General features: G+C 35.7%; 1 protein-coding gene across 1 annotated transcript; it reads left to right on the plus strand.

Moving 5' to 3' along the window:
* The first annotated feature begins 32,255 nt into the window (after window positions 1-32,255).
* Window positions 32,256-49,609, plus strand: LOC134660798 (neuroligin-4, Y-linked-like). The gene is made up of 10 exons (XM_063516594.1): window positions 32,256-32,814; window positions 32,981-33,198; window positions 36,332-36,484; window positions 42,016-42,216; window positions 43,108-43,606; window positions 44,355-44,445; window positions 45,444-45,617; window positions 46,086-46,237; window positions 46,544-46,662; window positions 47,527-49,609. The coding sequence occupies exons 1-10, from the start codon at window positions 32,438-32,440 to the stop codon at window positions 48,543-48,545; spliced, it is 3,003 nt and encodes a 1,000-aa protein (XP_063372664.1). The 5' UTR covers window positions 32,256-32,437; the 3' UTR covers window positions 48,546-49,609.
* The last annotated feature ends 22,480 nt before the right edge of the window (window positions 49,610-72,089 follow it).

The following is a 72,089-nucleotide window of genomic DNA, read 5'->3' on the forward strand; positions in this document are numbered from 1 at the left end:
GTGGGGTTGAAATTTTTACTTTTTACCACTGCAGACTATCTACTTACTTAAGTATGCTTAGATTTAATACCTACCCTTAACTGATTGAACTAAACAAAAAGAAAAAAAAACTTTAAGGATGGATAAAGTTACACCAGTTACAAGTAAAACTGTCAGCTTAAAAGTTTATCAGTAAAGATTCATTGCGTCGTTTGGGCCCTAGATCGATAACGGATCTTTGTCGTTGAAACCGCTATTACATACAAATGTGTAGATACTTTACAACGATGAAATCTTCTTTCAATGTCTCAATATATTTACATTTACGATGAAATTATATGGTCTTTTACAAGCTTCGATTCCAACCTCAAATTTTCTAGGAACAAAATAAACGTAGACTTCGGAGATGCTATGCTTCGGTACTATTCGTGGTGCAGAGCATTTCGTCCGCACAACTTATTATTGACAATTTAAGCCATCGCCTGTGGACGTAGGTATTTATGGAATTTCCTCATTTCTGTTGAATCTGTGAACGCTTTTAAAATATTTATCCATACATCTCCAGGGTAATTTGTAGGAAGTAAAGAAAGTAAAGCTTGTAAGTCTGACTACTTGACGTTGTTCGGTCGTAGTCGTGAAATTTATTTCTTCAGCTTTGTTCCAGATAGCTTTAATAAAGTGAAAAAAAAGCGGCCAAGTGCGAGTCGGACTCGCCCATGAAGGGTTCCGTATTTAGGCGATTTATGACGTATAAAAAAAACTACTTACTAGATCTCGTTCAAACCAATTTTCGGTGGAAGTTTACATGGTAATGTACATCATATATTTTTTTTAGTTTTATCATTCTCTTATTTTAGAAGTTACAGGGGGGGGGACACACATTTTACCACTTTGGAAGTGTCTCTCGCGCAAACTATTCAGTTTAGAAAAAAATTATATTAGAAACCTCAATATCATTTTTGAAGACCTATCCATAGATACCCCACACGTATGGGTTTGATGAAAAAAAAAATTTTGAGTTTCAGTTCGAAGTATGGGGAACCCCAAAAAGTTTTGAATTTGAAGGCTGTGTACCTAATACTTTGCGACTTCGTGATCGCGTTTGTGTGTATCATTGATTAGTTTTTTTTTTTAATTCGGTACAGCACGGCCTCAATATGTAGTACGTAATATCAGTACTACCCACATCCATGTATAGAGTAAAGAATAAAATTGCACACAGGATTTCGGTAACCTTTTAAAGGTGCAGTACTTGTTCTCTTTTTTTGTATCATGACTTTGAAGCTCGCTTGCAAAGAATACTCCAATATTTTATACTATTTTATAACGCTCGGAATTAAGCGTAATCTCGGACGTGAAGCCAGGAAATTAGAAAGGAACAAAAGATTAGGCGCGCCGCGCGAAACTTGTAACGAAATATTTCGCGATCGCGTGGACAAATAATATAAATAAATAAATATTTTTTACTATTGTGATAGATTGGCAACTGCGGAACACTACTTACTTGGCCGGTTTTTTATTTAATTTTCTACCTGCTATAATTTGGGCAATACGAGTAAAAGAATGAAACATTGAAACTTTTCAAGTTGTAATCTACGATTAAGTCCTTAAATATTACTTGAATCAAATGATATATCACAGAATAATGTCTGAAAATCTGTGTGATTTTCTTAAGGTTTTCATCCGAATTATCGGTATAACAGCTTTGGCATGTTTCCAAGTCATGTATTATGTTTTATCTGCGTTACTCAAACGTTGTGAACCGAATACCGCATATTGAATATTTTGTACATTTCACCCTGTGTTTCTGTTAATAAAATGTATGAACGAGTAAGTACCTACACAATTTATTGTACATATATTAGAGAATGTATTTCATAACTTGGCTATAACAATTAAAAACTATAATAAATTTGAATTAAATCTAGTGTGCAATTTTATTCTTTACTCTATACATGGATGGCGGTAGTACCGAATATTTTTTACTTTACTTTGCCAGTCATAAAAATAAAAAGAGAAGAAACTCACCAAAATTTTATTTGACGTTTTTGTTGACTTTAGACTTTCAATAACTTAGGATGCCTATAGCCATAATTAAGTGTAGGTATACGAGTTTTTAGCTTGTTTATTATCTCTAATTCCAAGTGTACTTACACCAAATAATTGATATGAAAGGAAATTACATAGCGTCGTTCACATACAATTTTATTTTAATTTTATTATATTGAACCCACTCACGCTTGGCGGGTTTATATCATTTATAGTTTTGAAATGTATTTCCTTTATTGTCACACCGATTTTAGAGTTTGTATGTTTATACACACCCGTTACAGAGACACCGTAAAAGCTTGTTTCTACACGGAGAATGTACGTGTCTTATTTAAAGAAAGATTGATCTTCTTCTATTTTATAACCTACTATATTTAAGAGTTCCAATGGATGTTTGCCTAAAATCATAGTCAGACCTGCGTTGACTAGCGATCCCTTTCCTTTTTACATTGCTTGCTATTTTTTAACGTTACACTGTCTAGTCAACCATTCGAGGGTAAAACTAGAGAAAATGGTGTGTGCAAATTTCTTATTTTGAACGGCAACAAGTTTTGATTGAACACAATTTGACTTGGCTAGTGTTCACACACAAACATTATTACTTGGAAAATCAACTTATCTTTTATTAGGTATACGAAAGTTACTGTTTTTTAACCGACTTCCAAATCTAAAAGGAGGAGGTTATCAATTCGGTTGTATGTTTTTTTTTTTATGTTTGTTACTCCATATCTCCGTCATTACTGGACCGATTTTGAAAATAGTTTTTTTGATTGTATGTATATGCATACAGATTGGTCCCGTTTTTGTCAAAACCCAGTTCTGATGATGGGATCCATGAGGAATCGAGGGAACTCCTCAAATCTTAAAGGCACACATATAGTGATTTTTGTATTTTTATCAACAAATCAAGCATATACATTAAAAAAAGTGACATTTGATGAAGTGGAACTGCTGATGATGATCAGAACGGAACTCTTCAACGATGCTTAACTAACTAACTTAATTAACCTTCCTGCTAAACTTCAATTATGAATAAAAATATTGTTATTGTTATTATTATTGTTATGCATAGCACACGTCTGACGATTTGTCCTCTTCGTTATGTTTGTTAAGCAAGTTAAGTTTTTAAGCTACATTTTTGTCAAGCTCGAGTGCTGATGATGGGATCCACGAGGAATCGAGGGAACTCCTCCAATCTTAAAGGCATGCGTATAGAGATTTTTGTATTTTCATCAGAAAATCGAGCATTTTCATTAAAAATTGTCGCATTTGATGAAGTGGAACTGCTGATGATGATCATAACGGAACTCTTCAACGACGCATAGCTCGCATTTGGCGATTTGTCCTTTTCGTTATGTTTGTTAAGCAAGTTAGGTTTTTAGGCACATTTATGTCAATCTCAAGTCCTGAACATGGTATCCATGAGGAATCGAGGGAACTTCTCAAATCTTAAAGGCATCCGTATAGAATTTTATATATTTTCATCAGAAAATCAAGCATTTACATTAAAAACTGTGGCATTTGATGAAGTGGAACTGCTGATGATGATCAGAACAAAACTCCTCAACGACGCATAGTACACGTTTTGTGATTTTCAATTTCGATTTTGACTTGGATTGGGCCCCGGACTCCGGACTCGGACCCGTACTCGGACTCGGACCCAGACCCGGACCTTGACCCGGAAAACCACTATGATACCTAAACTAAATCAACCACTATGATTACCATAAAATGTATACATATTACCAAATAAAGTATAAGCACCGTTAAGTGGGTTAGGCTAGTAGTTAGAGAAGTCGGTTTTTTTCTAATAAAGATTATTATATTGTAATGTCAACATCCCTTACTCTTCTTAAGACCTGCTTTGTAGATTTTTACCTAGTACTAGCCAAAATTATGATTTGAATTTATCCTAGTAAGTAATGTATCTGATTATCTACTTACATCACTTGGCGCCCATTTTTAAGTCGACAACTAACCTAACATTGAAATTGGCTCTCATTGTCTCATTTATTGTTTTGTTGGAATACATAGTAACTTAAATCAACATAAATTATTGTGCACAAGCAAATTAGAGTCTACACTAACTTTACGTACGATCCGATACTTGTACGAATGTTGCTTCGTAATATTTCCCTTATGAATATTGCAACACTTTTTCTCGTACGTGTATTTGCTCGTAAGCGCTAAAATAGAAAGTATTAAAAATCGTGACGCACGAAAGCACACTGTCGTCACGTGAGCTTAGAGGGCCTACCGCGAACCACGTTCGACGTGTTCTCTCTCTGTCGCACTTGTAAATTTGTACGTAAGTGTGACAGGGAGGCAACACGTCGAACGTGGTTCGCGGTAGGCCCTCAGGAAAATCCATTACCTCAAACGAATGCGGTAAGACACGCGGGTGCAAGATGGAAACAACTAGAGCGTGCTAGACGTTCTCAATGCACGTCCTTATCGGCCGCCCATGTAGCGCATTTCACACGAGTGTGTTTACTAACTTCTTGTGATGGGATCATCACTAACGTTGCATTTAATAATAAAGCACACATTACAATATGAATTTTAAATACTTATTAAACATTCAATAGCATATGGCCCTAATTGTTAACCAAAGTTCCGAAATGGTTTACCAAAAACCAGATGGTCCAAAGGGTTTAAGGCTTTTTTGAATCGTGTTCAAAAATTTAATACTTATAGCTCCCGCCCGTGTTACACACAATATTCTTCATCACACTAGCAAATAATCAGTTTTTGGAAAAAAATACATTTTTGGTACAAGCTAAGTACTCTAAGTATATCGCGTCACGAATTTTCGCAACCTAAATAGCAATATGCAACATGCAGAACATTCTCAAAACTTCCGCAATCACTGAAAAATTTATGAGAAAATTCTCATACAAGTTTCCACTTAGAAAGTTTCCGTTCAGATTAGGGATCGTTCGTGTTCTTAAAGTTTGACGACTGTTTCATTAAACATTAACTTCGCCCATTGGCCTCTATTTCATAATGTCACATAAATCGAAACTAACGTAGAAGGTTTGGCATTAAAGGTTGCCCACTACACCGTATCATACCATGACCGTGCTATGAACGTATCAAGCACCGAATGTAACGCGACACGGACTACAATGCCCACTACACCGTGTCCACATCGTTTCAAATCCGTGCATAACGGGTTTAGTGACCATAGCATCCGTGTATCATCCCCGTAGCATCCGCCTATCATCCCCATAGCATCCGCCTATAATCCCCGTAGCATCAGCGTTTATACCTGGCATTACCGTTACATGTATTTGTATAATAGTTTCATCTGTGTTTTCGTGTGAGCGAGACTTTTAGGAAGAGCAATCGAATACTTTTGACAAGAAAATTATATAAATTGTTTAAAAAATCGTATTTTCGGACTATTACTTTTTGTCATCCATTTTAATATTCAAATTAACAACAAACTGACGGTATCAGACTGGCAAGAGCGAGCAAGAAATATGGCAACGCGTTTATAACGGGCACCATACGCGGTTATAACCCGTATGCTCACCGTTTCGCCGCCTGCACGCACCGTTCTTGCAACTTTGCGTGCCATGCACGGAGCGTTTCGGCACCGGCAAAATATTCTCGCCGACAAATTTTGACGGTCCGTGCATGGCACGCTACGGGTATGGTCGGTCACGGAACGGGCTAGTGGGCATAGTCTCATACTTTTTAATATAAAGATATATTTTTTGCCTGACACGTTCATAGCACGGTCATGGTATGATACGGTGTAGTGGGCAGAGACCTTAAACGTGTAGAAAAAAAACCTGAACATTTCATGGGAACTTTGCAATTTTTGGAAGTACTCTTTGGCACATGACTAAACCTAAATAATAACCCCCTTAAGTACTCATAACACTTTACGGGCCTGATTTAGTTAAATTATGTTTTATCCCTTTCTTAAAGTGTCGTTGCTCTACCGTTTCCCGGGGCTAGCTCTCCGTCTAAATATCTATACCTACTCACTCACTATCAACTAGGTTACTCACACTTAAAACCAATATGTACATTGTACAATCAGCATCAAAAGTAGCGTATAGCGTATTAGACTATGCGTCATAAGTATCTGTCATTATCTAAGGCTACATTCACACGGCGACTATTCGATTCGATATTTCTCGCATACGGTTTTATCGTATACGGGACGTCTGTTCACACGGCGCAAGATCCATTCGGTTTTTTCTCGTTTAAGGTATTCCCGTATACGTGACAGCCGCTCACATGGCGTCTATTCGATGCAATTTACCTGCCGCCACACCACCAGTCGTTGAGTGCACGCCGACATGGATTCCCGTATTCCAATTCTTTTATATTGGTATTTAAGGAGGAGGCATCGGCGCCCGAGAAGATATTGGGTCATCTAGGTACAGCCAGGGTTCAGCATCAGCTCTATTGTGGGTACTGCTCTCCCAAGTGCTCATCAAGATGTGACATGTGACAGATGACCAAAATAGCGTTGGCCTATGTTGCACCAAACCTGAGTTCCACTAGGTACAGCCAGGGTTCAGCATCAGCTCTATCTTGGGTACTGCTCTCCCAAGTGTTCATCAAGACGAGTCGGATGACCAAAACAGAGCGCGCCTATGTTGCACCAAACCTGAGTTCCATTAGGTACAGCCAGGGTTCAGCATAAGGCTTGCAATATCCGCCCATTTTTCGTGTCCGGATATTTAGAATATTTATTATTTTACTATCCGGGTATCCGGATAAAACGGATAATTCGAATACTTACTTTTTATTTAATAAAACTCACATGAACTTAATAAAAAGTGTAATATATTTAATACAATTTTACGTACACAAAGCTGCGTAACAGCAAGTATTAAGCAATTTTTTGGCGTTCTACCTTTTCGTCGATGCTTTTAAGTTGATGTGCAAGTGCAAATATATAAATACCTACGAATGACTGTGTTGAGTTGCCACGTGACGTGATAATGGCAAAATGAAATAATACTCACCAAAAACTAAAAATTATTTTCGGCAAAGATTTCTTACATAACCTTTTTAATTGCTTGATTAGATTAGATATGGGTTTTCGAACAGGTGACACAAACTATATTTGTAATAATTTACTAGGGTATGGCGATATTCCAACCCTCCATTTAATATTGGCAGTCTGCGCGACCACTAGGTTTTGATAATATTTAGAGAATCGAATATCTTCAAACTGTTAGAACAGTCTCTTGTTGAGAATTTACATTGCATTTAAAGTCAATCAAGGTTTTCATTACAGATTTATTCAAATAGAAAATGCTAAAACCTTCTTCGTCATATCTGCTAAACCCTACTGCATTTCGTTCGGCAGTTCAATACCTATCAACCAAAGTCCTCCTCCGTTGGACTCATTTTGGTTCTGTTCGCACTTTGTTAATTATGTTAGGACGCTAACAATAATGATAGTGCATCACGTTTAAAGGTGAGTCGCGTCTTTCTGTCTCCTGTCTCTGTCTCGCCGCGAACTGTCGCTTATAAGGTAAGTACCCCTATTAACGAGCCCATTAAAATCGGCACTGATTACCGCGGTATGTACAAAAAGGCGTTTTATAAGAAAGCCTATTGACTTTTTAAAAATTGAAGTACACACAAATATAGCTTTCTATATTGACTGTCGAATAAGTATAGCACTATTAAAGAAACACGAAGTAAACAATTCGAAAACCGTAAACTAACTCATCGGGGGCGCAGGATTTGGCTCCATACTAACGCGCAACACCTCAAGTAAGCAACCGCGTATTTTATTTAGAGATTTTCATAGTAATGGTGAATATTACAGAACGACTACGACTTTATATCAATTCTTAATTATGATATTTATGGTTCCCAAATCCTCAATTTGTAAATATTTGCTTACCAATAGTAAAAAACAGGAAATTAAAAACCTCGGTGTTGGGTTCCATTTTTTGGTGTGGTTCCTAATTTCGAGGTATACCTCGGTAATAGCGGAAACAGTATTTTAAGTTCGAAGGGTTATATATTCATATGTAAATAATATTTCCTTAACTCTTGATGTTATTGAAATATTTAACCATCTATAAAGCTAAAGAGCTATTAACGTGGTATAAAATCTATTCAAGAACTCTTAATTTTGACTACAGTTTTAAGCACTTAACTGGAGGGTTCCTTAGAAACCATTATATAAGAATCTTGTTTAAATATTGATATAAAAACAAAAGCATGGCTGTCAAGTCTGTTTTATACAATGTTTCGTAATATTTAGTATCTTCCATTTTGATTGTGTTCATAATATACGCGATCTTTATTTATTTTTATTACTCGTAAATGAGTTTTACAATAATGTGATGCGATCCATTTAGCGATGGTTACAAAAGACATCACTCGGTAATAAGATGTATGGGAACCCAATACCGACCCACCTACAACTTTGGTAGGAAATAAATAGGTTCATAATATAATTATTATAAAACCTATTCTATTCTTTTAATTAGAACATATAATACACCAACATACAATCGCAATCCAACGCGGCAACGCAGCGAGCGTGATGGGCACCTTTGCGTTGGGGGCAGGTACCGGGCTGCCCCCAACGCAAAGGTGCCCATCACGCTTTTCAGTAGGTTTTCAGTAGGTTGTTTATTTTATACATATTAAGTTTATATTTAAGTTTAGTTTTTAATTAATTTAAAATTATGTTTGGATTATGTGTTATTAATAAAATCAGCATGATGAAGTACATCCAATATTAATTTATTTTAATATTTGATTTCACATATCTTGTATTATTGGATCAATTTGATGTTGATGGGCATTTATTTGTGTGATGAACACAGATATGGGTGTTTTCTATGTAGGTGTATAAGTATACCCAGCAGTGGGACGTATATAGGCTGAATTATTATTTTTATATTATAAATTTGTATTTATCTCTATAAGTATGTATATCGTCACCTAGTATTCATAGTAGAAGATTTGCATAGTTTGGGGCTATGTCGATCTGTGTAAGATGTCCCCTTATTTATATTTATTTATTTTATTCTGTTTTATGTAGATACTTGTATACAGCGTGTATTTTTGATACGAGCACATATATATTATTATCTAAGTGTAGTTAGTAGGTAGGTGTAAGTAGACTCAAAGGAATTCACTTTCATAATTAAGTTTTACTAAAAATCCTCTTATTTTCCTTAAACCCATAAAAAATATTAATTGAATCTTATGATTGGAAATCTGATTAAATATAATACCTACTATTTATTTAACTACTATTGTCAAATAAATATAAGTTAAACCGTTCTCTAAACAAAAATCCAAAAGTTCCTTACCAAAGTTCTCGCTAGGATGCGCATTAAAGTCACCCAAAATTATCACAGATTCTACGTCAGCAGTTTCCACTATGGCACAAATTTCTCCAAGACACTGTAAATTCCAGTAAGTTCTCACTTATGTCTACAGGCATATATACACTCATAATCAATAACTGCCGACCACCGGTGGTCACTTTAATACACACTAACCGCGGACTATCACACTCGATTATCGACACCGATTGACAAATATCCTTCCGCCACAAGAGGGCGACACCGCCGTGGGGTCGCCCGCGCAGGATCCCCGCCGCAGTGTCCACCGCCGACGTGCCTGCATGCCCAAATCCTTCATGTATGCTCCCTAAGTATGGTAGGTCGTGTGGTAGGAGCCACGTCTCCTGCAAGGCGATTATATCACACGTCTCACAACACGCCTTAATAAAGTCGACAGACCTTTTTATGGACTTACAATTGAAGGACAAAAGTCTACATATATTATCACACTGCAGTGTACTAGGCATGATTTGAGGTGGGACTTCTTCTCACTTTATATAGGTATATAAATAAGGAACTAAAAATGCGATGGGTTTATCTACCCTCGTAAAAAGGAACCCTTATCCGCGGTATTTGGGTAGCATTGATCAATTACCACGGTAATAGGCGATTTCGACGTTTTAGGTTTAATAATTATTTTTTTCTATATAATTGGCCAAAACAAGTCCAAAAACGAATGAAATATAAATTTCGATGTACAAACTATCATAAAAAAATATATCTTTGTTCATACAGAGCCAGCTTATGCTTCATTTTTGGCTGTCTTTGTAAAAGTTGCTTAACCCCCTCGTCAAGTGACGGTCGCGGTCTTCTGTCTCGGTCGCTTGTCTCTGTCGCGGCCCGAACCTCCACCTTAACAAGAACATGGTACCTACAAGTACCTACACTCAAAGTTACTTTTATGGAGCTAGGGCGATCTGCATAAGAATATCTCAAATATCAAAAAATAAGGGAATAGTCGGCAATAGTATTTAAATAATCAGTTTTTATAACGTAAAAATGTATCCAAATAAATAAAATCAACCGACAACGTGATTACCATTATAACTTTCAACGCTTTTAAAATAGTTTTCGTAAAAATTTTAGTATTTGTATTATTCGTTTTATCCGGATATCAACTTCATCTAAATCCGGATAGTAAATTGGACGGATAATCGGATAAAACGGTTATCCGGATATCCGGATTGCAAGCCTTAGTTCAGCATCAGCTCTATCTTGGTTACTAGTGATGGGTAGGACATCAATTTAAAATGAGTTTGTATGAGTACCTCATTTTCTAAAATGAGGTGTTACAATGTCTTACTTCAAATGAGGTGAGGTACTAGCATATTTTCAGCGTCGACTATTCCATTAATTCCAACGGCGACAAAAATATTTAATGTATATACATATTTATGTATTCATCACTTCCTTTATAAATAAATAAATAGTAACATTTAATTGGAGTGCAATTCTGGAGGTTAAGAATAGAACTTTTAGGAGAAAGATAATTTTAGAATCAAGTAAAATGAATAGAGGAGTGAAGTAAGACATTTTTGCGGTACGAAGTACTGCGACAAATTAACAAAATGAGTGGTACAAATGAGGTGCCTCACGAGTGAGCGACTCAACAGTATTGGTTACTGCTCTCCCAAGTGCTCATCAAGATATGACGGATGACCAAGATAGCGTGTGCTTATGTTGCACCAAACCTGAGTTCCACTAGGTACATCCTGAGTTCCACTAGGTACATCCAAGGTTCAGCATCAGCTCTATCTTGGGTACTGCTCTCCCAAGTGCTCATCAAGGCGTGTCGGATGACCAAAACAGCGTGTGCTTATGATGCACCAAACCTGAGTTCCACTAGGTTTCAAACACAACTGTCGGCTGCCTGCCCCGCGCGCGTCTCGTATACGAGAAACCAGTTTGTCCGTGTGAACGACTCAACGTAAACGTAAGCGCCACTGAGTATCGCATTCGATAAAATCGTTTCGAGAATCTCGCATTCCCGGTGGCAAGACCCTACGGTATACGGTAAAAAATATGTCTCGAATACGACATTTTCTCGTATAGACGCCGTGTGAATGATTTTCAGAGTTGCCATACAAATTTTGCTGTCACTACGATATTCGATAAAATCTCGTATACGGTATACGGGAAAAATTACGCCGTGTGAATGTAGCCTAATAGCTTAACAAAAAGAGGTATGTCTTTATATGTAGAATACTAAGACTGTGATAGATAAAGCCTGTGCGGAAAGAGAAGAGTCGTGAATTGTATTGAGTCCCATACATTCCACGACTCTTCTCTATCCACACAGACATTACGTTTGAACGCCAAATTTAGAGATATATGTATCTCTGTTTGGAAAATTATTATAGGGTGGCAGACACTTTTGGCGCGTTGTTTCATCCGCTACTAATTTTGATGCTTACTGCGTACCCACCTTAATACAATTGGATTCCCTAGATTGCTCAAAAATAAATATACATTTTCTTTAAGTACTAAATAGGTACCAGGATCGGTTATTTCGACTTAGGTACACGGTAGGTATTTTTTAATAAACAATAATGTACAACCGTGAGCGTGCCGCTAATAATACCTCAATTAAATTATTTCATGACTAAATCCGGTAACAAAGCACGCAAAGGCAGAGAACGGATTAGAAAAGGGGAACCATAAACACTGCTACTATTTAGCCTACAAAAAGATTCGTTCGGGTATAAACAATTTTGTTTACCCACTTATTCTTTTTTTTTCCGCTGTTATTCTGACAAATTAAGCTATAAATTAGGTGGCGGGTCTCCATTTCAAACTGGTGCGGTTCATGGATTAAGAAAATAAGCTCATAATGTATCCAGTCAAGATTATCTACTCATAAGGATACTCGAAATAAATAAATGTTCAATGTATACTTACTTATTCAAAACGGTAAAATTATATCATCCATTGTCTTTGAAAATTTTAAAGTCTAAGTAGTTCGTTACTAGATCACGTAGGGTAATATGAAAACGCTTGAGTTGTATATTCCCAAAAACATTTACGAGTTTGTAGGTACCTATATAATATTACCATTATCATATTCGGGACAAGTATAATAACACCTCTATCATGATATTAATGAAATTTGAAGTTTGGAGAAATTGGGGCAAGTCTGTGACTCAGTCTCATCAGTAAATTATAACTAGTTCATATATTTACACGTAATAAATTACAAACTAAGGGCTCATTTAGACTATGCGAGAACTCGCATACGAGTTTCATTACATTGGGGGTTTCGATCGGTCGGTTGAATTGGACGTAACCAACATTCCGCAATGTAACTAAAATCGTATGCGAGTTCGCGCGCCGTCTAAATCAGCCCTAAGAGTAGTTTTACAATGGCTATTAAATATATTGTAATCATTCACAGATTTAATGCTCAGTAAAAGGGGTTCAGCACTCAAACCACTGCTTTCAGCAACATTTCTTTTATTACATTGATATACAGGATTAGTTTAAGATTACAATAATATCAAATCGAACATAACCTCGGGCAACGCGCGCCGCCATATCTGACAGTTTTCTCTCTCTACCATAGATACAATAACCCAAAAGTATAAAGCCAGGTGCGTACTACATGATTATCAGTGTAAAGCCACATACAGAACATTAACTAGGTATTGTGATGCTTATAGCTCGGCCGTCCTTTTATTTAAAGTGAGTCCTCTCACTAAAAACAATTGTACATTAATAACAACAGTAATATATCATGACAATTTAACGATATCAAACAAACATTAATAAGAACAGTTTTTGTAAACTTTTGACTATAGACCTTTATTAGCCAATCACAGCCAATGACTATTTGCATATATGTAAGTATGTATTAACCTTATTGAGAAATCAATCTTCTGACTTCACATGCTTTAACCTGAGATCATGTAAACAATAAGTTAATACAACCAGCTAACCTTATTGAGAAATCAATCTTCACACTTCACATGCTTTAACCTGAGATCATGTAAACAATAACTTAATACAACCAGCTAACCTTATTGAGAAATCAATCTTCTCACTTCACGTGCTTTAACCTGTGATCATGTAAACAATAATTTAATAGAACCAGCTAACCTGGTAGCATTAACAACCTTCTTTCGATAATCTTTCAATATACTTATATAAACTAATTTACATTCATGGTCTGCTCTAGACAGTCTGCCAAAGTATAAACCAACATCAACAATCACAGTCTGCCCTCAAGGCCTGCTCTACACAGTATGGCAAAGTATAACACGTCATAAACAATGACAGTCTCCCCTTAAGGCCTGCTCTAAATAGTTTAGCAAAACATAATTCATCATAAACAATCACAGTATTCACAGTTTGCAAAACATAATTCATCATAAACAATCACAGTCTGCCATTAAGGCCTGCTCTTAATAGTTTGCAAAGCACAATTCATCATAAACAATCACAGTCTGCCATTAAAGCCTGCTCTAAACAGTTTACAAAGCATTTCATCATAAACAATCACAGTCTGCCATTAAGGCCTGCTCTAAATAGTTTGCAAAGCATAATTCATCATAAACAAACACAGTCTGCCGTTAAGGCCTGCTCTAAATAGTTAGCAAAGCATAATATGTACATCATAAACATCACAGTCTGCCCTTAAGGCCTGCTCTAGATAGTTTGGCAAAACATAATACGTCACAAACATTCGCAGTCTGCACTCAAGGCCTGCTCTAAATAGTTTGGCAAAACATAATACATCATAAACAATCACAGTCTGCCCATAAGGCCTGCTCTAAAAGTTTGGCAAAGCATAATACATCATAAACAATCACAGTCTGCCCATAAGGCCTGCTCTAATAGTTTGGCAAAGCATAATACATCATAAACAACCATAGTCTGCCCTTAAGGCCTGCTCTAGACATAATCCCAAAGTATAAATTGTTATGGCCTGCTCTAGACTTGACTAGTCTAGACAGTCTGCCACTACGGCCTGCTCTAGAAGACAGTCTGCTATCAAAGCCTGTTCTAGACAGTCTGCCAAATTCAACCTAGACAATCTAATAATTTGATTTGGTATGGCCTGCTCTAGACTGGACCAGTCTAGACAGTCTGCCATCACGGCCTGCTCTAGAAGACAGGCTGCTATCAAAGCCTGTTCTAGACAGTCTGCCAAGATCCAACCTAGTCAATCTAATAATTTGATTTGGTATGGCCTGCTCTAGACTGGACCAGTCTAGACAGTCTGCCATCACGGCCTGCTCTAGAAGACAGGCTGCTATCAAAGCCTGTTCTAGACAGTCTGCCAAGATTCAACCTAGTCAATCTAATAATTTGATTTGGTATGGCCTGCTCTAGACTGGACCAGTCTAGACAGTCTGCCATCACGGCCTGCTCTAGAAGACAGGCTGCTATCAAAGCCTGTTCTAGACAGTCAGCCAAAGTTTAAATCATCAACATCATAAACAATCGCGGTCTACCCCAGACAGTCTGCCTTCAAGGCCGGCGCTGGTCAGTTTGCCAAAGTATAAACTAATATTTAAATAATAATAATATTTTAATTTGGATCAGACAACAAAGCCCATATTACAATAACCTAACTTTGCCAAAACATAAACTAACATAATAAACAGTCATGGCCTGCTCTAGACAGTCTGCCATTACGGCCTGCACTAGGCAGTCTGCTAAAACTCAACAGTTATATTCTAGATTCATAATATTAATATGATAACTAGCAATCATGTCAGCGAAGAGTCCCGAACAACACCTAGAGATACTCTCGCTGGGTCGCTGGATCAAGGTTCAGATGCAGAATGTGGTAATCTTGGACACGGCGCGTATGTACGTCGGTTCCTCACTCTGTGGCCCTGACCATCGGCAGCTTGGGCCCTGCCCACTGCTGGCAGCACCATCTTAACAGTTTAACCTCCTTTGCTTCAGTCAGCTCTTGCTGCGAAGCCCTCGCTTATCATCAACTTCATCCGTTCAGCCAGGTTACCAGCGTTGAAACATAAAAAAAAATAAAAATGTTATAATTATTGGCAGTAGCAACGATCGTTTTAGTCTCAGTCCTCGTCAATAATTAATTCATTGATCATGCACATCGACTCAGTCAATCACTATCATCATCAATTAATCTTACTATATACATCATCCATATATCGTCATCAAAGTGGTCGGTCAAGCATTATCGCCGACATTGTCATCTAAATCGTCCAGCTCCGTTTTTATCATTGATATGGTCAGTTATTGACCCTGTCATGGGGCAAACATCGTCGCCGACATCGACACTGTAGTAGACATGTTCAGTCATATACATCATCATCGTTATCGGACCTCTATTACCTTAGATTTTCCTTAGATACCTACTCATCGTTACTAAGATCGTAATCAGACGTCAATGTCGTCATGGATATCAATCATTATCTTCATCAAAAATCATCAACATTAATTAATTAAAATAACAAATATTCCATCAATTCATCAACTCAGAAATAACATCTAAAATATGTTTTATTTTTTTATTTTTATTTATTTATGTAAACAGATTATTCAATGACCTGATGGTCCTGATGTTTCGTCCTAAACTTCGTCCAATATTTCACAATAGTAAAGTAATAGGGATTCAGCCACAGGAATCGGCAAAAACGCAGCAATAAACCTTGGGGTGACATGCACCCGGAAAGAAAACACTCCAAATAAGTACTACTGTATACTACACGGAGTATACCGGAGTATACCGTAGCAAATACTATCGTCATTACCCCACCTATTATATTATTGGAACCATTGGAAGTAATTAAAAGTTATTCCAATACCTTAATTCACCCTATAAGCAAATGAAATCGTAAAGTCACAAATAAATTGTATTTCATAGCAACAATTCATAGTTTCATTTTTGGTTTATTACTGGATTGCAATCATAATCATAATCATTTATTAGTCGCAATCCATTACACACACACACACATTACGCATGTATAACTGCATTACTTATTTCAATTTTGAATACCTAGTAAAATTTTAAAAAATATAACTGAATACTATGCAATATTATTAGACAAATATCGAGTCAACAGCACGGAAAAAGTTCTTGTTTAGCCAATCCCGTCCCGTTTAACAAATGCTTTTACCAGACAGGACTTGCACTAAATTTATAAATTTAGAGAGACAAATTTGTACATTGGTGTATATTTTGTGCAATAAGGTTTAAAAATAAATACCGCTTGTCATCAATTCAAAGGTATGAAGTAGGTATTCAAGAATTCCAAATAGAGTGAAATTATTCACTTTCTTTTTTAAATACCTACTAGGAGATCTTAAGATCTTAACCATTGTAAATGAACCTGTACTCGTTAACAGAAAATAAACTTTCTTTTTCGTTTTCATATGCAATGTCAGTAAAAGTATCCACAATGCGACCAGACATCATGTTGCTAATAATGATGCTTTGAAATTGTTGCTTATATTTTCAAACTTATTTCTTTTGTAAATTGATGTAGAATAATTGTGACACCATTAATGGTGCAAGTCTCTTTTACATTCTGAAATGTTAATATCATTAATTTAAACTTCCTTGATTTGTATGTGAGGTGTAAGGATTAAGCCTGGACTATCCCTATAGTCCAATATGCAAAATTTCCATACATCCAATCAATCGAAAATAATAATAATAAAAGAATGTATGACAAATCTGTAACCGATAACATTTAAAATTTCGAAAAATTCTGTTCATCTGTTTTTCATCTTTAAATTATATAAACCTTGCTCATATACAAAATTCAGGCTTAAGAATGAATTACATAAACGAATGAATTGGGTTATTGAGATGCATGACATTTGAAACAATAGCATGAAATAGATGTGAAACTACCAGCATCATTTCAAATTTAGAATTCATACTGTGTGTAATTCCATTCAATCATTATTGTTTCTATATGCTTCTCTCTAAGTATCCAGATTGATAATTTTCAGTATAACAATGATATGCAACTACATGCATGTACCTACCTATGTAGAATATACCATTCAATATCTTCAATTATCATTTTTTTAATCCCTTTTTCATACACAAATGTTCATAAATAATTATTTTTTTGTTGTCAAATCAAAAACTATTTTCTGTCTTTTGTCCAAAATAATTTATATGCACATTTACCTATTATATTATTTTATTCTGAATTAGAGACCGGAGTATAGAGATAGAGATATATCTAAATAAGTGTGGTGCCTGCTAAAGGTCTAACTCTTTCCATTGACAACTGTCATGGGCCAATCTCCTACAATTCTAGCCCGCTATCATTTTCTTCCTCTCATTTTCGCTATCCCATCATTTTATCATGGCGATAATCTCTGCGATACTGATCCATAACATTGTTTTGTTATCTCTTACCATATATAGGCATTATATACTCATGCATCATTAGAAACAATATACCTTTTAGTGTCATTAGACTATCCAAAAAAAGAATAGTAATAATACCTAGTAAATTTATTCAACTAACATCATTATACAACTCAGTGTTAATAACTAACTTCACTGAGCACCTGCATTGTACCTGAATACTGCATAATGCCATCCTTACCCTTTTGACTTCCTGCGTAACCATGTTGGCTCTTAATGATAGCTCTGTGTCTCACCAATCTCACCGTGACGAAGCTGATGGTTGTTTTGCTTGCGTTCTCGTCGAGATCTATTCTCATTGTATTCCAACATGTCATCTCACAGTCCAAAAACAAACAATGACAAAAACACGGGTTAATAACTAGATCAATATATAGCGAACATCCAGTGCATTGCAAATTTAAAACACTTTTTATGGTAAGCAAACAAAACCAATTGTCAATCATTTTGTTTAGCGTACAAAATATGAAATCTATCTTGTATCATATATATACTTTCTATTGCTTTCATTATGAAATGAACTCTTAAAAGACCAAGCAACTTACATTTCTACGCACCTCTCGTCATCAGTGAGAGCGACGATCGTGAGCTCTCAGGTGGCTGACGTAACCTATCTTTGCAGTGAATGTACGTCCACATTCACCGCAGGTCAGCAGCCCTCCGACAAAATTGTATTTGATGACCGCAGGTGGTCGGGCCTAACTCATCACGCTTCGCGTAGTTCCACTCGCCTCTGCTCTTCAAAGGCTTGCACTTTTGTATTCATTGTATGCCTTCACTTCGGCCGATCTTGTGCCGAAGTCTCCCAGTGCGATGGTTCAATATAGCACCTCCATACAGGTGAAAAAAATCATCCAATTTCTATGTGGGCATTTGAATTCACAATCCCGCTTTCTGAGATCGTTCACAGATTTAATGCTCAGTAAAAGGGGTTCAGCACTCAAACCACTGCTTTCAGCAACATTTCTTTTATTACATTGATATACAGGATTAGTTTAAGATTACAATAATATCAAATCGACCATAACCTCGGGCAACGCGCGCCGCCATATCTGACAGTTTTCTCTCTCTACCATAGATACAATAACCCAAAAGTATAAAGCCAGGTGCGTACTACATGATTATCAGTGTAAAGCCACATACAGAACATTAACTAGGTATTGTGATGCTTATAATATGTAGGCCAGGCTTTCAGTGAGTTGTCAATCCGCTGGTTTTAACTAGCAGTATGGCAATATATCTGTCACTACGAGTCGGCTATTTACATACATATGTCTAGTCTGGAAAACCAATTGTTCAATCGAATAAGGTGGCAAATATGAAATTTGTTGAGTTACTTACATATTGGATTTCTAAACTTTAGTTGTAAGTACCTAACTAGAATTTTAATGTAAAGTAGCATACTAATATATAGAATGTCTAATTGATAGAATCAAAACGAATATGTATGCATATGCTTGACACATTATATAAACAGTACCTATAATATAAACACACCCTAACACTACATTACAGCACTAAAAACTTAAATAACTAGCTTTATGTTATGAGGCTATTTTGCAATTATAATCAGCCTTAAATTTAAAATGTTTATTCATTAAAGATTAATGACATATACTCGTAATGAAAAAAATATGAAATGCTATACATAGTGTTATACACCTTTTATAAGAAGATTCGACACATTGTGTGATTTTTAATCTCAATAAATTAAAACTCAGTTATATCATTAGTTATATCATTCATTGCCTTGGTAAGATGTTAGATCTCGGGCAAAACTCAAAAACTGTGAAGAAAACAATACTTCAACACGTCAAAACGCAGACGAGTCTAATTATTTTTATCACATGCCAGCCCTAAGCCCCCGAGTAGTAGTATATCTTGACCCGTTTCTGCTTTTGAGGGAGAATCACTTAGCGGGTTTTTCCGCTTGGCAGGCGTAAAAGGGATTTCCTTATGTGACATTAGCCAGAAAGTTTGTTGTATTGATTTTTATGGGTATATTCATAAACCTAATTATATAATATGACAAATTTTGTTTTCTGTATATGAATTTACTAAATATTTGTTTAATTTATGGGGAAGAAAAACAAATTAATCCCCACAGCAGCTGGTCTCTGCACTCTAAAAGAGATGGCGAACCATTAATAGTTACCTCTAGAAATCTTTAGAGAAACTATTCGACTTTGTCTTAATCATTCACATTTCTCAGTTTTAAGTCATGAAACAGCAATTAAACAATTTTTAAGAGTTATTACAAAAAATGTTGTACGCTGGTTTTATGACGAAGTTTCTTTAAGAGCTAAAATGAATTCTCCATCCGTGTAAAAGACATAGGTATATAGTCCATCACAATATTAATGTAGTTTCGTATTATGGTGTTTGTACTATATAAGGCAAGAAAAAGGACATATTAAAACATGGTGTACAGGATTAAGTAAAAATCATTAGCAGATTGGTTCGTACCTTGCATCAACATCAAGAGCATCATAAACATTCGCTTAGCCAACGATATAGGAGACCCTGAACCCTGATAGTACCGTCTCGTATCGTATGCGATCTCGTGGCTACCAGGCCAAATAAGCTAAGTTTTACCTTAGGAACAATCGTGCCAAGCGGCATCGCCTGAGACAAAAGTGCATACTCACTGCACTCAGCCTACGAATTGATATCAAAAAATTAAAATTTTTGAAATGCTTTATGTCGATCTACAGAGATAATTCCAGTGTCATATTGTAGCAAATTTTGTCTTCTTTAAAAACGCCCTGAAAAGGTACTATCAAAAACTAGTCTTTTAGGGTTATAATCGCCCTAATCTAAAAGGAAACCGAAATTTTCGCGCTTTTTTTTCCGATTTTTGACAAAGTTGCGTTCGGCGCTCGAGGTCACAAACTTGGATTATTAATTCCCCGGGCCAACATCATAAATAAGTCTACAAAAAAATCAGAACTACCGGATTTGACACCTAGAAGAGCCACGTTACAAAATTCGACAAATTTAGTGGATTATAATCAGAGCTACTTGATATTGTGCTAGTAAAACGGTCGCAGTACCGGGCAGTGTTCGTCGACGTCACCATCCCCCATGATGAAAATCTTGTGAGGGCAAATCCAGCAAGTACCTAGACTTGGCTCATGAGATAACCGCCATTTGGGATGTTGACTGGACGATCATTGTCCCGATAATAGTTTCAGCGAATGGTCTCATAGCGAAGAGTGTCGACCAACACCTAGAGAGACTATTCTTGGACACAGGCGCGGAGAGTCCGTCAATTCCTCTCTCTGCGGCCTTGAGCACCGCCAGCTGAGGCCCTGCCTTGCTGCCAGCGGCACCCTAAGGATTTTTTATGTGTTTATATTTGTATTTTGTGTTGTTTTTGTTGGCATATTTTTATTTTACTTTTACAATTATATTATAAATGACTTAAATAAAGATGAAAAATAAGTTAATGAGAATAATAGGAGCTTGTTACTTATATGACTTTCCAGTAAGTAGTCGAAAAAATTTAACTTCTGCAAATTAACTCGGTGTTATGAACAGTGCATAATGTGTAATACGTCAAATGTCCAAATGCGATTGATTGAGCCTCTTTTCCCTCCATGAGACATGAGACAGCATGGAACAGCTCAATTTTTTTTTAATATTACAAAATTGACCCCATAGTAAAAGTTGTTCAAAATCATGAAAAGATTCAGGTTTGATTATCTTGTATCACGTTTTAGATTACACCCTGTATATTCCTCTCTTTACGAATAATCGAGCCTCTTGATTTATTACAAGCATTTGCTATCGAATACTGAATAAGCCATTTGTCATCTTTTTAAAATCTCTCGGGGATTGGGTATCCTCGTCTTCTTCTCAATACGAATGGATCAATGAAAGCCGATTACACGCATATCTTTAGATTTCAGAATATTCTCGCGGTACTTAAATAAAAAAAAGAGTATTTAATTAAGGATAATTAAAACTCTAATGTGCCAAGTTAGGTAAAAACAGCAGTAGTTTAAAAAATCCTTTAGACCAAGAGCAAACTACCCAGTAATATTTTATTCCGATTCTTATTACTTTTTTTTACACCGAAAATTATAGATCGTTTGGTTCATCATTTGCCAAATTAAAACGGCAGGTATGTTGCGTCATTTGCTATATTTTCAGGCCGCCAAAACAATTCCTATGCCCACGGATTATATATTTAGACTTTGTCCTATTTTAATAGTTATTAATTTTCGATAATGTTGCGGTTCATACGTACCTACCTACCATATTGGACTCATTTTGTGGTAAGTTTAGTCTTCTTAAAAATATTTACACAGATTTTTTTTCTGTTGATTACCTAGTGATTTTTACGTTTTTAATGTATTTGACAAGTTATTTGTAGTCAAAAACTTCGATTTGATATTTATTTACTTACATTTAATTTAATGAACCTACAGGATGTTTTTTAGTCACCTGTAATAATTTACAGGGTTAAAATACAGGTCATTATTCTCATCAAACAACTTTTACTATGGGACCAACCATACAAAAACATCCCTGTATGAAAAAATCCAGCCGTACCTATCTTATTTAATGCAAACTTTAATGGAATGCAACGCTTTCCGCAAGTTTCAAATGAAATGTCATCTGTCAATTTCATAAATTTTTCATATACTTAGGTATTTGTTTAAGAGGGGGTAGAGGAGGGTAAATTTTCAGATTCTGTCAAATTACCCCATTACACACACAAACACAGCTCACGCACACTACCTCAATTTATTTGGACAGGTCATAGACAGGTCAGTGACCCCTAATGGTTTTTTAAAGGTGCTCTTTTGAGTTTGGTATTAACCATGCCTCCTTTGAAAAATTCAACCTGTCAAATCGTTCCTTTATCCTTTATAAGAAGACAGAGAAAAAACACGATTTCTATAGCTTTCCTTGTTTGTTTGTGTCATATGTGACGTACTTAAACGCAAATAATCCAAATTCATTTCGTTGACTTTTGTATTAAGATAGGTACAAACAACAACACTCTTACAGACCATCGGTGGACCTTATGCCTTTTGTAATAAGGTTTACGAATTATCAGTTAACAGTGTGGGCGATCGATGGTATGCGTATTTGTAAAGATAGACCGAATAAAACCTAGGAGTTAAGTATTTTATTAAGTCAGATGGATAATGTTTTTCACTACGAACGAAGCTAAATAAGGCGCAAACTTAAATGAGTGGAAGTTTAACTTGTAAAGTTCTTTTTTCGTCAATGCATCCCAATTGAAACTTTGTCAGATGATCGTTTAAGGCCATCCTATATTTTAACTGAAATAGTTTTGGAAATAATAGGATATTACCTAAAACTCACTCAATAAAGGTTTCTCATTTATTCAGAATGTATCTTCAATATTCATATACCAAAATAGTTATAAAAATATTACGGCACTCTTGAAAAATACAGTTTTTATAAAGGAACTATTTTGGGCCTTACATTAGCAGGAACAAAAATATATAACAGATATAATAAAAAAATTTAAACAAAAACAATACATATTATATTTTATATCTTCACAACCGGAGGATATTTTTATTTACTTAGTGGATTTAATTCGCTTTGGGCCTTACTATCCTAAAGATATAAGAAATCGTCCATTTTGCTCGTAAATAGTAGACTAAAAATAAAATTACCCCTTAATTTTCACTTATAACTAAAATTTTTTGGGGTTTATTGAACTTCAGGGTTTTTGAAAAATAAAAATCTAATAAAATTCAGGCACTAACACTTATACTTTTGTAAATCAGTAAGTGATACTTCCCTATAACTTATCAAATTGGCCTTGTTAAGAAATAAAAAAAAACTCGTAATTATCTTCAAATATTTAAATTTACTACTTCATCTCATACGTTCGATAATGCTCGGGTCCGGGCCTTGTTACCCGGACTGATATCGGGCCTTCTTAGCCCTAGTACAAGTTCAAGAATAACAGAGAATATTTAGAATAAAAAAATAAAAATAAAGGTACCTGAGGGCAATAAGACCTAACTTGCCATAATCGCGTCTAAAATGTACGGGAGCGTCGCTTGCTCGCTTGGTAGGTTCTAAGCACCACAATTGCATCATCCTAGTGGCAATATTAATAGTTATTGTCCCGAAAAAAGTCCAATTTTTTTGTAATATTACGCTCATTCATGGTTATTTGCGCTCATTTACCATCTTATTTATTTGTTATATTTTTGGTTGGTTACTACAAAAATGATCTGGCCTTATTACCCTTTAAGAAGGAATCAATTTAAAATGGTCTATAGTAAAAATAAGGCCTACATGAGTAATGGAAAACCAAATTATACATATTTGTTTTTTGTTTAGCAAAAGTGATAAGATTAAAGATGGACGAGAGCCTTGCGCGCGTTCTATTAAATTTCTACCCAGATTTATGTGTCCCATTATTCTGAGAATTACTTCATTAGTCACTTTGTTTGTGTTATGGTATTCGTTTTACAATTGGAAATAATTTTATAGGTTTACATGTCTCTAATCTACCATTTCCATTTATCAACTGATATGATAGATGCATCGTTATTAAAAATAAATAAAACCTGTTCTAAACCTAAAGCTTAGAAGGCCGAGTGTTTCTGTTGGTAACGAGGGCCGGGTCCGGGCCTTATTTAATGTATGCGATAAAAATACTGAACTTAGTAATTTTAGATACTTATAATCTTCACACGGCGAATTTGATAAGTTATCATTATTAACAGGCATCGGAGTTTTTATCGCATGGTAAGACTAATAGCAAGCTATGGAGTCGACATTTGCCATAAATGTAAACTCTTATTCATACTCATACTCATTTACATATTTCATTTATCTTAAAATGCCTTTAGAGCGGTCGGTCGTGTATATTATCTTAGTCGAATTATATATAAAAATATTTTTCTATTACATTATGAATTCATAACTTCAATTATTTTAACATACAACTACTTATACAAACTACATCGCTGCGAAAGACCTAATGTCATGTAGGTACTGACCGCTGATAAAATTGATTAGTATTTGTCATGTGTCAATCACTGGTGATTGCAAACGTAGTAGTTATTTATATCTGTAAGTGGTAAATACGTTGTGGAATATTCCATAATTAATTATTATGCCTAACCCAGAAATAGCTGCAATTTTGGCATGGATAGAGCCATACAACGATTTACAATATGACTATGAAAAATCTGCTATAGTGTGCTTGAGTTGTGAAGTACAACTCACCCAATTAAAACATACATTTATTTTAAAACATATTTGTGTCATATCATCATTAAACTCATATACGTAGTAACTATTTAGTAATCGAGAACAGATTACTAAATAGTTACTACATATTAAATAAAATTAATCATGAGTATGAGTATGAATAAGAGTTTACATTTATGGCAAATGTCGACTCCATAGCTTGCTATTAGTCTTACCATGCGATAAAAACTCCGATGCCTGATTATTAACATATTTACGAACAAAAGTAAGTATAGCCTTTTTTATCAAAAGCATACTACTCGGTGAAAGAATTCCTGGATGAATGATTAAATCCCCCCCCCCCCCCCAAAATCATCCAAAACTCATGCTTCGAATGACCCCGTTTCCTCCTATGTCATACTACCGTCATCCGATGTCCAGACCCCCCCCCCCCTAATTTTAAATGACGTAATTTATGAATAGCCCCTATAGCAACACTACGTTTGAATTTTTCGAAAATTGCGTGTCAATTATATCTTATCTGTGGAACTATTTTGTGTACATTTCATCGTTGTTGGATGTACATTGGTGCTTTTTGTTCGATTCCGGATACCATACTTTAGTTTGCTTTACATTGCTACTGACATATCCAGCTTGACAGACTATATCTATTTGTTTAAGTTTTTCTTCTTCTATTGCCGTAAAATTGACGGTTAATAATTTAATCATCAATTTTACGCCCAAAAAGCCCAAATAAGGCCCAACAATAAGGGCCAAAAATAAAATCTAATTAATTTGGGCCTTATTATATTAAGAAAAAGATAATCCTGTTGTGAACATACAAAATATTGTTTTATGTAACAATTCAAAGTAAATAACAATTAAAATCTGTTAATACTGACAAAATGTTTTCTTTTATGTGGGCTTTAATTCCCTGCTAGTTTTTAACAAGGCCCATTAGGCCATTATTATGCCAACAGTACTTTTAAAATAACTAGAATTTTTCAAGAGTACCGTAATATTACTAGTCTGTGCGGAAAGTGAAGAGTCGTGGAATGTATGGGGCCCAATACAATCCACGACTCTTCTCTTTCCGCACAGACTTTATATCATTTTTATGTATGAAGAAATTTAAATAAAAGAGTAATCTACATTGAGTGAGTAATATTTGTAAAGAATATATTTACATATTATCGTGATAATTTCTAAAAATATTTCAATTCAAATAAAGGTTATTACAATTATACCTCACCTACCTTATTGATAGATCAAAATCAGAGTACCTATTACAAAAATATCCAAATGCCAAAGTCACGCTGATAAGACTCATAATACCTAATACTTATAAACGTTCACTGCAAAAAACCAAAAGCATTCCTGATAATTATTTTTCGTTTCTGAGTTATCGTTTGGCACCGAATATCAATGAAATAAAAGCACGTTGTTATTTGATAGATACATTTATATAAGAATCGTCACATGAAATCAACATAAACCAGACCGCTGCGATGGTATTGGCCGTAAATATCGTTCTTTTTATTAAAACCTCATTTTGTATCATGATGACGGTTGCTATGCAACAATGATTAATTTTTCTAACAGTTGTGTCACTTGTGTCAGACTTCTAATTTACGAATAAATATAATGTTGTACATTTTACTTTAGAGCATTTAATAACGCGCCACTGACTTTAACAGGTGATGTGCCCTGCATGATGGATCACAATTTAACGACTACGAAATTGTTGATCGGAAATCTCGAAGGGAAAAGTAATTGGTCAACATGGAAATACAAAATATGCATAGCCCTAAGGAGCATTCCAAAAGCGTTAGATGTTGTCGAAGGTAAATTATTGAAGCCCGCTCTTGTAGAGGAAGCAGCAGCGGCAGCGGGGGCAGGAGACCAGCTTGCTACCTATACGAAGGCTGACTGTAGTGCTTTGCTCCTCATGACAAGTAACATGACTGATGATACTCTTCAAAAAGTCATGCGGTACAACACTGCTCGAGAAGTCTGGCTAGAACTCCACAGATTGTTTGACGGGACTAGTGAAGATAAAAGCTATAACTTATGCATGAGCTTCTTCGGATTCAAACGGAACTCAGAAGATGACATAGCGACGCATATGAGTAAACTGAAGAATATTTGGTCCGAACATAATCAAGATTTGAAAAAAGATAAAAATGAGTTACCCGAACTCTTCTTGATCTGTAAAATTCTTGACACACTAAGCGAGGAATATTCATCATTTAAAAGTAGCTGGCTCTTAGTTCTGAAAGCAGATCGAACAATAGAGAGTTTAACAAATCATCTTTGTGCTTACGAAAGGTCAATCAAAGGTAATTCCGTACCTGATCAAGAAGCATTAGTTGCTCACTCGAATGATGTACGAGTAGATAAGAAGAGCAAAGATAGAAAAATGAAATGTAATTACTGTTCAAAAATCGGTCATCGCGTCAAGAACTGTCAAAAATGGATAAAAGATGGCAAACCTCCGAAGAACAGCAATGTACAGAAGGGCGACAATACGCCATCTACTTCGCAAGCGTCAGTTGTAAACATGACAGTTATGCTGGTGCAGGAAGAAGTATTAGCCGTTGAGCACGACAAGGACAATTGGTATGTAGACAATGGTGCCACCAGCCATATTACGAATAGAGGTGACTTGTTTACAACTTTCCATAATTTTGAAGACACGCATACCGTTACAACAGCCAATGGTCATGTTCTAAATGCCAAAGGAAAAGGATCGGTAGTCTTAGAAGCAAATGTCAATGGAAAACTTTCTACTGTCACTTTAGAAGATGTATGGTATGTTCCAGGTATCCAGAAAAATCTATTCTCGGTCCTAGCGGCTCACGATAAGAATCCCGATAGCAAGTTTATATCTACAACTCAAAATTGCAGTATATATATATCAATGGAAATGTCAAGGCTATTGGAAGACGTCAAAAATGTGGTGGTCTCTATAAATTAGATGTTAAAAATGACATACCAAAGAAGATGGTGGCCTATCTAACAACAGAAACTCAACTTTACCATGAGAGATTTGCCCACCAGAATAAGCGGCATATTAGAACGTTTGTGAAACGAGAGTTAGGGATAGAGCTTCCCATAGATGATTCATTATGTGAAAGCTGCATATTTGGTAAATCGCACAGACAGAAATTTGGTACGAGAACTAGACGTGTGCGGACCATTTCCCAACTCTATCACAAATTTGCGTTATTTCGTTCTGTTTCGTGACGATTACTCTGGATATCGTCTGATATACTTTATGAAAGCCAAGTCTGAAGTAAAACAGAAACTAGAACAAATGATTTTAGAAGCACGCAATGCTGGTCACTCAATAAAAACACTTTTCAGTGACAATGGCGGTGAATATGACAACCAAGATGTCAGAGAGATTCTTGCTAAGAATGGAATCAAAAAGAGGCTGACAATGCCATACACGCCGGAGCAAAACGCTTGCTGCGAACGCGACAATCGTACTTTAGTCGAAGCTGCTAGAACGATTATGTACAGCGGAGAAGGTTTCCCTCAAGCGCTTTGGGCAGAGATCGTGAACACGGTGACATATGTCATTAATAGAACGGGTCCCTCCAGAGTCGAAAATAAGTCACCGTTTGAAATATGGAATGGTAAGAAGCCAAAAATATCCCACTTAAAGATAATTGGCAGCACTTGTTATGCTCATATTCCAAAACAAAAGAGACAGAAACTTTCAAAGAAAGCACTTAAAGGAAGACTCGTCGGATACGATAATGATGACGGTTACCGTATATGGGCAGCAATAGAAAACGACAGATATAGACTTATACGATCTCGCGATGTCATATTTAATGAAAAGCCGCTCAACAGAGAAAACTCGGAGATTAAAGTTCCTCTGAAATGTAGAGATTTGAAACCCAATGAACTGGAGATAAAAATAGTATCACCACAAAGCCGTCCAACATTAAACTTTGGCGTACCAGTACCAAACGACTTACCAACATATCGCCAAGAAAATACATCACCGTTCGAATTTAGGGAGGAAAATGAAGTCGAAGATTCGATAAGCGTCGGTGAAATTCCATTTCTTACCGATGAAAGACAAGAAGTCGAAGATTCGCTAAGCACTGGTGAACATCGAATGATTTCTGAGGAAAGACCAGAAGGATCCATGACAGCTGACGACGAAGCATCAGCTGAGGAGACGAATCCAATCGCGTCTGCGTCAATTCCTATTGAAGAAGAACCAGTGGAAGAAGCATTTTTTGACACCGTAAACTCCGATACGGTACAGCCCAGATACGAATTAAGACCAAGATCGACCCTTCGACCTCTAGAGAAATTCGACGACTATGTATGTAATGTTGACACTTTTACAGATCCTCAGTCCTACAGAGAGGCTATACAGAGTCCTCTGAGAGAAAAATGGGAGGATGCCATGAAAAAAGAGTTAGCATCTTTAAAAGAAAACGACGTGTGGACGCTCAGTGAACTACCACCAGTAAACCCTGATGGCTCTGTAGATAAATTTAAAGCACGCCTTGTGGTTAAAGGTTTTAAGCAGCGAAAAGGTGTTGATTATGACCAAACTTTCAGTCCTGTTGCAAGGATGGCAACAATAAGAGCACTCATAAGCGTTGCGGCTAAGGAAAGACTGGTACTGACGCAATTCGATGTCTCAACAGCATTCCTGTATGGAAAACTTCAAGAAGACATATACATGGATCAGCCAGATGGCTTCAATGATGGCTCAAAGAAAGTCTGGAAGCTAAAACGAAGTTTATATGGTCTGAAACAAGCACCACGCTGTTGGAACTCATGCTTCGCTGAAATCCTTTTAGACTTAGGCTTCACACAGAGTGACGCAGACAGTTGCCTATTCATTAAGAAGATTAATGGAAAGAAGCTTCTTATAACTTTATATGTAGATGATGGGCTAGTTGCTGCTACAGATGCAGAAGTTACAAACGAGTTTCTAAAAGACTTGCAAAAAAGGTTGAAGATAACTACAAAATCTGCATCCTACTACTTAGGTTTAGAAATTATACAAGATGACGATGGATCTGTCAGCATAAAACAGGAATTTTACACCAAGAAAATTCTAGAGAGATTTCATATGGCTGACTGTAATCCCCTATCAACTCCCATTCAAAAGGAATCAGTGACACTGACTACTGAAACAGGGAAAGTAGTAGAACGGAGAAAGGACTTTCCATATCGAGAAGCCGTAGGTGCTCTGACGTACCTGATGGTCGGAACTCGTCCAGATATAGCATATGCGGTTGGGATCGCTTCTAGAAAACTTGAGAACCCGGACGAGTCGGATTGGCTAATGGTCAAAAAGATTTTCAGATACTTGAAGGGAACAAGCAGCTTCAGTATAAAGTACAAATCAGACCATCCCAAAGACTTTATCAATGGGTACAGTGATGCTGACCACGGAGGAGATCAGACAACTGGAAGATCGACCACTGGTGTCACCTGTTTATACGCAGGAGGAGCTGTTTCGTGACTGAGCCAAAGACAACCATCAGTCTCAATCTCCACAACTGAAGCTGAGATCGTTGCGGCCAGTGAGGCTACAAAGGAATTAATTTGGCTTCAGAGAATATTCAGCCAGCTAACACAGATCAAGGAGATTCCGACTCTTTTCGTTGATAACGAGGCTGCAGTTCGTCTTGCCTATAATCCTGAGTTCCACAAAAGAACCAAACACATACGGATTAGACACTTCTTCGTAAGAGAAAAGGTTCTCGATGGACAATTAACTGTGGAAAGGATACCCACAACGGACCAACTGGCAGATATGTTCACTAAACCAATGCCAAGACCAAGGCTTGTTCTGATGAGAAGAAAAATAGGCCTTACACATTGTTGAGGGAAAGTATTAAAACCTCATTTTGTATCATGATGACGGTTGCTATGCAACAATGATTAATTTTTCTAACAGTTGTGTCACTTGTGTCAGACTTCTAATTTACGAATAAATATAATGTTGTACATTTAATAACGCGCCACTGACTGTAATACTTTTAACTGGTTAGCCACTGAAACTCGCTGAGACCGCCGAGAAACCAAGACTCGACAGTCTTGATTTCAATTTCGTGATAATACCTATATTATTGAATTAACTTTCAAAGCACATAGAATATCAACAAAACTGGTTGACACTAAGAATTTTATTGCTGAAATTATGTGAACATTTCTTCGTCTTCAAGAATTAAAATTGTTTACGTTATAATGTGAAGAATTTTGTTGATAAATTGTTTATCTAGTATATTGACATTATGTCATATATGTTTTTAAAATGACGTAATATGAATACCAGCACAATGAGAATTTATTCCAATAAGAAAAAACAAATCTTTGAACTTTTTTCATTTTAAGTGAATTAGGAAGAAACTAATAATACTGATTTGGTTGTATTCGTATATTTTTTAAATAATTTGTTATATTTTTTAAGTATTATGACTTGTGAATAAAAATAAATCAAAATTTTAATAACTCTAGATCTCCGTGTGACAATATTTATTTACCCTATTTATTTTGAACACAGTTTTTCACTGGTATCATCATTCGTATACGGACATGAATTTCTGTCAGTATATATGCCAAAACGAAATGTCAAAATGGGACGCCCAAGTACGCGACCGCCCTTGCCAGCCTATTATGGATAGCTTTATCCATCTTTATCCACGTGATAAAATAACTGTCACTGTTTAACGGAAAGAAAGTGACGGACACCGTTTTATCACGCTGTCACGTAGACAAGAACGACCATCATATCCGTACAGAGGAGCCCTAGCGGGCATCTGAATCAAAGGAGAATTTTGACAGATATGGCGAATGTATGGAAATTTTACGAAAGTTTAAATTTACGATTGAATTTCTTTGTTGCCTTTAAGAGGAAAAATAGGAAAAGGCTGATTCGTTGTAGTCCAGTTATCTGGCTTTCAAAATCACTCGATTTCAAAGCTTGAGCATCGATTTTTTTTATACAAATTTTACTAAACGCCGACACTCGTTCATCTCATTTTAGGTACAACTTTGCATCAGTGTATTTATTACAATGTAAAAAAATTCAGATTTTCGAGGGTGATTCGTTGTAAACATACTCTTTGGGATAATAATGACATTTATTATAATAATTTTTATCAAGAGATGTGAACGCTAGCGACTAAACGGTGACTGCATTTTTCGCTGATTTTGCTCGACGCAGTCTTAAACGGTGTGAGGTGTCAGAATTGACTCAATATTGAATTTTGCAACAGAGCAAAGTTACCCACATAGGTACTTACTTCGACACGCATATAATTCGAGTTTCTTTTGTTACAGGTTATAAACGATGGCTGTGCCTAGTCAAAATATTGTGCCAACATTTTTAAAAGCAGTTTATTTTTCTAAAGACGTTTGTTTAAATAACTTAATTAACCGCAATTGTAATAATATTGACTAAATTGAATAAATAATGGGACCCCATAGCTGATATTATCTCAAAATGGCTAATATAAGACTGCTGCTACATATATGTAATTCAATCAAGCAGAATAACGTCAACACGAAATTAATAAATGAGCAAAACTTACACATCAAATCTGGAAAGAGTTCCACATATTTAAAATCAAATATTAATTTGAAATCAAAGCAAACAGATAAAGCAAAGTTGGTCATATTTCTTATTTTACTCCTCCCAAGAAGTTCCTGTGGCAATAGTTACAACGGTGGAAGAAATTCTATGCTTAGGACAAGAGTGATTGGAACGAGATACGGTAAAATGCAAGGTGTTATACTGCCAATGGATCAACATAAATTCTTGAAACCAGTGGAAGCGTATTTAGGAGTACCGTATGCAACTCCACCTACCGGGTCTAACAGGTAATCTTTAAAATTATTTACAATTGCACAACGTTATAGTGTACTTATCATACATTACGCAACAAGTTCTGTGTAGAATATGAATACAATGAACGTCGGTTCTTGCAGTGCAGTTGCAGTTTGTGGATGTAGGTAATTTAAACTATAAAAGCCGCTTATAATGCAGGTTCGCGCCCACGCGCGCTCCAGCGCCTTGGGATGACGTGAAACAGGTCGACCAAATGGGCCCAGTTTGCCCCCAACGCTTGCCAGACGTTTCAAACGAGACTCTTGCTTTGGAGAGAATGCCCAAAGGTAGACTGGAGTACTTGAGGAGACTGCTACCAAGACTGAAGAATCAAAGCGAGGATTGCCTCTACATGAACATTTACACCCCCGTACAAGGTATGTTATAGTTATTATCTTTCTTTTCGTATTTTACACACACATCACAATTATTATATGAATAGGTATAACTCACAAACCTATCGTCTAGCTTTTGCAATGGTGATTAATGATGGTGGTTATATATTTTATAAACAAAATAGGTAATGAATACGTGTACAAAATACAAGTGAACCGAATTATATCCACATACAAAAATATTACCATTTAACAAGTCTAACAGTTTGTAGGTCGACGTTTATAAATCTTGTCTCATAAAATCTGTTTCCACAGAGCGCACCTGTGCTCAACGGTTCACTGAAAACAGACACGTTGATCCGTTCGCAGCTTCGAGTTTATTTCCAATACTGACAATTTATTGTTGTGTAAAAGAACGGATAATATTGATTTACTAAAAAGGTTTCGTATATCGAGATAATCTAATTTATTGTTTACGAGTACATACTCAAAATATAACCATATAAACTAAGAAAGTAAATTTATGTCGTCGGTCTATCGCATATCATGAAACGCCACCATTTTAAGATTTATAGTCGCTACGCTCGTAAATTCCGACTTGTGCTCTATTTTTGAAAACTGTAATGAAACCCTATAAACTATACATACCTAAGCTTTCCCTTTATTCAAGATCACATACTCGTTGCGGAATTATTAAGCGAAACAACAATATGCTCATATGGTCGTATCAAATTAAGGTGAAACCCATATCAAATTGTTAAAATATAATCTGTCTTTAGGACTATGACGAATATAATAATATGATAGCGACGTATTCGACGATATTTTTATTTTTTTCTAAATATGTAAATAATTGTTAAGTACACAATGCCATAGTATTTTTATTTGTATTATATTGAAGTTCGCTAATTCTTCTATAGAATGGAATAAAATCCGTAAGTAAAATCAAATAAAATCTACTTGAAACTTTTAGGCCTTCCCCGTTAGCTGACCCGTTTTAGGTCTCCCTCCTTCCTCAACATTACCGAAAAATTCATAAATTATGTATATTTTTGTCGAATACTCCTATTATTTTTGACTTGATTGATTTAACTTGTTAAATAAGTTGATTGGCAATACCACATTATAAAGTGAACAAAAAATGGATTTTGTTCGTGATTGATTATTTTTATTCCTTCTCCAGAGATTCTTATTTATGTAGATAAATAACAACTTTGAATAAAAGTTACTGAATTAAAATGTACCTTAAAATAGAAACGAACAGGTCTTATTTCGAATGGGAGTAAGTAACGGGATAGAACTCAGAGAGCAGTAGTAATGAAATATCTCCTGAATACTGTTCAAAACCTCGCACTTTTAGAAGCAAAAATGTAATCATAGCCTACAATAGCTCCGTGCTTTATCTAGAGAGTTGCATACTATTGTACTTAAAGCAACGATAAGGTCTTTGTCCGATATTTTAACAAAAGTTTGAGGTTTCTGACTGTAATAAAGAGAAAATGAAAACAATATCTACGCAGAATGCCCTACCATTTTAGTCATTGTCTTCTTGCTTACCTTAAACATCCCCGAGGGATGTTAAAATTCATAACACAGTAAGTTAAGAGTCCGCAGCAAGCTCGGCCGAATTTCACCTTCCCATGCAAAAGGAGTTTCGATCTCACGTACGTGTTGGATTGTAATGAAGCGTTGCGCATACAATGAAGTATGTATGCCTGTAATTAGTTTATATATGTAGCTATAGCTCAAGCTTATAAAACAAACGAAATAGAGCAAAATAAGTTTTGTATGAATAACTTAAATTCGTATTTTTTTAACTATGGTAAATGAAGCTACATATGTAAACTAATTTCAGGCAAAGGGCATATTCTATTGCAATTACAAAGTTTGAGAGCAATCTAGCTAGTCGTTTTAAAATGAGAGCGTAACTACGTTTGTATGTTGGCCACAAATTTAGAGGTTTTTGAGACAACTTTGTGGTTCCTTTTCTAAAAAAAATGTACTACATGATTTTAAAAAGGAAAACACGTGTATTTTTTTTCGCGTACTTGCTTATGTTTCTATTTGGTCAGTGATTATGAGGTCACTGTTATATATGTGGTTCCTTTTCTTAAAAAATGGGTATCGTCTTGGATCGTCCCATTCGTTTTTCGTCAAGTTCTTAAATTAGTGCTATTCTGCTTTCGTCACCCATTCTACATTCGTCACAATCGTCAGTGGCTTTCAATGTAGAATGAGTGACGAAAGCAGAATAGGACTAATTTAAGAACTTGACGAAAAACGAATGGGACGACCCAAGACGATACCAAAAAATGTACTACATACATGATATTAAAAAAAAAACATGTATATTTTTTCGCGTACTTGCTTATGTTTCTATTTGGTCAGTGATTACGAGGTCACTGTGTATAAGGTAGTTTCACGGGAGTTAAGGCCACGCACACAACAACACTGTCATGTAATGACAGCGAGTTTTTGAAATTACCGTTCTATTATTGTACCGATAGCAAGTTTGACAGTGAATTGCAAGAAAGACCAAAAAGTTTCTTTAAACTATTTTGTTAAGATTATATAGAACAATTCATCGACTTCAAACAAAACAGAAAATAAAATATCTTTACCGATTTTGTTTAAATAAATGGGTTATAATATAATATATATACATTTTTTTTACTGTTTTTGATACCTATTAAAAATATAATTAGCGTTTTTATTTACATTTACATTCACTAACTCATTTCGTTCATTCACTTTTTTTGCAATCAGTAGGTACTTCATGTAGCTGTGTGTGTGTAATCATTCACCTCATCTCTCGTGGAACTACCTTATACCTACTGAAATCCCCACTTAACCATGTCTTCTAGCTGATTTCATTCAGTTATCATGCATTTTGCTCGTACTTGAATGTCTCACTTACACAGATTACCAATGTGACCATAAATATTAACATATTGTCAAAAGGCGTTGTTAATCCCGTAATCAAAATGAAAAGCAGTACTGTAGTTTTAACTTTCTTTCCATCACATTTTATAATCGTAGTGTCATGTTCGCTTGAAATATATGCCCTTCGTGATTTTGCAACTATGTTATTATAGCAAATAATACCTACAATTGTTTGATTTTTAAACTCAGATTTTTTTCATAAAATATAAATTATTCTAATTTTTGGTTTCAGTGGGTCCGACGTTGCAGGCCAAATATCCAGTTGTTATTTTTATCCACGGAGAATCTTTTGAGTGGAATTCTGGAAACGTTTACGACGGGGCCGTGCTAGCTAGCTATGCGGGGCTTGTTGTTATCACCATCAACTACAGACTAGGTATTCTAGGTAAGCCAAATTAGAATATATGTACGGTGGTCAAAACAATACAATTGCACAAACAGTAGTGTGCAGTATAATAGCAGTTTATTTATACGAGAGTAAAATGAGTTAGTAATTTCTAAACAAATATGATATCATCAGTTATAGTTTGTCGTGGGCGTGCCTATCACCAGAGCCTCAAGCAAGCAAACAAGTAGTTGGTCAAAAATCAAGAACACAGTCCGAATGATGGATCATTATATTGAACACAGCTGTACCTACGTAGCCAACCTTACTCATTCCTCACTAATTATGAATAATTAATGAAAACTAGGTATCACCCGCGATAGTTACTCATGAAATAAAAGTATTAAAACGGATGGAAATGGACGGGATGTAGTATAAATTCAATATACGCGATATCATCCGTTTTAATAGTTTTGTTTTAACTAGTTGAGGCGATACAGAAAACTAGTTATAACTGTGAAAACCGACTTTTCACGGGTTTTAGGATGCTTGTTTTTTAACCCTTAAATGCATAGTGATGCATTTATACACACAACATAAACATCAAATGTTATGCATTATTAAACAAATTCTATTTGTTCTTGTATATTATTTCAATAGTAAAACTAATAAATTTTCCGAATTATTACATAAATTTACGCAGTATTTTAATTTATAAAAGTTACATTTGTTTATAGACGAAATGTCGGAAAACTTGGAAAAACCTGGAAGTTGATGATTTTTAGTATGTGATTTTGGGCAGATTTTTCGGGGTTTGTAATCTATATCTATATATATAAATGCACGTGTCCTGACTGATTGACTGACTGACTGACTGACTGACTGACTCATCAACGCAGAGCCGAAACTACAAATGCTAGAAGGTTGAAATTTGCACACTAGGTTGAATTTATAAAGTGTACAAGAGCTAAGAAGCGATTTTGAAAAATTCAACCCCTAAGGGGGTTAAAAAGGGGATGAAAGGTTGTATGGGGTACAAGTTTTATTTTAAGCTAGGAATTTTAAACTTTGTAAAAATGTATTATATTAAAAAACAAGAAAACTAATTTCAGCGTTTTTGAAAATTCATCCCCCAAGGTGGTGAAAAAGGGGTTGAAAGTTTCTATGGAGATTAAATATTTTTGTGAGTGTGGGACTTGAAACTTTGTATATGGGGATATTATTATATGACAGGAAAAGTAATTTCAGCGTTTTTGAAAATTCATCCCCCAACAGGGTTAAAAAGGGGTTGAAAATTTGAATCCATTACAAATGCTTTGAAACTTCTTAGAAAGGCATAATAGCCGATTACAAAAAAAAGTAAATGCAACGTTTTTGGAAATTCAACCCCTAAGAGGGTTAAAAAGGGGATGAAAGTTCGTCATAGGGTGCAAATTTTATTTTAATCTAGGAACTTGAAACTTTGCAAAACGCTATTAAATTAAAGTACAAGAAAACTAACTTCAGCGTTTTTGAAAATTCATCCCCTAAGGTGGTGGAAAAGGGGTTGAAAGTTTGTATGGATATCAAACATTTTTTCGAGCGCGGGACTTGAATCTTTTTATTTGGGGATATTATTAGAAGACAGGAAAAGTAATTTCAGCGTTTTGTAAAATTCATCCCCTAACAGGGTTAAAAAGGGGTTGAAAGTTCGTATAGGGTTCAGATTTTATTTTAAGGTAGGAACTTGAAACTTTGCAAAAATATATTAAATTAAAAAATAAGAAAACTAATTTCAGCGTTTTCGAAAATTCATCCCCCAAGGTGGTGAAAAAGGGGTTGAAAGTTTGTATGGAGCACAAATATTTTTGTGAGTGTGTGACTTTAAACTTTGTATATGGGTATATTATTATAAGACAGGAAAAGTAATTTCAGCGTTTTTGAAAATTCATCCCCTAACAGGGTTAAAAAGGGGTTGAAAGTTTGAATCCATTACAAATGCTATAAAACTTCTTAGAAAGGCATAATAGCCGATTACAAAAAAAAGTAATTGCGACGTTTTAGGAAATTCAACCCCTAAGGGGTAAAAAAGGGGATGAAACTTTGTCTTGGGGTGCAAATTTTATTTTAAGCTAGGAATTTGAAACTTTGCAAAAAGGTGTTAAATTAAAAAACAAGAAAACTAATTTCAGTGTTTGTAAAAATTCATCCCCCGAGGTGGTGAAAAAGGGGTTGAAAGTTTGTATGGAGATCAAATATTATTGAGAGTGCGGGACTTGAGTCTTTGTATAAAGCCATATTATTAAAACTCAAGAAAAGTAATTTCAGGGTTTTTAAAAATTCATCCCTTAAAAGGGTTAAAAAGGGGATGAAAGGTTGTATGGGGTTCAAGATTTATTTTAAGCTAGAAATTTGAAACTTTGTAAAAATGTATTATATTAAAAAATAAGAAAACTAATTTCAGCGTTTTCGAAAAATCATCCCCCAAGGTGGTGAAAAAGGGGTCGAAAGTTTGTATGGAGATCAAATATTTTTGTGAGTGTGTGACTTTAAACTTTGTATATGAGTATATTATTATAAGACAGGAAAAGTAATATCAGCGTTTTTAAAAATTCATCCCCGAACAGGGTTAAAAAGGGGTTGAAAGTTTGAATCCATTACAAATGCTTTAAAACTTTTTAGAAAGGCATAATAGCCGATTGCAAAAAAAAGGAATTGCGACGTTTTAGGAACTTCAACCCCTAAGGGGGTAAAAAAGGGGATGAAACTTTGTCTTGGGGTGCAAATTTTATTTTAAGCTAGGACCTTGAAACTTCGCAAAAAGGTATTAAATTAAAAAACAACAAAACAAATTTCAGTGTTTTTAAAAATTCATCCCCCGAGGTGGTGAAAAAGGGATTGAAAGTTTGTACGGAGATCAAATATTTTTTAGAGTGCGGGACTTGAATCTTTGTATAAAACCATATTATTAATTATCAAGAAAAGTAATATCAGCGTTTTCAAAAATTCATCCCTTAAAAGGGTTATAAAGGGGTTGAAAGATTGTATAGGGTTTAAATTTTATTTTAAGCTACGAATTTGTAACTTCGTAAAAAGTTATTTCATTAAAAGAGAAGAAAACTAATGTTAGCGTTTTTCAAAATTCAACATTTAAGGTGGTGAAAAAGGGGTTGAAAATTTGTATGGAGGTCAATATTTTTTGTAAGTACGGGACTTGAATCTTTGTATAATGACATATTATTAGAATACGATAAAAGTAATTTCAGCGTTTTCAAAAATTCATACCCTATAAGGGTCCAAAAGGGGTTGAAAGTTTGTATAGGGTTCAAATTTTATTTAAAGCTAGGAACTTGAAACTTCGTAAAAAGGTATTTTATTAAAAAACAAAAAAACCTATTCAGCGTTTTTAAAAATTTATCCCCCGAGGAGGTGAAAAAGGGGTTGAAAGTTTGTATGGAGATCAAATATTTTTGAGAGTGCGAGACTTAAATCTTTGTATAAAGCCATAGTATTAGAACACAAGAAAACTTATTTCAGCGTTTTTAAAAATTCATCCCATAACAGGGTTAAAAAGGGGTTGAAAGATTGTATAGGTTATAATTTTATTTACAGCTAGGAACTTGAAGCTTCGTAAAAAGGTATTTTATTGAGAGAAAAGAAAACTAATTTCAGAGTCTTTGATAATTCATCCCCCAAGGTGGTGAAGGGGGTCGAAAATTTGTATGGAACCCAAATATTTATTGGAGTGCGGAACTTGAATCGTTGTATAAAGGCATATTATTACAATACAAGAAAAGTAATCTCAGCGTTTTTAAAAATTCATCCCCTAAAAGTTTAAACAGGGGTTGAGAGTTGGTAGAGGGTTCAAATTTTATTTAAAGCTAGGAACTTCAAACTTCGTAAATAGGTAGTTAGGTAGTAGGTTTTATTAAATAGTGGACTTGAAAATCTTCTGGGGGTTGAGAGAGATTATATCGAGATTATCGAGAACAATTTTATTCAGTTAGGGGCTTGAAACTTCGTAGCCAGGTTGTGAAAGACAAATCTTATGCGTTGTATAATAATTAACAAATGATTAACCGTCCCTACTGCTATCTTTTGCTGCATAATGTTCTAAGCTAATGTAGAATTTATAACCACCAATATACAAATCCACGCGTACGAAGTCGCGGGCAACAGCTAGTTATTTTATATTTAAAAACGTTATCATAGGTATATCACAAATAGTGTACCTTTCTAATGGTAGTAAAAAATTTCATATATCTATTACTGAAAATTACATATTTACATAAATATGATTAAGCCAATTCAACTTCTAACACTGATTTCGCAGTGAAAATCGAAGTTATATTTTTTTTACTATTTTTCCTAGAATTGGCAAACAATTATGTGATACATATATTAATTTCGGGCTAAAAGAAAAAGTCATGCATTTAAGGGTTAATTCGATGAAACAAAAAGAAGAGGTGTGATATATATAAATCCAGGTTACTACGAGCAACATTTCTAATGTTATCCCTAAATTAGGTAAGATTAAGGATTATCTAACTAATTTTTGTACCCGCATTTTGTATTTGTATAAAAATTCATGCTTATCTTAATTTGTTTGCCAAATTCCGAGAGGAGTTTCTTATTGCGATAATCCAATTTTTGTGCTACTAATTAAGATTCCATTAGTTTAATTAGTGAAAGTCCGTGCCTGAAGGCAGGGATTTTAACAATTGATTTTTGTATTTGTATTTACACAGGGTAGCTAGGTATATATTATATTCGTACTTAGCTTCACTCGCGTGTATTTGTTTGTTTAGTTAATTAATTCTAGTAAGTTTAATTTCAAAATCGTCCTCAGGCGATAGAACTGATATTTATATTAAAATTCACGTAAATAAAAAATCAGTTATAGTACATTACAACACAAGTGCAAAAAGTAGCAATGAGTGGCGATTAAAAACACTCCCTTCGGTCGTTTTTCAATTTATTGCCACTCGTTGCGAATTACCTTTTCGCACGTGTATTGTAAATACAACGTTTTACAGTACATATGGCTCTTTAAATTTTTGACATAGGCACGTATTGTGCTAAAAAAATTATATCCAACCAAAGCATACATTGACCAGTTCCTATTATCTCGGACGTATCGAGAGTGTACTTGCGCGTACTACCCACCAGATGGTAAGTGGATCTCGAAGACTATGGACTCTTAGACCAAGGAGTCACCGTGTTATTTAAGGACAAATTCAGACCCAACACCGCCAAAATATTCCATCTTCGGGAGCTGTGAGAAGGCAAGCGGGGATTTTGATAGCATAGCATACGCAGTGCAAGTGTTATTTATATTATACGTCATTATTTCATTGAAGTTTGACGTTTAAGATAACACTTTCATTGCGTGTGCTATCAAAATCGTTGCAGACTTATCTTGGTCTAACTCTAGTTATTAGTCAGTAGTCGTAAAAATTGGGTATTTTTCTTAGAATATGTAAAAGGTGTGTGTCAGATCACGTTGGATTATATCGGTAATGAGTCATTAGTCACGCCTCCGATGTCAACCGTATTACTTTTTTTTTAAATAGGGTTTTTTTAGCCAAGGTATAATGCAATATTTATTGCAGGATTCTTAAATGCCAACCCCATACCCCATCTTAAGGCTCGGGTTGCCAACTACGGCCTGATGGATCAAATTGCGGCGTTACATTGGATTCAGCAAAACATAGCTTTGTTCGGCGGAGACTCTGGTAATGTGACCATGCTGGGGCACGGTGCTGGTGCTGCATGTATTAACTTTCTGATGATATCACCGACTGTAATGCCGGGTGAGGATAATTAAATTTATCGATACCTATACCTAATGTATATTTTTAGTTCATAAAAAAAGCGGCCAAGTGCGAGTCGGACTCGCCCATGAAGGGTTCCGTATTTAGGCGATTTATGACGTATAAAAAAAAACAACTTACTAGATCTCGTTCAAACCAATTTTCGGTGGAAGTTTACATGGTAATGTACATCATATATTTTTTTTAGTTTTATCATTCTCTTATTTTAGAAGTTACAGGGGGGGGGACACACATTTTACCACTTTGGAAGTGTCTCTCGCGCAAACTATTCAGTTTAGAAAAAAATGATATTAGAAACCTCAATGTCATTTTTGAAGACCTATCCATAGATACCCCACACGTATGGGTTTGATGAAAAAAAAATTTTGAGTTTCAGTTCAAAGTATGGGGAACCCCAAAAATTTATTGTTTTTTTTCTATTTTTGTGTGAAAATCTTAATGCGGTTCACAGAATACATCTACTTACCAAGTTTCAACAGTATAGTTCTTATAGTTTCGGAGAAAAGTGGCTGTGACATACGGACGGACAGACAGACGGACAGACGGACAGACAGACAGACAGACATGACGAATCTATAAGGGTTCCGTTTTTTGCCATTTGGCTACGGAACCCTAAAAACGACTATTCTCAGAACGAACAACATATCGTACAAGTACAAATTATACAATTGAATAACATTTCAAAATGAGTTGCTGATCTTATGCTAAGCGCGGTAGCTAATTTTAGGAGTTAGATATAAGTTAAGAGCTGATTTGCATGGTAGGCCATGGTAAGCCATGGTAAGCAAATTACGGATGTTGTAAGTAATGTTCTTATATTGATTGTGATTTTACGTAATTATTTTATGCACCAAGAATATATTATTGCAGGACTTTTTCATCGAGCTATACTATTATCTGGTTCCGCATTAAGTTCATGGGCTCTCGTAGAAGATCCTGTCAGTTTTTCCGTCCAACTGGCCAAACAATCAAATTGCACCTTACCGGAAGACATTGTTAAGGATCACGAATTAATTGTTGATTGTTTGCGTGAAGTCCCACTGGAGGAGCTGATGTCGGCGGACATTAATACACCAAGCTATTTAACAGCATTTGGGCCATCCGTTGACGGAGTTGTAGTCAAAACAGACTACGCTAAAGAATTACTTACCTATTTCATTCCAAATGATCTGCAAGGTTTCACAAGTGTTTCCGGAGTTAATAACATTAAAGCCGATAAAAGAGGTGGCGATAGGATATTCGGGATAAGGAGTGGGCAAAACAAATATGATCTGCTTTTTGGAGTGGTTACGAGTGAAGCGCTGTGGAAATTCTCAGCTCAAGATATACAAAACGGATTTGAGGGTGAACGGAGGGATAGGATAATAAGGTGAGCTCGATGTTTATTTAACAAATTGGTATTTCGCAACCGCAGCGACGATATATACAGTGTGTAAATCCAATACGGGCGAATATTTAAACGGTGGTTAGCATAGGACCTAAAAAGTATATTGAGATAGATTTTACTTAGAAATGCATTGAAAATTATAACCATACAAAATAATTCGGCCCGCAATGTAATACACCACACACGTTACGGGATACGAGCTTTTTAAAGTAACTGTCAACGCTTGTTGGCAGTTACTATGAAAAGCTCGTATCTCGTAATGTCATTATCATCTTGTTTCTTAATGTTTACAGTACATTGCTGCTCGGTACATGTGGAAAAAATTAATCACGGGGTCATAATTAAGTGTAACTTAAAAAAACATCTTAATTAATGATAAGACGGGTAAATTCTATATCTGGTTTAATTTATTGCCCGTATTTGACTTACACACTGTATATTTATATTTATATATATATTTACAGCCTACAGATAATGTAGTTAGCTTTATATCAACAAAAGGGGGTAGAGAATGCCTTTAGGCATTAAGTCCGCCATTTGTACTTTATTTGTTATATTGTGCAATAAAGTTTAAAATAAATAAATAAAATAAATAAAAAGGGAATAATTTAAACTTCAAGCAAATTTTTTGCTTTCAGTTTGTTATATAAAAATACGTTTATTTACAGATATGTTTGATTATTTATTTGTGTAAAAACACAAAAATTATAACAATGCACTTATATTTTAGGACTTACGTAAGGAACGCGTACACATATCATTTGAGTGAAATATTTTTCACGATAGTCAATGAATACACTGATTGGGAACGAACGGTTCAGGTAAGAATGATATCTTTAAATTACTATTACAAATTATTATATTTTTGTGACCAAGTTTTTACATTTTTTTTTTATTCCTTTAATTAGAGAGCAATATACCTAGTGACATATATTAGCGATTAGGATTGAATTATAGTGTATATGGTGCCCATTGTAACGGCTATTCACTACTTTAAGTAGTATAGGTACCTATACTTCTTTAAATCGCTTACCTGTAAATATCTGCACCTAAACTATAAATATGATTGACTAATGAGTGTAAGTATATAAATATAAATGAACACGTCGTGGATATTTACTAGTGCCTAGCGATGGGCGAGTCGAGTTATCTGATTCGAATAATTCGAATCAGCCTACAGATGAGTTAATTCGAATCAAGACTATGGGCAATTCGAATCAACTCGACCACTAGCTAACTCGGCGAACAACTCGCCGAGCCGAGTCAACGCTATCACACTGCTACTAAGGCCATTCAAAAATAAACCTTAATACTGTAGCCCGAAGGCTCTTTTTACAACAACTGCCGCTCGATTCGCCGTCTCAACTCGAGTTGGTACTATAATGACCATTCAAAAATAAACCTTAATTCCGTGACCCGAAGGTTCATTTTACAACAACTGCCGCTTGATTCGCCATTCCAAGTATCCCAACTCGAGTTCACTGCTAGTATGGCCATTCAAAAATAAACCTTAATTCCGTGCCCTGAAGGTTCTTTTTACAACAACTGCCGCGTAACTCGCCGTCTCAACTCGCTCCGCGCCTGTGCCTGTGACCTTGTCGCGAACCACGCGAATCGTCGAGTCGAGTCAACTCGATTTTGAATTCGAATCAGCGGCCGAATCAATTCGAATGATTCGAATTGAAAAAAAGTGGACTCGTCACATCGCTACTAGTGCCTAACGCGACTTTCGAATTCCATTCTCATTGCGCTCAAATTACTTATACCTGCTAATATTTTGTAAAAGTATTTAACATGTACCTAATGTCTTATTTGCCAGCATCCAATCAACACTCGAGACGCAGCCGTATTAGCACTCTCAGATGCGCAATATGTAGCACCATTGGTGCAAACTGGAGACTTCTTAAGCGTTGCTAAGAGCTCGCCCGATTCTGGGCCAAATGCCTTCTTCTATGTTTTTGACTACCAAACGAAGGATGGAGATTATCCACAGGTAATTAAATTGGTCAATTGATGTGTTAGGAAATCTTGGTAAGATACAATAGAATCAGTAATAAACACGTTTTTAAACATATGTAAAAGAACCGAATTCCATCCAAGCTACTGATGTAGCTTAATGTAAATATCAATATTTCCATGGAAAATAATTTATCACAAAGTTCTCTCTCTTCGGTATGTTTGATAATGAGATTAATGAGTAAGTAAGTACATATATTCAATTAAAATCCTTATCTAGGTAGGTAGCGCATAATCTATAGCATTTTGGTGCATTTAAAAACAGCAAAATTACATATAAATGGTATTGTACTTAATATTTATTAACAAAGTGAGATTTTGATTTCCTTTATTTCTTAAAAATTACATATATCTGAAAAAGTATGATTCAGACGAAAAAAATATATATTTTATAGTCCTTATTATACTTTGGTAGTAAAATTTTATTATTGAAATAATGTTTCAGAGAATGGGATCTGTCCACGGCGAAGAGTTACCGTATTTATTCGGAGCGCCGCTGGTCGACGGCTTAGGTCATTTTCCAAAGAATTATACAAAATCAGAGGTTGCGTTATCCGAAGCTTTCATATTTTATATTGCAAACTTTGCGAGAACAGGGTGAGTCGTCTGCTGTTTTTTTTTTATTAGTTCCGTGAATTAGTTCAGAGAGTTATTTAGAACTTTTTTTATCGACATTTTGCGTGACTAAAGATGTTTGTCTCACATAATTTTATACTTACGTAGAATAATTGGCGATGATTTTAGCCATAAATCTTAAACGGGTTAAATGTGAAGTTACACACAATGGGCTTCATGCATGTTGTATGATTTGTTGTAAATGCCTGCGTTGTTTAACGCCGTTTAACGTTAACTTGGTTTTTATTATAAGTACGTATATTATACCATATCTAATTCTCTACCTAGGAATCCTAATGAGGCACTGCGACAAGAATCCTTGTTACCAATATCAAGAGAACGCAACAGATACAAGAGTATTGTTTGGGATGAATATGACACATTGCATCAGAAATATCTAGAAATTGGTAAGATAACCCTCAGAATAGTTATGTAGGGTGACAAAACTATTTATGGAAATATACTTATTTTGTATTTGTTACGATACAACCTTGTCGAATTTGGCACAAAATTACAGTGCATCTCGCGAGTAGGTACTAGGTACCAAGAAGTGCGAGCAAGATGCCTTATCACACAACTCCCAGTGCCTTTCGTGCGTTCGATAGATAAGATAAGCGCGAGCGATTGTATCGTATCTATATCAAATCCATTAACAGATTTTAAAATGTGAATTCCGGTTCTAGCCTAGTCGGTAGTGACCCTGTCTACGATGCTGGAGGTCCTGGGTTCGAATCCCGTGGCGTATTTATTTGTGTGATTCTCATGAATATTTACTATTATACGAATATATTGTCGGTTAGTACGTACTCACAACACAAGCTTTATTAAGCTTACTGTGTGTCGAGGAAAATAAAGGTTAGATTTTTATATTATAATAAAAAATATTTTATTTTTCTCCTTACAAGAGAAAAAAAAATCATGTGTAACATGGGTGATATTCAAATTGTACAATAAAAACCCTCTGCCATCTATTGAATTTCTATTGAATCTCAATAAGAATTACATCCATCCACTCTTATTGCACAATGTACCTACATATTAAATGGTAATCGTGGAAGAAATCGTTGCTTTGTGTACCTATATGCAATTTCAACTTCGTACGCCTAAACAGCTCATCATGATTTAAATACCACAAAGTAGGTAACTTAAAAACGTCAATATGAAGTTAATTGCATAGATACCTTTACTCATTCAACCCAACACAACGTCAAAGCAATTTCAGCCCCCGAAATTCCAACAAAACCCTTCTTCATTCAAAAACTCTATTGCAGGCATGAAGCCGCGCATGAAAAACCATTACCGGGCCCATCAGCTGTCCGTGTGGCTGCGGTTGATCCCGGAGATACACAGGGCCGGCATGAAGGACGTGGTTGCAAAACACAACCTTTTCCGAAACCACAATGACCCAGAACTATACGACGGACTAGTCCGGCCTGATCCGCTCACCCGACCTAACTACTTTGACCCCACACTTGAGCTTTACCGCAGGCCTATATACAATGTTACCTTAGATGTGCCGTCCACTACAATGGATACGTTCGTGACTACTTGTGTGAGCGTTATGTCAGCGCGGCCCGGCTCCGCTGTTACGCAGAGTCAGATACCAAACAACACTCATACACAAGACATTTCAAACCTGGAAGTGGCCGGCTACACAGCTTACTCCACGGCTTTAAGTGTTACCATTGCTATTGGATGTTCGTTACTCATCCTAAATGTCCTCATTTTTGCTGGCGTATATTACCAGAGAGATAAAACTCGCCTGCAAGTAAAAGCTTTGCAACAACAACAAAAACGTTCACACAACTCTACTTTTGATAGCGTCTCGTCAAAACACCCTCACTATTTTATCGGCCATTCTCAAAGTTCAAGTACAATCGTTGACATCGATCATCAAGATAAGAATGCTATTATTGCAATGACAAATCGCGTGCCGCATTTTTCAAATGCAAACTGTCCCAATGTTTGTCACACGGGCATACAAATGTCAAATCTATCTCAAAAACCTAGCCCACCCACTAGTCGAGGTCAATGTACTACCCTGCCAAGGAAAGTAGGATTTAGCTATCAACAACAAAATCAAATCTGTAACGCGTCAAATTGCATGACATTGCCGAAAAATGCAACATTCATGAGCAGCTCGAGCAACCTGCCGGACGTTCAGGCGCAGACGGGCCAAGCGATGGCGGCCGGCAACGGCGCGACGCTACCGGCGCCCCCATCGCCCTCCACGCAGCACTTTCAGAAATCGCGGGTTCCTCAAGCGGCCATGTCCGAAATGAATGTATGAGAAATGGAAGATATTTACAATTATGTGTAAAGTGATAACATTTTGTAGTGTGGGAGATGCACTGTAGTAAGAAAGTGTAAATCACTGGACGATGCATGGTTGTAAATATCTTCACTAAAAACTGTATATAAAATCGATAAGTTCACTTAATTACTCAAAAAAACAGGTACGTTTTACGTTAATTTTAGTAATGTATCCGAAAGAACTTTATGTCTAAATGATATGTCTGTATAAAATCTTACTTTATTTTATTGTTGTAAATAATTATAAAATATTAAGACACTATCAATATCTTTCCATTTTAAATGGATTTAACCACTAAGAAAAAATAACAGAAATAGTTAATCTTCATATGATTAGAATCGTTTTAAAATCTACAAGCCCTTTTACTTCACACATTACTTATGTACTCGTATGTTCAAACTTTACAGATGTGTGGTATAGTCATATAATGACGTAATTAATGTAAATAATTTAGAATCTTAAAGACTGTATACTTGTAATAGGAAAATGTTTATGTTTACGTAGAAACATATTAAGCCGATAAAATATAATTATAACTCATTAGAAATAATAGTACATTAATTTTCACTTCATCCTTCAGGTAATTATTAAAAACCTAATTATGGTTAAATAATATTTCATAAACATTGTACAAGCCCTATTATAATCTTTTTTTTTTCAATCTAAGTAGTGTTTAATATTAATAAAACTACATTCATATTTAATAATAACGGTATCTATTCCACGAAGAAACCTTATGCAGAATACCATTTTATTCGTTAAACTTCTTTATTTTGTTTTGTTCTAAGCTCTCGGATTACTTTGACATGAGTAGGTATATAAGTAGCATATTTTTATATACACTGGCTCCAGCGTGTTTTGTGTAATATAATGCAAACACATGCCTACTTTATATAGGAGCACTTCGAAGCAAAATAACGAACTCCTAAAAATTAGTAATAAAACGATCGTAAAGTAATGGCACTAAACAAGTGTATTTTATGGACTATATTTTGTCATTTTAATTGATGTTTATAATATCATGTGTCCTACCTTCTCTAACAATAAATCAAGGCTACTGCCTTAATTGCGACTTCACAAAAGGGATCTCATCTCATCGGCTCATCCCGAAAAAGATGTGATCGCTTTAGGGAAGGGTTTTCAGAAAACGTCGCCACCAGACCAGCGCCGCCTGCGGCCTAAGGCTGGTTGACGTCGCGCTTGAGGCTGGGCGACAGCGGCGCCTAGGGAGTAGCCACTAGCGAAGTGCGCGGATTCGAGATGCATGCGCGGTGACAAACAGTTGGAAGGGCGGTTGCCAAAATCATAAAACTAAAATTATAACCAAATGAATTATTGTGCTTAATGTTTTTGTAAATTACATTTCTTCAAACTTTCATTGTTATTTTAATTGGTTACCTGCATGTATTGATGGCATAGTGGCTATATTCCGACTCATATTACTTAAATGTCAGTTTGTCTGATAATTAAATGAGCATAAATATGCTTTACTAGTATTATTGGGTGGAATTAGGGTTTGCAATCCGGATCCGGAATGTATGAAATTATCCGGATCTGGATCCGGATCCGCGGATCTTCCCATATATTTCGGATCTGTCGTGCAAACCCTAGGTGCAATGTATCCATTGACGGCGTTCTGTTCAAATGTTTTGTTACTGGGTCCGTTTTCTAATCAATTGCGTAACTGTTTATCGGTAAAACATGAATCGTGTTAATGAAATGTGTTAAAACTTATTAATGTAAAAGTTATCTAACCGTTACTATGAATTCTTATGACAATTAATAAAAGAGTACACTTAATAAATATTAACATTTGTGAAAATTTATCAAGTTTTATTTATCACAGTCCTTTTTCACCTAGTACACATTTTGCAGATGAGTAGGTAAATGTATTATTAACGATTGATATCATGATTAGACTTGCTCTTTGATTTGATTCAATTCTTAATACATACAGCATATATAATTATCTTAATTAAAAAAAATGCCGGGGTAAACAATAATACGTAACAGTTTTACGTAAATAAATTAGGTAGACTTCAAAGTACAACGCACCCAATACAACAGATTTTTGTTGATATATAGATATACTCAGAGTTCGAGAATCAATTGACCATTAACCGTTAAACACGCTTTGCATTTTTCTATTCAGCTCGTAACGCAACCGTACTCACCGGCTAATGGAGGGATATATCTCTGTGTAAAAGCTTTTTACAATGGACCGGCCGGCGATGCAGCTCACGTGAACAGTAGAGGAATCAATAAACGAATTAACTACTTGGTCCGCCGTATATATGTCGTTCTGGCAGGTGTCTCGGCTCACACCACGCTGCTTTAAGCAATAAGAGTAAAGAACCTACCCTTGGCTTCCTTCTCATATTGGTCCCGAAGTTCTTAATTCTATAAAAGAAATTACGCAATTCGAATTTATCATTTGCTAAACATACTGTTCCTTGTACGGGTTGTGGGGAACAAATGGTGAACGTGTGCAAAACGTTTTCATCTTAATTGTAATCATGGTGACTATAGCAATCAGCGCAACTATCAACAGTTTCCAAAACGTGACTTTAAACTTGTTACATTAGATGTGTTAATATTATGAGTCGGTAAAAAATACTCGGTGTATTCTTCGTGGGCTAAATTGTATTATTTGTGAGGTGTAGATTCAAACAAAAAGCGGCCAAGTGCGAGTCGGACTCGCCCATGAAGGGTTCCGTATTTAGGCGATTTATGACGTATTAAAAAAAAACTACTTACTAGATCTCTAGAGTAATGTACATCATATATTTTTTTTAGTTTTATCATTCTGTTATTTTAGAAGTTACAGGGGGGGGGGGACACACATTTTACCACTTTGGAAGTGTCTCTCGCGCAAACTATTCAGTTTAGAAAAAAATGATATTAGAAACCTCAATATCATTTTTGAAGACCTATCCATAGATACCCCACACGTATGGGTTTGATGAAAAAAAAAATTTTGAGTTTCAGTTCTAAGTATGGGGAACCCCAAAAATGTATTGTTTTTTTTCTATTTTTGTGTGAAAATCTTAATGCGGTTCACCGAATACATCTACTTACCAAGTTTCAACAGTATAGTTCTTATAGTTTCGGAGAAAAGTGACTGTGACATACGGACGGACAGACGGACAGACAGACAGACATGACGAATCTATAAGGGTTCCGTTTTTTGCCATTTGGCTACGGAACCCTAAAAACAGAACCGATATTCTCGTATATAAGAGGTGTTACGGTTGAAATTATGAAAGTTGTTAAAAAAAGGAAAGCGCGCCAGCATTTATAGCCACAATGTGCTCATAATATGCAAAGGACTGGCCTTTTTATCCTAATTAAAATGAAAGTATACCTATAACATAAAATGCATAAAACTGTAATTTTTTACTAGAATCATAATTTATTAATTCAATTTGCGTTATAAATTATTTAGTAAACCAACGGCTTCTTTTCGTAACTAATCTCCTCCTCTGAAAAACTGGTAAATGTAGCTTTTGTATCCTGCTATACCGGCTACAAAGACGAATGGATTGACACCTCATTTATCAAAACCAATTCCGTAGTTTCGAGTAAACATCAACATTCGACAGACTTCGAAAGCTAACCAAAAATACGACATAGTGAAGTGTATAGAAGAATGGACTAGGAAATTTACTGCCTTAGAATCCAAACCAGAAGCTTCTTGTCTTATAATTGATGACGCTGTTCTCATGCATATAAGGTCCCTAAAGCAAACTAAACTTGAACAGTAAGTACATTGAAAGTGTATTAGTAGCATATATAAAAGCAAAACTTCAAATACTCAGGCAAGCGAACGTAGTTTTTGATCAATATAGAGAAGAAAATTGTAATCAGATACGGGTTATTCCCACTAGTTACCACCAAGTTCTTACCAGTGGTAACTACTGGGTTTTTTTTCCCACCTTTTACCACTGGTAACTAATGGGAAAAAAAATCCCACTAGTTACCACCAACTCGGCTTGGTGGTAACTACTGGGAATTTTTATTCCCAGCAGTTACCAGTGGTAAAAGATGGGATTTTTTTTTCCCAGTAGTTACCACCAAAATATTGTTAGAATTCAATACATTCAATACAAAAACAGTATAAATGTAGCGTGGTGTAATAAATAATTATGTGTCAGTTAGTGATTCAGTAAACTGTGATTCGTGAGAGCAGAGTTTCAGGAACCCTTATTGCATTGTCAAAGACAAAGACAAGCCTCCCAAAAAAAATTGTATTGTCTGTGAACGACAAAAATAAAGTGAGAGATTCATTATGATAGCTCACAAATTAACTAAATTTGATTCAGGTGACTGAATTTCGTGCCATTCTTTTTCCATGGCTTTACCAGGCATGATACGGTGATACTGTTTCAGGATTCTTTGGAATAGGTAAAAGTAAGGCTTGGAATAAATGGACAGCTTCTCAGCAAAACAAGTTGATGTGGCGTTTAATAATTACACTTATGTAGCTGTAGGTAGCCCAGATGATAATACATTTGCAATTCTAGAATCATTTGTAGTACATCTGTACTATCCTGCAAGTGACGGAAATTACAGACGTTACGAATGTATGGAGAAGTGGTTTGTCAAGTGATCTCCACATCCTTTAGATCCTTGCGATTGGGGTTGACTAAAGAATAACCAGGGCCAAGCCTACACCCCGCACTTGAAAACTATTGCAGATCGCGCCAGTTGTAGGTATCATGCAAGTGCAAAGAAAGGTCCTCTTAGCCGGTGCGTGACACGTGACAAATGATTTAAACGGCACTCTTCTTTGTGCTTGTGAAGGTTCCTGAATATGTGTTACTTATTTAGCATTATATTATTTTGTCCTATATAGGTACCCAACGATTCTCTGGAAGAGATCGCTTACGCGATAAGACCGACTCAAAGTTAGCATCTTTATTGACAACCCTGCCGACATTGAGTATGAAATTAAAGTAAACCCAAACAAATAGCACAACAACACTGAACACACTTAAGTACCTAAATCACCCCCTACCAACCAACAAGCCGTTTCTAACGTTATGATAATGTGAAACTTTCGGTAGGATCCACGCTTTAGTTTCCTGAGCAAGTTCGTTTTGTCCCCCCTTTGTTAAAACTTCACAATTGCGGACCCTGCTCGTAACTTCATTACTTTCAATGGCATCATAGCTCTGAATGTGTCGTTTGATGTATTCTGGCGTTTGAATATAACTTATTCTTATTACGCTATGATAATTAACATAGGTACTTAATAACCTAGACCCGCAGTACCTAATCACAATAAGATTTGTGTTGATTCCTCAAAAAATAATACCAATCATTTTTGCATAAGAAGTCGTTGTCAGCTAGGTTTATGTCTTATCGTTTTATGACAATACTTTCTTATATACACGAGTTTTTGCATATATTAGATCATTCTTTGACATGTCAGGTTCCCAGTCACGCTCAACTTCTCCTCCTATCAATCTCATTGATCCTCCGATAGCTGAAGAAACATTAGATTCCATAAGTGACTTATTTACTATGCAAAATCCGATACTTCAGACTTCTGCCGCTATTTCACAACCTGCACCACCTGCCCCATCGCAACCCTCTCAACGCTCCGATTCTTCCTTGTTGGGTCGGTTCCAAAGTCTCCTCAAGCAGAGAGATACACCTGGAACAGAGCTAGTGCGTATTGCTACTGAACTTGGAGAGTTTCATAATGGTCAGGCATTGTCAATGGCACGGAATCTTGAACTACTTATATCAAGAACTTGATCCGATTTGTTTCAACTCCAACCCACTTTATGTCAGGCTGCAAAGAAAGGACACTGGGCGTTATCATCAGCTCTCTGCGCTTATCAAATTGCTATCCCCAAGGAAGCCAAGAAAGCAATCGCTGACATAACATCACTCGCTACTGATCTTGAGTGTTATGGTCAACACCACCACTAAGCAAGTCAAAGATTATGAAACCACTCTTCAACACTTGGCAGTTACATGGAATGGTGTTACATTATCCATGACTAATTTTATGGAAGTTGTTGATACCAGGATTTTGAATACTGCGGTTGTGGCACAAACTCCTACACCGCGCAGAACCACTCCTTCCAGTGATTCACATTCACATCCAAAAAAAAAAAAAAGAAATAAATGCATGGGACACTTTCTTATGATAACAATGACAATCCCACCTATGTCCCTATCACCCCTGTTGGAGAAAAATTGACAATCATCTTCCAACTAGGTGTTAAGAAAAACATACAGTTTGATTTAATGGTGCTAGATCCAACTGTATTATCCACAAGGGTGACACAGAATCAAGCCTTATTGGCCAATTTTCGGGACCGTTCTGTTTCTGAGAAAAGGGAAATCATTGAAAGACTTAAGGAAGGTCTTAAACCATTACCACACCTATGGACAATGCTTCAAAACCGAGGCTAAAAATAACATTCAAAATTACACAATAATAAACATAAACATATATCATAACTACCAACAGTAAACCTCTTATTACCAACTTGTTCAACTCTTCGCCGGATCCGAACCGCGGTCGGCCATTTGGTGACCCCTGTATTGTACAGGACGAACAAAAGAGACCTAAGTATATCTAAATTAATTAGAAGCATTGGCATTTGCCATCCAGAGAGGAAACGCGGCTAGTCTTGTGGGTACACTCCCAAGTGCCAGCGATATAGGAGATATTTGTACATAAGTATAATATAGACCCCTTAGGGGCTGGTCATAAATTACGTCATCTATGTTTCCCCCTCCTAAAATCATCCAAAAATCATGCTTCGAATGACCCCGTTTTCCTCCGCGTCATGCTACCATCATCCGATGTCCAGACCCCCCCCCCCCCCCCCCAATTAGAAATGACGTAATTTATGAAAAGCCTCCTAGGATTAGCCAGGTTTAGTTTATTTTCAATTTGTTTATGTGTGTTGTTATAACAAATAATTTATTGGTAAGGAAATAAATTATGTTTTATTCTTTAAAAAAAATTAGCTCGCAGTTTAGCTCTTAGTGTATTGCTAGAGTACAAAACTGGTATTGGTAAGAATATATGTAGGTATATCATGAAACGTATGCAAACACCTTAAAACTAGCATACAATTATAAAAAAACCGGCCAAGTGCGAGTCGGACTCGCGCACGGAGGGTTCCGCACCATTAACAAAAAATAGAGCAAAACAAGCAAAAAAAAAGAAGCAAAAAAACGGTCACCCATCCAAGTACTGACCCCGCCCGACGTTGCTTAACTTCGATCAAAAATCACGTTTGTTGTATGGGAGCCCCACTTAAATCTTTATTTTATTCTGTTTTTAGTATTTGTTGTTATAGCGGCAACAGAAATACATCATCTGTGAAAATTTCAACTGTCTAGCTATCACGGTTCGTGAGATACAGCCTGGTGACAAACGGACGGACGGACGGACAGCGGAGTCTTAGTAATAGGGTCCCGTTTTTACCCTTTGGGTACGGAACCCTAAAAATGACCAATCAATACCAATGACCAATTTCCTTTATAATTTGACGATGCGTGTTGCGGATGACATATGTGAAAATAGCATTTTAATTTGACGAAACCTGAGGTGGATGAGCTTTCTGTATGATGACGAAGCCTGCGCTGTGGATCTGAAGGTACCTATGCTGTTATTATTATGTTGTTTAATAAATAAATTATTATAAAAATATAAATAAAACACTAAAAATCACATTATGATTGCGATGCAACCCCGCAGTGTCACGGAACCGCCGAACCTTGACACCCTTCAGCCAAAACTCCTCCTTGGTGAAGGTCGCTAGATGTTCAGTCGTCATAAGGAACCTATAATTTTTTTGCAAACTGACCCATCATCCACTGTACCCTACTCTCTCCTACCAGTTTTTGAACAATTGTATTAAAAATGAACGTTTACTCGAAAATTATCTATCGCAATTTCAGTTAATCTTATGGATATTTGATATATTAAGTCGCAGTAACTCTTAAGCGAGTCTGATTTATTCAGCGTAAAGCGAAGTCGCGTTTCATATGTAAATTGACATCGTGACTGAAGCCGTTTGGGTAGAAGTTACAAAGGGTATTTTTGATGTCCGATATTAAGTACGTGCGTCTTTAAGTTAAGTAAGTCCTATTCTGTTGATTTTAGAGTAAATAATAAATATAAAGTATGTCCTTCCTTTTATTTAATAATCTAAACAACAACCAGAGCAGAACATTTCGTCTTATATACGAAGAACCTATAATACGAAACAACTTTGATATTTTTTTATTGCCACTATAATTTTAGTCTGACTGACTGTGACTTTCAGGAAAAATTAAAAAAAGACACATTTATGGGATCAGTTAAGGCGGAGCATTTGTGCAAGAAAGACACATAACAATAAGTTTTAATCGACTAGTACAAAAATACGAATACTTACCATACAAATTACTCTTTAATCATGTAATAACCATAATTCACGATAAAGTAAAGAACTACCTTAAAAAACCGGTCAAGTGCGAGTCGCGGACTCGCGCACGGAGGGTTCCGCACCATCAACAAAAAATAGAGCAAAACAGGCAAAAAAACAAGCAAAAAAACGGTCACCCATCCAAGTACTGACTCCGCCCGACGTTGCTTAACTTCGGTCAAAAATCACGTTTGTTCTATGGGAGCCCCACTTAAATCTTTATTTTATTCTGTTAGTATTTGTTGTTATAGCGGCAACAGAAATAAATCATCTGTGAAAATTTCAACTGTCTAGCTATCACGGTTCGTGAGATACAGCCTGGTGACAGACGGACGGACGGACGGACGGACGGACGGACGGACGGACGGACAGCGGAGTCTTAGTAATAGGGTCCCGTTTTTACCCTTTGGGTACGGAACCCTAAAAAATGCCATTTATTGAAGTGGAACTGCTAAATTACCAGAATGGAACACCTCAACGACATTACATTATATTTCATTATGTTTTTTTTCCTCTAATAACCAAGGTGCTATTTGGTGAAACGGAACTGCTGGTAAAGACTAGAATGGAATTCTTCCAAAAAACGACAATATTACGTCTATGGCCGTAATTAATTTTAATGTAATTTCTATCTATTTTGTGGAGTCGATTTTTGCTTGAAATATTATTATTATTGCCATTTATTTCGTGTTAACGAGGATTTCGTCTTATCGAGGTTCGAGTTAGTGAGGTTCCACTGTACTTATAATTAGCTATAGGAATTACTGTCATGCTAAAATGCCTAAATGTAGGCATACACAGGAACAATAGCTCACAAACAGTATGTAAATGATTTGGTTACTGAATAGGGATGCCGGCGCATTGCATCGGCTTGCAAATTGCGGATCTGCCATGTGGACCGGGAAGGCTTTGCTGTTTGTGTTGGCAAGATACTTCACATACTACTTCAATATCTGCTTTACTGCAGTCCGCAGACTTCTACGGTTTATTTAAAATTATATTAATACTCACTCTATTTGATATTATTTTAATTTATGTATAGGCACATATTAGTTAAACAACTTTGATGACTTTGACGTCGTGGTATTTATAAACAATTAGATGGCTGAGGCTCCGGAGGTTTTGGTCCTGATATTTTTCAGATTAGCAGTCGCTAATGGCCTTCATTATGAACTCTAACTTGATTCTCTATGTATTGCACGACGAGGCCGTTTTTAGTATTTTCAAATAAAATTTAGTTGCGTCGATTCGTTTTTCGCCTGTCCGTCAGCGCGCCACACTCACGGCCTGTTAGGTTAGACCCGGTTGCTAACATTAGCAACCGGGTCTAACCTAACAGGCCGTGAGTGTGGCATGGGTCCAGACCCATGAGCTCATTACGTGACATGTATTTACATTATTTTAAAAAACTGAATTCAGTATTAACCGACAATATAAAAGATTTATAAAAGAAACCGTTAAATGAAAACATAGAACGCAAAAATAAAATCACAGTTAGAATTCCTTCAGTCGTTAAAAAGTTTTTCAAAGAAGCTCTAACTTCATTCGCCCCCAGAGAAATATACGTACAGATTGACGTTTCATCTTTGACTTGAAAGTTTCTAGAGTCCGATGATATTTTCATCTAGAGACTACCTATCTTACCGTGTTACTGATTTATCCGTTAAATCGAAGCAGTAAAATAAATATAAATGTTTTACAACTAAAACAAACTTTTCTCTTCACCCTATTTTGACTCTTCTGAATCGGAAATCGGATTCGACTAGTACAAAAATACGAATAGTAGATAATAGATAATAGATAGTAGGCGGGCCTTGGTGATGAAGACTTCACTTTACTTGTAAAGTGAAGTCTTCATCACCAAGGCCCGCTGGTTTCGTTGGGTTCTCTACGTTTCGAGCGGGCGAAAATAGTAATTCTGTAGGTAATCGCTTTATTGCCGCTAGTAGCCGTAGTAACTTCATTCAATAAAACACGCGATATTCACACAATTTTTTTATTCACTTTCTTACTAGTAAAAACCTTGATATAATTGATATCTGGAACTTACTTAAACCGCTATCCTGTGTCTTAAGTCTTATAATTAATTAATAAAATATATAAAATTAATATCTAGTATAGCCATTATCGGTATGTCTTACATCATTCAGCATGTTTCGCATGGACATTACCATGTTGTAACAATGATCCAAACCCCGCAGGGATTCCTAAATGTCAAAACAGTGCTGACTTGCTGAGTTGATGCTGCCTTCAGAACGAAGCTTGTATGTGCTACGTTATTATGCCGCACAAGTTATCAATGACATTTAGATCTGGACATTTAGGTGGGATGTTTACCTAATAACGTAATTTTTTCTTGTTCGTTAATCCAATTATGGGTGCCAGTTTTGAGTTGTTTCCTTATGTTGGCTGGTAGGATTAACTTTTACGTCTTTTATTGATGATTTTGAATGATGAATATTTTATAACGTTCATTTGGATATGATTTGGTTGGATATTTTTACAGCTGATGTGGTGACAAAACACTATTGGTGAACTAACATGAACTTTTTCACTTTTAATTCTATAAACGGCAGTTTTCAGTACTAAGGAGATTCTTAATATGACCAATGATAAATAAAAATAACAAATGATCAATATGCAACAATTAAGGATGACTAGACCGGGTTGTGTCCGGGCCGTAGCTTCTGGAGTTTCGTTTTCTATGGCACTGTCATAGAAAAGTAAGCGCCGGAAGCTCCGGCCTGGACACGGCCCGTTCGGCCCGGTCTAACGTCATTTTTACTTTATAAAAATTTGTAGAAGTTCTGATAACGAGTCGATAGTGATAATGTCGACTTTGAGCAATGCAATCTTTAGCTGTTAAAGGCGAGTCTTGTCAGTATAATCACTGAACTGAAAAAGTTTAACTATGTAGTTATAAGTTTGTCCTCTGCTACAGCGGACGCGATCGATGTAACAAGCATAATTTCGTTTTCATAAGACCGTCAATAAAACCGGCCGAGTGCGAGTTACCTCGCGCGCTTTACGCCTGTGTAGCGCTTTTAAGTTCGTTTTCGCGAACTACTTTTTACTTTCCAATTTTTGAAATATATTTGTGAACATTATTTGTTACTAGCTGAGGTAACCGGCTTCGCTCAGGTATTTGACATGAGATTGTTTGGTAGTTCTAATAAAGGGATACCTAATATTTAAAATATTAGGGGTACTTACAATTTTTTTTTATTTATTTTTTATTTAATATATTATTTAAATAATATATATGGTGACTTTCTCTTATATTCTACTGACAAAATTGAAGCTGAAGCTACCAGCAGGCAGCAATATCACACTTTTCTTTGTAACTGAAATATAACAGTATAAAGGGGAAGGGGGGGAAGGCGAAAGTCTGTTATATCGTATACGAGTTTTTACTCCAGCGCAGATATTTAGTTTATGAAGGTAGTTAAAAGTTACGTTTGGCTATCTTAAGTTATAGAAGATTAGCTTTCGATAATAAAATAGACTTGTTTGTATAAATCGTGCATATGCCAGTAATAGATACCAAAAACTCGCGAAGTAATTCCGTTTATATTAGCAATTAAATACTTATATGTTACAAAACCACATTAAAAGTTAGTTCAAGTCATACGAAAAACATATATTTTTCGAATATGCCATTTCTGATTTTTCTGATAAAACCGTTATATATTAAGTTTATGCTTTCTTTTATAAACTAACAATAAAAAGTAACCTGTAGGGCTAAGATGGCTCTTTATCATTTGTCACCATGGCTGTCACGTTCTAACATATATGTAAGTGCGAAAGTGACGCATAGCATGACAGGTGATAAAAATGCGACCATGATAGCTGGTCTGGTTAGTTTATTGGTGGTAATACAACTGGAACACTGTCTTAGTGTCCCACGTGTAAATAAACCAGGTTTAATAAGGTTTTAACGGGAAATATAGACGTTTGGTACGATTGAACCGGCGGTATAATATAGCCGATTATCCCCTATACTTAAATTAGCTTGGTACGAAAATAGTTTTACTACCTAATTGAACAAATTTTAATTACTTTCGTACATATCTCATCGTGTCCTACGCTCTGTGAATATTTCAAGCCTTTGATAATATTTGAAACATTTTCCGGGGAAGTTGGCAGCATAAAAATAGATTTTTTATCGGGGTCTATATTAATTTCTGATACATATTTAAAGTACCTACGTACGTAGGTATTTGCCAGTTTAAAAAAAAAGTGTTATTAAAAGCATTAATAATATGCTAAGAATCTTACTCGATTTGGGTAGGAGTATAATGTGTCACATTGCTTTACTTTTGTTGCTAGGTTTTTAGGGTTCCGTAGCCAAATGGCAAAAAACGGAACCCTTATAGATTCGTCATGTCTCACGGTGGGCTGAAAATCGGCCTCCATAGAAATAGAAACCGAAGTCTTAAATTTGAACTTTTTTTTATTGGAATAGCTTTTGTTAGGTTTTATTATATCCCAAAATTAATCTTAGCTAATTTGGTTGGAAAAATAATTAATTATAAATTTTTTTCAAAATCTTTGTATGGCGCGTATCAGAAAAAACGAGTTTTCTCCGAAAATAAAAAGTTAACCGTAATATCCTGACAGATTATTTTAAAACCAATTATTCTTGATTTTTCCACATAATTAGAATTTTCCTACGGGGTGCACTTTTTTTTTTTTAATCGATATATATTTTTTATTTTTATTATTTTATTTTTTTATTTTTATACGGTTATACTCGTTATTTTGACTACAAAAAATGAATTTGAGTTTGATCGAACCAATAACTTACGCGTAGTGAATTTTTGTTCTAAGCAAATGTATGGAGCGTACGAGTAAAACGGATTTTTTTTCAAAAATTAAAGGTATACCGTAATATCCTTGCAGATGATTTAAGTACCAATTATTAATGATATTTTGACATAACGCGAACTTTTCTACCGTATGCACTTATTTAACAAAAAATAAAAAACTTATTTTTTCATGCTGAAATAACTTTTTCTCATTGTTTTAATCAAATAAATAATAAACATACAAGAGTTACAAGTAGAAAATTGAAAATAAACCATTACATCCTTTACATTATTACCTTTGTATCCTCTTTATTACATTATCTTTGTACTTAATGAAACAATATTTAACAAATTTGACATATTGAAAACTGATGAGTCTAAAATTAATGATCGTTAATAAGGTCCGGTTACAATCATTAGTAGATACTACGAATTTACTTAATTAAATAAATATCAATAACATTATCAATAATTGGTTTACATAAAAACAGAAATAAGTATATGTAATGCTATCCTAATTAAAAGTATTCTAATGCTAATATTGGAATCCTGAAAGTTTAGTTTTCCTGGTCGCTTACTTCCGAATCCGTGTCCATTTCAGAATCAGGGTACACATTTGAGGTATCTGTCACTTCTTCTTCTTGAGGTTCCAGACAAATGAATAATTCTAAAGTTTCAGGGAAGAAAGCCTGTTTCGTTTTTCCACTTATTGTTGGCCTCATCGAAGAAAGGACAGGATCGGAAGACAAAAGTAACATATTAAAAACATCCCTGTTCGAATCTTGTCTCGTTTTTTTTTGTGAGTGATGCTCTCTGAACATTCTGAAGTCTTAGTTGCGTGCCTCGGATGCTTCTTCAGAGAGATGACCAATCGGTACAATATCATTTTGTGCAATGATATCTGTGCCATGGATCAGCAATTTATGCACTGTTGGGGGCATCTTATACCAACTGTAAAATTTAATATAGTCGTCCGCTGTATCTTTACAATAGGCTTTAAACTTTTCAGTGTCAATTACTTCACCTGATGTGACAGCTTGCAGAATTACAGCAAATCTCCGAATCAGTTGTTTGTCCAGTCCAGTGATATTAGCTGTTTTTTCGGGATCTTCGAAAAATTTTCGTGCTGTGTTTCCATCATTCGTTGTTCCAGAACCTTGTTTTACTACATCGACTAAAAGATTTAGTTCGTCTTTGAAGCGATCTTGAATAATCTTCTTCCGTAGTTCCATCTTCTGTTTAAGGCCCCTCTTTTCAGTTGCACAAAATTCTTTAAAGTCCAATCGATATGCTATATGAAGAAGGCATTCCATGGTATTGATCCGGGCATGTAAAGATGATAGTCCAAATTCATATAAGGTAGTATCAGGCACTGTTTTTTTCGAAACTTTGTCTATATTGTTCATTTCATTAGGCTTAGCTAAACATAAAACGCATGTTGCACTTGACTTAGCCTGTGAAAGATATGTGCAGATTTTGCCATCTACCATCGTCATCTTCAGCTTATGTGTCACTTTGTTGTTCCTATGTTCTGTGGGCACTAGGTCTTTGATTTCATCGTCCATTTTTTTCTTTTGAGCTAGAACAAAGTTTTTGTTCTCTTTAGTAAATGTAAATTGCTTTGGACGACAATATGAAGCAGAACATGGTTTTGGATTTGTCCAAATTGTCTTGTCGCCAGAGATAAGCTTTAGTGGCACTAAAGTCGTCATAAAAATGCTTGAGTCATCTTGTTCACTGCCACCAATTTTCTGCTTGTACCGGCTTTGACTGGAAGCACCGTCAAATCCCCATTTAGAAATTAAACTTAACTGCATGTCTTCTACTTGTTCCTGTAAACTATTCAAAATTCGTGTAACTGTTAAATCCAGCAAAGCTTGCAATGTTATCTCACACGAAAAATCCGTTACAGTAACAGATTGCGTTGGTGGATAACAATCTAATTTAGCCTTCTGCACCTTATAATACGATGGGTATAAATTTGAAGCACCCTCTCTGATGGCTGTCTCTCGTAAAGTTATGTATTGCCATTTACTTAACTTCAAAGAAATCAGTAGACCTAATGCCTTCTCTGCTGTAAGTGACGCGGTAGAACCAGGCTTCTTGATGATTGCAGTGAATTTCTGGACTGCTTCTGGGTTCTTTAACATATATTCTATCAATGATGCAATTTCACCCCGACCATCTTCTTTTAAAAGCTTTACAGCTGAAAACACTACTTCGTCTGTGTTTTCAACGCTTAGATCGCTGCATCTGTTTTTTTTCTGCTTCGTTCCGAGGTCTTCGAATGGTTTACGTTTCAATCGCGTCATGGTTCCAGTTGATGATGTGCTTAATGTATGAGGAATGAGATCACTGCTGGTTGATGCGTGGGCTAACTGAAGATCCAACTGAAGATAAAAGCAACTTGGCCAGTCAATATTTGCTTCTAACCAAGATCCATACATTGTTCTAAATTTTTCTGTATTCCGTTGGCTTTTCTTCCATCTGTCAGTAGCAGCTCTTGTAAATCTTCGGCAAAATTCTTTCAAGGTGTCACGATCTTCTTCGGATAGGTTAAGGTTTGATTTAGTTAGCACTATTTCAAACAAAGCTTCGTGATTTAAACTAGATCCTTGAGATTTTAGGATAACAAACAAGTCCAAGTTCGTAATAAGACTGTCCATGGTTTATGGTCATGTAAGTTAGCGGTTAAGAAGCTCAAGATGAACTAAAATATAAAATGTACCCCTTACCTATTTATTGCTAGTACTAATGAACACCACCATTCTACGAGTATATCATTGCTATTATAATTAGTTTTACGTCTAATTATAAGCATAATGATTAAAACCTTAATGATTAAACTGCATTCATAATATCTACTAACGATTGTAACCGGACCTCATTAATGATCATTAATTTTAGACTCATAAGTTGTCAATGTGTCATTTGTTAAATACTGTTTCATTAAGTACAAAGATAATGTAATAAAGAGGATACAATGGTAATAATGTAAAGGATGTAATGGTTTTATTTTCAATTTTCTACTTGTAACTGTTGTATGTTTATTATTTATTTGATTAAAACAATGAGAAAAAGCTATTTCAGCATGAAAAAATAAGTTTTTTATTTTTTATTAAATAAGTGCACACGGTAGAAAAGTTCGCGTTATGTCAAAATATCATTAATAATTGGTACTTAAATCATCTGCAAGGATATTACGGTATACCTTTAATTTTTGAAAAAAAATTCGTTTTACTCGTACGCTATACATTTGCTTAGAACAAAAATTCACTACACGTAAGTTATTGGTTCGATCAAACTCAAATTCATTTTTTGTAGTCAAAATAACGAGTATAACCGTATTAAAATAAAAAAATAAGATAATAAAAATAAAAAATATATCAATTTAAAAAAAAAAGTGCACCCCTTAGGAAAATTCTAATTATGTGGAAAAATCAAGAATAATTGGTTTTAAAATCATCTGTCAGGATATTACGGTTAACTTTTTATTTTCGGAGAAAACTCGTTTTTTCTGATACGCGCCATACAAAGATTTTGAAAAAAAATTATAATTAATTATTTTTCCAACCAAATTAGCTAAGATTAATTTTGGGACATAATAAAACCTAACAAAAGCTATTCCAATAAAAAAAAAGTTCAAATTTAAGACTTCGGTTTCTATTTCTATGGAGGCCGATTTTCAGCCCACCGTGGTCTGTCTGTCTGTCTGTCCGTCTGTCTGTCCGTCCGTATGTCACAGCCACTTTTCTCCGAAACTATAAGAACTATACTGTTGAAACTTGGTAAGTAGATGTATTCTGTGAACCGCATTAAGATTTTCACACAAAAATAGTAAAAAAACAATAAATTTTTGGGGTTCCCCATACTTCGAACTGAAACTCAAAAAAATTTTTTTCATCAAACCCACACGTGTGGGGTATCTATGGATAGGTCTTCAAAAATGATATGGAGGTTTCTAATATCATTTTTTTCTAAACTGAATAGTTTGCGCGAGAGACACTTCCAAAGTGGTAAAATGTGTGTCCCCCCCCCTGTAACTTCTAAAATAAGAGAATGATAAAACTAAAAAAAATATATGATGTACATTACCATGTAAACTTCCACCGAAAATTGGTTTGAACGAGATCTAGTAAGTAGTTTTTTTTATACGTCTTAAATCGCCTAAATACGGAACCCTTCATGGGCGAGTCCGACTCGCACTTGGCCGCTTTTTTGAAAAGGTAATAATTTTCAAGTCTAAGTGTAATAACTTTTTTCAGTAGGTATTCAATTATTGTAGTGATTGCTATACATGTTATTATTTTTCAAATATTTCACCCTTATTAAATATTACGTTGCCACGTCTTTGCTACTTACCCTGGGGCCGCCATGTAAGTATGTGTGTAATGGTCTTAAATGGCACAGGCCAAACTTGTTTTTACATAAGACGACACTACTTTTTGGACCTATCTTGGAATTCGATAATATAAGATTAAGATCTGATTGATTTAGTTTATTTCATTCAATCTTTACATGTAGTATTTGATATTTTACTTCATGTAGAAAGTAGCTCGCGTAAAAATTACCAAAATTATAAAATAATCCGAGTTACGTTTATGTTACCACCTATTTTATAATATCCTCTTCTTAAAGTTTAGTAAGGTAGTACATATTTGTTAGAAATGCGAGGGAAATAGCGATACTTAAGTACATCGACAAACGTTCAAAACTCATTTCACTTTAAACTGCAGTTGATTGCAAGGCGCCGTTAACATTGGCACGGCAACTTTAGGTGAGTACTTTTCGTCCTTTTGACCCCCAAATATCATTCCACCAAGTTTCCATGAGGGTAAATTGCAATAAAATGTACGTAGTTAAAGCCTGTAATTATTCTGATGTAATTCTTTGTTAAATCTGTATTATGCAATGCTAGATCTGTCTTTATATTTTCTAGGATCTTCATATAATTTTCAGTTTCTTGGGTTTCATTAAGTTCTGCACCTTTAAGGATCGAATAATGTATACGGTTGTTTTGAGTGTAAATAACTGCTAGGCCTGCATTTTATCAACTTTGCCAATGTTTCTGACGAGTAGCATTCCGTATAGATACCTATGTGATTTCCAAATGATATTGCGCCATTTTTCTTTCCAAAAGTTAGTAACGTTTTGTAAGGGTAAAAACACCAGAGCACCATTTAAAACAATATTTATTAGGGAATCACAATAATAATCAGAGTTTTGGACTTAGGTAATACGCGACGCCGATCACGCGCAAAAACCGATCTCTAGATGACAGACGTCATAGTGTTGCTCTATCCCCGGTTCTCGTAGTGATGTCAAGACCGCTGTTTGACGATGCCGCCTTTTAGCTCGGCCATCGCCTGACCCGACCAGCGCCCCGCAGGTCACTGTCATCAGTGCAGCCACTGAAGTCTGCCAAAGCCAACGCAGTCGCAGCAAGCTGGGTCTTCACCAGGTGGATGTAGCCTCCACCAGTTCAATATTCTGCGAATTGAACAAGCACCTTTTACGCTCAGCCGATATACAAGCCTTGGTCCTTTTGAGTAATTCGACTCGAGTTCCGTTGAAACGGTCTATTTCGTTATTGTCAACTTACACCCAGATATTTAGTTCTATTTCAGTCGAATTGGAGTAAGGGCTTAAGCCGACTGAACCAAATGTAAGAAAGCATGACCAGGCTAGGTACCAAATAATCCGTGGTATGAGAGGTGTTAGGATATGCAAGTCTGCTCAGCACTTGCTTGAAATACATAAAAGGCTTAATTCACGTGCATATGACACCAAGAGGATATAAATACCAATTAATTAATTATGCAAAATAATAAAATATTGCGATGAGCGTGACATCTAGCGGCAGGTAGATAAACCACCCCCTTTTTTTGTAACACCATCTAACATAAATTATTTTCTTGTGAATAACGTCATATAACTTTGAAGGATTTATTAGATTTTGATAAATTTCTAGCATGTATACCCATGCAGCTAACCCAAAATGACTATTTGTGTCGTTTTAAAAGCAAAGACTTGGAACAAACTCACAATTGGCTTCTCCGTTGTAGGATGTAAGACTCCCTCGCATGCACGCACAAAAATGCGTACAACTCGTGAGAGGCTAACATGGGACACGTCTCATGCATGTGCGGAGCTGCCTAGGCTAGGACACCACTGCCCTTGTCGGCGCAACGACCGTAGAAGTCGGCCCTTCACGATAAGGTTGTCACGGAGCCCGGTGCACGCACTCGCTCCAACTGGGTATTTCGAACAGGCACTCCCTCCAACTCTACTGGATCCGGTACTTCGCCAGCGATCCCTAGAAGGTATAAGTGCAAGCAACCCTTTCAAGGTAACCTTGAGATCATCAGTCTTAAGGTCATTAAAATATCCTTTTGTAAACAAGGTCACAAGCCAACCTCTCAAGGTCAACAACAAATAGTACGATACGATATAGATAAAACATTTATCGGTAGTAGAAATAATGGTCCTCTTAAGGAATTATCACATGCAATGGTCCGCCTCTTAAAGCCTGCACTGCAGATACCAGGAACAACCATCCTCTTAAGGATAGTCTTATATCACATGCAATGGTCCGCCTTTTAAGGCCTGCACTGCAGCAAATACCAGTAACAACCATCCTCTTAAGGATAGTCTTATATCACATGCAATGGTCCACCTCTTAAGGCCTACACTGCAAATACAAGTAACAACCATCCTCTTAAGGATAGTCTTATATCACATGCAATGGTCCGCCTCTTAAGGCCTACACTGCAAATACAAGTAACAACCATCCTCTTAAGGAAAGTCTTATATCACATGCAATGGTCCACCTCTTAAGGCCTACACTGCAAATACAAGTAACAACCATCCTCTTAAGGATAGCCTTATATCACATGCAATGGTCCACCTCTTAAGGCCTACACTGCAAATACAAGTAACAACCATCCTCTTAAGGAAAGTCTTATATCACATGCAATGGTCCGCCTCTTAAGGCCTACACTGCAAACACCAGTAACAACCATCCTCTTAAAGATAGTCTTATATGACATGCAATGGTCCGCCTCTTAAAGCCTACACTGCAAATACCAGTAAACAACCATCCTCTTAAGGATAGTCTTATATCACATGCAATGGTCCGCCGTTTAAGGCCTGCACTGCAGATATACCAGTAACAAAATTAGCCTATTAAGGATAATCTAAGCTCACATGCAACGGTCCGCCTTTTAAGGCCTGCATTGCAGCAAATACCAGTAACAACCATCCTCTTAAAGATAGTCTTATATGACATGCAATGGTCCGCCTCTTAAAGCCTACACTGCAAATACCTGTAACAACCATCCTCTGAAGGATAGTCTTATATCACATGCAATGGTCCGCCTCTTAAGGCCTACACTGCAAATATCAGCAACAACCACCCTCTCAAGGATAGTGACAAGCAACAGGCCGCTCCTTAAAGCCTCTGTTGCGATTACCGGCGCCAGGAAGTAGCCTATTAAGGATAGCATCCCTTGCCAAGACTAAAGTAACAGCCCTTCTTAAAGAGCACATAATAATTAAAGCTCTATAGCAGACATTGAAGAGAGTAAGTAATATAAATAAAATAATCACTCAGTTCTCAATCCGAGTGTCTAATAAAATTAATCAAGCACAATGTGTTTATTTTAGTCGGCAAACCCGTTAACAAAACACATAAGTATGACAACAGTAACCCAGTTCTAAATCTAGGATAAAACAAAATCACAACTCGATTCCAAACTCGAGAGTAAGTAATATAAATAAAATAATCACTCAGTTCTTAATCCGAGTGTCTAATAAAATTAATCAAGCACAATGTGTTTATTTTAGTCGCCAAACCTGTTAACAAAACACATAAGTATGACAACAGTAACCCAGTTCTAAATCCGGGATAAACAAAATCACAACTCGATTCCAAACTCGAGAGTAAGTAATATAAATAAAATAATCACTCAGTTCTCAATCCGAGAGTCTAATAAAATTAATCAAGCACAATGTGTTTATTTTAGTCGCCAAACCTGTTAACAAAACACATAAGTATGACAACAGTAACCCAGTTCTAAATCCGGGATAAACAAAATCACAACTCGATTCCAAACTCGAGAGTAAGTAATATAAATAAAATAATCACTCAGTTCTCAATCCGAGTGTCTAATAAAATTAATCAAGCACAATGTGTTTATTTTAGTCGGCAAACCTGTTAACAAAACACATAAGTATGACAACAGTAACCCAGTTCTAAATCTGGGATAAAACAAAATCACAACTCGATTCCGAACTCGAGAGTAAGTAATATAAATAAAATAATCACTCAGTTCTCAATCCGAGTGTCTCATAAAATTATATCTCAGTTCCTAATCTGAGAATATACTCGTTCTTAATCTGAAAACGGTACCTGAAATAACAGCATTTGCCCTTAACATGGGAAATATAAAATAATAAGCAGTTGCTACTATGCAACCAATTGTAAATGATCATGTGCAACTTGGCTTGCCTCTTCCGTGCCCCTAAATAAAGGCAACACTCTTACTATACCACATTGAACTACAGTAGAGCCTGAACAGAAGTTCATGTTATCGAGGTTCCTCTCTTACCCAGGTTCGCCTTATCGAGGTTTCACAAATTGTATTTTTCAACCATCATGAAGTGTATATTGATAATGACCAATCAGTCAAATCATGGCACATATGCTTAAACCATAAAGCTTCCAATCCCAAGACACACATGGTTGATTTTCTCCAGCTGTGCATGTGCATTTTATGTGTAGATAACTCAACACATCATCATCCAGGTTAACTTATACCTGCACAAAACTAAATAATTTTGTTAAATGCCATGCAAGCACACATTGTAAGATAAATGAGTTCATAACATAATAAACCACAATTTATGCATTTTTCAAAACAATGAAATACATACTTAGTGAACCCACAAAATTTGTGAAACATATTATTATTTATAACTTCTGATTTATGAAACCCAGAAGTAATAAAAGTGTACTGTTTATTAATGCAAACGGTACCATAACACACTACAAGTTCAGACGAAAACCGTCAATAACTTCAAACAGTAGCTCATGACATGATATTCTTCGGTCAATGTTCATTAGCAGTGAATGGGTTAAAATAGTTATTTGGAAAGCTTTAACCAAGCTATTTACCTTCGTTTAATATTCACCCATAAAACACTTATCGGACTGGAACGTTTAGAGTCCAGTCGCACTTGTATGTAAAAGACATGTATCATGTAGACCGTCAATATCCATATTGACTCCTGAAAGTATTTACCTCGCTTACCATTAGCAACAACCTGCTTTACCAGTGTCATACTCAGCTCAGTAAATATCTTGTTCAATATGTCCATCTCTTTGACAGGATTAAACCTTGGAAACACCTGTAATCATACTTCATCGGTGCAAGTACCTATTATAAAATTATAGTCAAAACTTCACCAACAATAAAGTTTTGTTATAAGGAAATGCATCTGAAACATACTGTTAGAACACAAATGATTATCATTGTCAATAACTCAAACACTTGACAATGTCATGCCAATAACTTTCATTAGTTTGGTAAGTCTGTTTAAATATATGTCTTTGGTTCATTTTATAACATGACATTTTGTGAAAAATATTTGCAATGCAAACTTAAACCAACATCCCAATGAAGAAAACAACAACCACAACATACTATAAGCTGTATGCAATTAATTTGTATATGAACATTCATAAGATTTTTCATACATAGAACCAATCTATAATATGTACAGACAGAAATTTTCTCAACATCTCAAATGATTTACTGCCTTATTTATCAGTATGTCTGCAGCTTAATGTTAATTGCAAAGATGCAGGAGGTTATATGTGATATGAACTGTCTTTTAAAATATTCAGTCCGAGGAGGCTCCGGAAACATGGAGCGACTACTTTTGTCACAGACAATACTAACCAGCTACAAATAACTGTCACCTTTCGCTTATTCACAAAGCGCACTTTACCAACCCACAGTCAATGTAACACATACTAACCGTTAGTATACATGTACAACATGAACAAGCATTTTATTTCTAAATAAATACCTCATTCTCCATGACATCAGAGATTAAGTATCAACATATTTTCTCCATATAATGAATTAGTTGAACACTTGGACATATTATACCTGGCATCCATAACCAACTAACTTTGAAATATTATCCATGTCCATCCAGGCACATTATAGAGGCCTGACCCGATAGTCACTCTAGTGCGTTCAATG

The sequence above is a fragment of the Cydia amplana genome, chromosome Z (assembly GCF_948474715.1).
Source record: "Cydia amplana chromosome Z, ilCydAmpl1.1, whole genome shotgun sequence".
In the NCBI taxonomy this organism is placed as follows: Eukaryota; Metazoa; Arthropoda; class Insecta; order Lepidoptera; family Tortricidae; genus Cydia; species Cydia amplana.

Excerpts from the sequence above, each read along its gene's own strand:
- LOC134660798 (XM_063516594.1), top strand. The coding sequence starts at position 32,438 with ATGGCTAATATAAGACTGCTGCTACATATATGTAATTCAATCAAGCAG. Across the intron at positions 33,199-36,331 it reads CATTTACACCCCCGTACAAG|TGGGTCCGACGTTGCAGGCC; the intron begins GTATGTTATAGT and ends TTTTGGTTTCAG. Across the intron at positions 46,663-47,526 it reads TCAGAAATATCTAGAAATTG|GCATGAAGCCGCGCATGAAA; the intron begins GTAAGATAACCC and ends ACTCTATTGCAG.